Source organism: Oncorhynchus tshawytscha, linkage group LG01 (assembly GCF_018296145.1).
Source record: "Oncorhynchus tshawytscha isolate Ot180627B linkage group LG01, Otsh_v2.0, whole genome shotgun sequence".
NCBI lineage: Eukaryota > Metazoa > Chordata > Actinopteri > Salmoniformes > Salmonidae > Oncorhynchus > Oncorhynchus tshawytscha.
The window spans coordinates 78924275-78981903 of record NC_056429.1 but is presented as its reverse complement, the minus strand read 5'-3'; the positions used below and the strand labels follow the sequence as shown (position 1 = coordinate 78981903).

The following is a 57629-nucleotide window of genomic DNA, read 5'->3' as shown; positions in this document are numbered from 1 at the left end:
AATCAAGTTATAGAAACATCTCAAGGATGATCAATGGAAACAGGATGCACATGAGCTCAATTTTGAGTCTCATAGCAAAGGGTCTGAATACTTATGTAATTAAGGTATTTATGTTTATTTTTAATACAGTTACAAAAATGCGATAAAACCTGTTTTCGCTTTGTCATTATGGGGAATATTGTGTAGATTGACGAGGGATTTTTATTTATTTAATCCATTTTAAAATAAGGCTGTAATGTAATAATATGGAAAAAGTCAAGGGGTCTGAATACTTTCCGAAAGCATTGTATTTACTACTGTGATGTGGTTCCAATTTAAAGGAGAGATGGGATGATTGTTATCCTTGTTGTAGGTCTATGCTACCTCATGAGTATGAAACATCACAGTAAAGGTGAGGAATTTATCATGCAATGATCATGTAAATTAAATAAAAAATAGCCTAGAAAATGCTTACTTCTAATTATTTTAAAATGCAAAGATAATATATTTAGTTTTTCTCTCATCACTATTGGCAGATGCCAGCAGCATACCACTCTGCCAGGAGCATACGACCTATTCCATTACTGACTTGCCACTGACTCTAAGCAGGGTTGGTCCTTGTCATCCCTAAATGGGAGACCAGATGCTGCTGGAAGTGGTGTTGGAGGGCCAGTAGGCCAGTAGCAGGCTCTTTCTTTCCTCTGATCTAAAAAAAAAATGCCTCAGGGCAGTGATTGGGGACATTACCCTCTGTATGGTACGTCTATTGGATGGGACGTTAAACAGGTGTCCTGACTCTGTTAACTAAAGATCCCATGGCGTTTATCATAAGAGTATGGGTTTTAACCCCGTGTCCTGGCTAAATTCCCAATCTGGCCATCATATCATCATAGGCAACCAATCATCCCCAGCTTCCAATTGGCTCATTAATCCCCCCTCCTCTCCCCTGTAACTATTCCCCGGTCGTTGCTGTAAATGGGAAGTGTTCTCAGTCAATTTACCTAGTAAAATTGGGGATAAAAAAAGATTGCATCTTGTTATTAATATGTTTATTCTTATGAATAAGCTTGCCTGTCATACCACCCATGTGCACAAATGAATAATCTACTTGCCTGCTTGCAATGCAATACTTCAACCACTAGAAGTTGTGCGTACACATGGTCTAAAGTTTACGGGAAGGTGAGTACATTTTCACGTCAAGTTCAGTTTTTGTAAATGCCCACTTTTGCGTGAAAACTGTCACATGCATGTTTTGGGGTCTATTTTTGTACTTATACACGATTTATTAATGAGGCCCCTTCTGCCAGGAGAATAATACTTCTACTTGTCCTGACATGGTTTTGAAACCTGTTCGGAAGTCTTGCTCCCATAAATGTGCTGTGTCAAAGGCATACCTGGCTCCACAAGGGGGTAAAAGAGTGCTTAACCCCCTAACTTGAAACCTTTGCCCCCTCAATTTCAGTTTTATGTCCCAATATAAAAAAAAGTAAGAAATTGAGTGACAGGTTGGCGCAAAATCTATCTCCGCTGCGCTGTGTCAGCACAATGGACAGAGCGCGCCAAGGTATGTGAAGGGGGGCTTTGAAAAGCCACTGGGGCTGTTAGGTATGAATCCTTTGGTCTTCCATAAAAAGCGGGGGGGAAACGGTTCTCTGTGGTAGGCGAAGTGAGTAACAACATAGGCCTCTGCATGTAAATTTGATTTTGGGCTGTAATATTTGTTTTTGGGCGGGGTCAATTTTACAATTAGAGCTGCTTCACTCAACTCTGCCTCACACCACTACAGAGCTAGCGTCTTAGCTAGCAGTAAAAAGCGTTAGTGTTATTAGCCTTAGCCTATTTAGCTAGCAGGAACCAGCTATTCTGCCACTGCCATGATGGATATCAGAAATTGGTCTTGCGAAAGTACCCAAACAAAGCCAAAGAAGAGCATTGAGTAGCAGCAGGATCAAACCACTGAGGCTGTCACAAAGCCCAGCAGCAATGATGCTACTGAGCTCTAGCTAGCTCCGCGTGCAGAGCCTTCACCCTCTTCCACAAGTGCTGCCAGAATAATGGCTGCACAGCGTTTGTGGACATTATTGAGTTACTTGTTTCAAACCAGCAACCACTGAGGTGGACATTGGACATGATAGAGTCGGTGGGGGAGGGGGGCAGTGGACTTTTCCTGTCTGACGGAATACACTTTCCGAAAAGACAAGGAACTTGCCAAGGGGTTTAGCACCATACCCCACAGTGCCACATACATGTCACACGATGTTCAAAATGAAATCATAGGGCTCATTGGTGATATTGTCACTGAGGAAGCTACATGCGAAAACTAATTTTCCACTTTGACAAACGTGTTCAGTCAGCACAGAAGAAGCATACTACACCGGAGGATAGCTCAACTAATCCAACTGGCATTTGAGGGGGTTCTTACAAGAAGATTTTGGGGAGATTGGAATGATCGATTCCTCAGGAAGTTCCACAGAGCATCAAGGAGGCTTCAACTGTTCTGAAGGTTAAGAAACAATTTAGATGGTTGTTTTTCATAAAGAATCTTGCTTTAGTGTATAGGGTGCTGTCAAAAGCATGTTCACTTTTATATTTGTGGTACAGCGTGATATAAGCAGAATTCAATATGATTCCAATGCAAGAACCCAAATGATGCCCCTGGGTATAGTAGCTACAGTACATATCAGTAAGTTTCATCATAGAAATCGATACATTCTATTATTCTTGGTAGCCTATTGGTTTTCGTGGTTGTAAATGGAACCGTACATATTGGAAATGTGTTTAAGGTAGGTTGGCATTGCTTAATTGATTACGTGGGTCGAATTTGATTCCCAGAAGTATATTGCGCCATATCACGACTATTTATTTGGCAAGACAGCTGTGCATGGCTGCATTGCACTGTTGTAGGCTTTAGGCTATTTGGATCTCCATTCATGGCCTGGCTCCCCCTCCACTCAACATTTTTGTTAAACAGAAAACCCAGACATATGGCAGCAGATCCACAAGGTCTGCCATGAGAGGTGACTGTATAGTTCCCCTAAGGAAAAGCACCTTTAGTAAATCTGCATTCTCTGTGAGAGCTTCCCATGTCTGGAATACACTGCCATCAGACACACATAACTGCACCACATATCACACTTTCACAAAATGCTTGAAGACATGGCTAAAGGTCAATCAGATTTGTGAACATGGTCCCTAGCTGTGTGTTGCCACTCTCCATGTTGTCTGTTGTCTGTAGCTTGTGAGGTGTGGAAACACTTTGTTGCTTTTATGAATTTTGTCTTGCTGCTTTTTGTTCTATGTTGCTCTGTCTGTATGCTACGTCTTAATTGTCCTATGTTGCTCTGCCTGTATGCTATGTCTTGCTTGTCCTATGTTGCTATGTCTTGCTTGTTCTATGTTGCTATTGTCTATATTGTAATTGTTTTTAATAACCTGCCCAGGGACTGCGGTTGAAAATTAGCCGGCTGGCTAAAACCGGCACTTTTACTGAAACGTTGATTAATGTGCACTGTCCCTGTAAAAATAAAAATAAACTCAAACCTTTTGTTTAATGTGTTTGTTGACTGTTAATGTAACTAGCCTAGATTGTCATGCCTTTGTTGATCTGATATTTAGTTTACTCGGCCTACTACTGTACTTGGTACCGCTGTTTTGTTCTCATTCATTCATTTGGTATTCTAAGCCTTAAAGCAAGGCCGTTTTGGTAATGAATTTAGGCTACAAGATATAGTAGATAGGCTGTTTGCAGTAGGGTAATTCACCTATGTGAATTCAGCCTTACACACAGCTGCCTTGCCAAAATAATGCAAACTAAATGCTGTAAGTAGTAGCCTAGTTATTCATGTATGGAAACAAAAATACTGAATAGCATTTTGGTGTAGGGTGCTGTCTATTGTGCTGATACAGCGCAGCGGTGATAGGCTACATATTTCGCACCAACCTGACTGTCACTTCAAAAGCACTCAATGATCTCAGTCTCTGCATTTTAACTTTGTTTATTGTGATATAGCTTGATATAAGCCGAATTCAATATAATTCCAATGCAAGAACCTCTCAAAATTGTGCCCCTTTGCCGATTTCAACTCTCCCCTCGCTTTATCCTGCCGCACCCTTAGTCACTTTATCCTGCCGCACCCTTAGTCACTTTATTCTGCCGCACCCTTAGTCACTTTATCCTGCCGCACCCTTAGTCACTTTATCCTGCCGCACCCTTAGTCACTTTATTCTGCCGCACCCTTAGTCACTTTATCCTGCCGCACCCTTAGTCACTTTATCCTGCCGCACCCTTAGTCACTTTATCCTGCCGCACCCTTAGCCACTTTATCCTGCCGCACCCTTTTAGTCACTTTATCCTGCCGCCCCCTTAGTCACTTTATCCTGCCGCACCCTTAGTCACTTTATCCTGCCGCACCCTTAGTCACTTTATCCTGCCGCACCCTTAGTCACTTTATCCTGCCGCACCCTTAGTCACTTTATCCTGCCGCACCCTTAGTCACTTTATCCTGCCGCACCCTTAGTCACTTTATCCTGCCGCACCCTTAGTCACTTTATCCTGCCGCACCCTTAGTCACTTTATCCTGCCGCACCCTTAGCCACTTTATCCTGCCGCACCCTTTTAGTCACTTTATCCTGCCGCCCCCTTAGTCACTTTATCCTGCCGCCCCCTTAGTCACTTTATCCTGCCGCCCCCAGTCACTTTATCCTGCCGCCCCCTTAGTCACTTTATTCTGGCGCCGGGTCTGGTCAAAGGACCCTTTGATAGTAAATAAAATTGATTTCATAGCTTTCATTGGAAAGGTTATCAACATGACTCGGATTGTGAAAATCAGAAATGCCATGTTGAAGATTATTGTGGATATGGCAACAGAGCTTTTAGTGGCAACATATGTTAACAGAATGTAGCAGCAAGCTAGCAGCATAACACCCTGCATCCTACTGCTGGCTTGCTTCTGAAGCTGGTTGGTCCTGGTCAGTCCCTGGATGGGAGACCAGATGCTGCTGGAAGTGGTGTTGTAAGGCCAGTAGGAGGCACCCTTTCCTCTGGTCTAAAACAAATATCCCAATGCCCCAGTGTAGAGACTGGGGACATTGCCTTGTGTAGGGTGCCGTCTTTAGGATGGGATGTTAAGCGGATGTCCTGACTCTCTGGTCACTAAAGATCCCATGGCACTTATTGTAAGAGTAGGGTGCTAACCCTGGTGTCCTGGCCAAATTTCCCAATCTGTCCTTCATACTATCATGGCCACCTAATCATCCCCAGTTTACAATTGGCTAATTCCTCCTCTCTCCTGTAACTATTCCCCAGGTCATTGCTGTAAATAAGAATGTGTTCTCAGTCAACTTACCTGGTTAAATAAAAATGTTACTGGCCACTTGATTTTTAAAGTGATGAGTAATCCTAAGGATGGATTGTCTCAACATTACAGAGCAAAAGTTTGAAAAGGTTTGATGTGTTTTGGGGACGGGAGGGTTTGTTAGAAGTTAATATGGGTTTTTGTAGTATAGAATTATACAAACCATGATCAATCGCACACTCCAGCACAGTAGGTGGCGGCAGGCATGCACCTTAAACGTGTGTGCGGACGGCCATTATACCATAGAAGAAGAAACAATGAAGCCAAAGATTTTTTTTCCAAACGAATTGAACGCACCCCAATCGGTGGGGCGAAACAGAAACTGTCAGCTGAAGAATAGAGGATGCGTGTTGGTAAGTTTGTAGGCTGTACAATGCAAGGCTTTCCATATTTGAGCATACTGTACACAAACTTTTCTCGTAAACATAGGTCGCACGTTTATTGCAAGTGTTCGTTTGAAGTCACTTGTTTAATTGTCGTTCGTCCGTCACAATTTTTTGCCAGTCTTGGGCGGCCAAATTCAATGTCGTAGAAAAAAAACGTTATGTACACTAGGACACTTCAACTGGTGACTATCCTGGAGATAAAAAATGTAATAACACTGTTTGCGTAAATCTGACATGTATTGACGGGACAAACAATATTAGCTGACGTTTCGGTATGAATCGCCTCAATCAGAGCCTCTGATTAAATGTGTTTCTTCCTTCAATAAATCGATCAGATTTACGCCGCAACCGATTGCTCCTCGTTTTTATTCTCCCGGAAAATCTTCAATAGAAGTGTTCTGGGGTTAATTCATTTTGGGGGGATTTTAAAGTCCATCGGTCAAGTACCAGCTGATTCCCTTTTTGTTTCAACTGGGCAGGGCTGAAGCTGGGGTAGGTTATACTTTTTTCCGAAGTTCTATGTCGTGTTTGAAAGTGCTATTTTTTTAACTATATGGATTTACATGTGGTTACCATCGGGAAAGATGATATCGCGGCTACCAGTGTCCCAGTTTAGAATTTATATATTGGGAAGAGTAGATTTGGTCAGTTTAGAGTGGAGTTGTTTATTTGTCGGAGTGTGGTGACGTCATCAAGCAGCTGGTTAGGTTCTGAGCGCTGGGGAGTCTTGAGTAATTAGACGAAAGGTGACTTGTTTTTTAAATTGTTTTTATCTTTATTTAACTAGGCAAGTTAGTTAAGAACAAATGCTAATTTACAATGATGGCCTACACCGACCAAACGTTAAGCCGGACGACGGGCCAATTGTGCGCACTATGGGACTCCCAATCACGACCGGTTGTGATAGAGCCTGGAATCGAACCAGGGTCTGTAGTGACTCCTTTAGCAGTGATATGCAGTGCTAAAGGAGTCACTAGGATCAGTACTCTGGGAATCTGGTAGTTTGAGCGGGTGAAGGATGCACCGACAATGGCTGTTCTGTTCTCCATACACCTGTCAGATGTCCGTAAATGTTGGTCGTGTATATTGTTGTATGGCGAAGAGGAAATTAACAACACGCACCATGCGGACTGCGGTGATAGAATACAGATTGGTGGAACTGTGGAGAGAACCCAATGCCTTTTCAATGGGCGAGTTCGTTTTACATGGCCCGGTGCCCCGGTTTAGTGGGTTTGTTGTTTTAGACCGTTTCAAGTGCAAAACGAACTGTACCAATATTACATCTGCTTCCCTACCATGACAAAAAAACAAAAGGTAATACAATTATCATTATTATTGCATATTGCGTCAATATTCTGGGCCTCCGTCTCTTTAAAACAAATATTTCTGCACAGAAAGTGCACACTAATAAAGCAGCTCACTGTTTGTGTTTCGGATTTTTTTCCTACGACAACGGAGAAACGCAGGGTATGATCAACTAGGGAATCGTCGTAAATGTGAGCACCCACGTCCTGGGGTTGAGGATGGACGGAAATATTTGGGAGCACGTCCGTAAGTCGTGTAGTGTTTTAACGATGCATACTTCCTATGACGGCTAACATACGTTTCCCAAAACACCACAAAGAGAGAACGTTCGCTATGCATTAGTAACTTGGGCTAGGATCAGTACGACAGGACTCGCGGGTCAAAGGATGCACCGATGATGGCTGTTCCGTTCTCCAGAAACCTGTCTGATGCACTAGTGTTCAACTGCAATTCCGGGGTTCCTGTATGAACCCTCCCTCCCCCTCTAGCACAATATCTTCATGCTTGTGTGACACTTTTTTACATTTTAAATCCATGTTTTGTATCGAGTGACAAATACCTTTTGCATGTGTGTCAATCTTTGTTTTGGTCGCACTGTGTGACGCGCGTCAACTACGTCTACACGTGGCCGCGTCGCATAGAAACGACGATGCTAACGACGATGCTAGATGCGGGGCAGCAAGGGTGCGTTCGTAAATTTACTCTGGCCATCTACACCGATTTCAGAAGACACTCATCTGAGTGTGCCAGAGCGAAGAATAACTGACGAATTTACGAACGCTCAACACCCGTTGAATATGGCCGGTTTCGGCAAAAACGCGTAATTAAATTGTTGACAGCAGCACAGTGACAGTCACCAGCGCTCTGGATAACATGAACAGCCTAACCAGCTCTGCTAGTATGTCTGGAAGTAGCTAGCCATCGTTAGCCAGTTAGCGTGGATGTTTGACTGCCGTTGTGAGGTCAGAACGCTCGTATAAACCCTTCTCCCCGATTAGAGAGACCCCAGAGCGCACCTCTGGCAATCCAGATTCAATTTACGAACACACCCTAAAATGGCTAGGAACCTCCTCGTGACGTACAAAACATGAATTTAATTAAAAAATATATATTTTCTGTTTTTTTGTAGAACCCCCTGCAACTGGATACTGACATTTATACGGCACCCTTTCCCCGAATCGAGAACGAAGACGTTGTCGCAAGAGCAGGTTAGTTGAAGAATCAATTTCAACGTTTTGTATAAGCTAACGTTAACCTGTAATGGAAACATGGTTATTACATATCTGGCGTACAAGCATATAGCCTACATAACTTGTCAGTCATTAATGCTGGAACAAGGTTGGTTTGATTTGTTGATTCTTTGTAGCCTAGTCTTCTATTGACTAGGCCTATAAATTTAAGGCTTTAGAACAATATTTATTGTACATTTGGATAAATGTTGTCAACAGCCTATTTTTATTTATTTAAAAAAAAATTGCTAAGTCAAGTTTGTAAGAGGAGTCCTGTGCTAGTTGCATCTTTTAATCTTTGACCTTTGGCACACACAACCAAACCAGTCATTTTAAAGAGGTTAGTCAGATGTAATGATTTTTATATCTCCTTATTTAAACTTTCAAAGCTCAGATATAGTGTGATTATTCAGAAATAAAATAATGTTTTTGGTCTAGGTTTGATTTATATTTCTGTATGTGTGCGCTCTAGTGTCTCAGGTATGGATTGGATAGCTGTGTTCACATCCTTGGAGGCAGTGTGTAAGGAAAACATCACTGCTCTGTCTGGGCCTCCTGACTTGCCATATGGTGACGTGTCCAGGCGCTTGGTGACATGCATGAGAAAGATTCAGGACCATGGTCGTGCCCTGGAACCTGTGGTTTCTGGCATCACTGCAGTCTACCACCACTATGACTTTGACTCTGATACCCCTGGGAATGGGTATCGCACACTGGTCAAGGTAGGGTAGAATTATCACTCTGTGATTGCCTCTCATTCTTTTGCCACAGAGGGGAAAATAGGAGGGAGCAGGGCCGGTCCTGGACGTTCTGCCGCCGTAGGCGAGACCATAATCTGCCGCCCATATGCTACAAATTTTAGCACAGCTGGTTTGTAGGCCATATAGTCAGTACAATGTCAATAACATAGTCTAATATTTTCAATCTGATTACATTGATAAAATCACCAATACCCTAGAGGTTCTGCCGCCCTAGGTGAGACAAAAATGATTACATCTTAGACATCCTATAGAATCTAAGCATGGCACTTTCAAAAGTTACCTTTCCACAGTTTTCTGCGTCAGTAGAGCCTATAAGCTTCAACTGCTGGCTACTCGTCCGTTATATAACCCAACAACATAAGTGCTTCCCTAAAAGCTGCTTGGGTTTAACCAAACATCTTGTCTTTTCAGAAAGAGAAAAGACAGAATAGCAAAGTATATTTTTTTGATCTCCTCGAATATTATAGGCTGCAGTTTAGCTTCAGACTGTCATGGAGAGGAATCAATATATCACCACATGGGTCAGAGTCACTTCTTTCACAGACATTTCAGAGCTTGTTTCTACCATAAGGCATCAGTTAAGCATTGTTCTGGAACTCTTGATATAATCTGGATACATTTTATGTATTTATTTCAAAATGTAAAGCAAACCAATAGATACCCTTTGTTAAAGAAAAGGGCAAAAGGATACGTGATACCCTCACTCAATTCGAGCCCTGGTTTTAGTCAAACACACCAAGCCCTTCCCAGGCACGGAGGTATTTAGATAATTGTGTCTGTCAAACAGGTAGGCTTACCACTTATTTTTTTGAAAGATTAAGAAATAATCTCCAATTATATATGTTTATGCCCATAGAAAATGTTGGTGCACGCGTGCACATATAGAAGGTCCCTTTCCAGGCAGAAGGGAATTATACTTGAACCCCTTCATCGGAGAGTTACAATGTTGCTATCACTATGCAACCTACTACCTATAGGAGGAAAATAAGTTACATTTTTTTATCCAATTGGTAGTTAGTCTTGTCTCATCGCTGCAACTTCCGTATGGACTCGGGAGAGGCGAAGGTCGAAAGCCATGCGTCCTCCGAAACACACCCCAACCAAGCCGCACTGCTTCTTAACACGATGCCCACTGAACCCGGAAGCCAGGCACACAAATGTGTCGGAGGAAACACAGTACACCTGGCAACCGTGTAAGCGTGCACTGCGCCCAGCCCGCCACAGGAGTCGCTAGTGTGCGATGGGACAAGGACATCCCTGCCGGCCAAACCCTCACCTAACCCAGACGATGCTGTGTGCGCCGCCCCATGGGTCTCCCGGTCACGGCCAGCTGCGACAGAGCCTGAACTCGAACCCAGAATCTCTAGTGGCACAGCTAGCACTGTGATGCAGTGCCTTAGACCACTGTGCCACTCAGGTGGCCGGAAAACACGTTTCTTATTAATAATATCCCACCTGTTATCACACATGGCACGACCACATAATTGTTACAATTACAATAAAAAGAACACTTATGTAACATATTTAACATATTTTTATATTCCTGTAGAACTGTAAAACAGAGATCATTTGAGCTTTAGAAACAACTGCTTTCATAAATGCATGACGGGCCTCGTTTCACTGGAGCAGTGTAAAATAAGCTTCATGTCAATGACCTAGCCTTAATGAATTTTTTTTTATTTACATATTGAATTTATTTCATCTCCACCTAGTGACCTCTTTCCTCTGCTGTGGCGCTGCATTACAGTCAGCAACGTTTTCTCTTGGTAGCGGTCCATGGTCCTGAAATCAAATCATCTGATTTTGATTGGACCCCAGCCTGATCTCCAGCTCCTTCCACCTCTGGAAACTATCTAGGTGATCATGCGACTTCTCATGCGAGCTGAGGAGGTGGCACAGATTCTTCCAGTCCCTGATTCCATCCCTGACCAGCACAGATTTGCACACGTGAAAAAAGTTTGCAGCAAAAACAGAGAAGGCTGCATCATTTTTGTTGGAATAGACAAGCCTTGGTCTCTCCACTCTCTCCCCATTCGCCATCCTCCTATTGTAGTGGGCCACTGAACACTTTTGTTGCCCCTCATCTCTTTGGAAATTCCCCTCCTTATCCTGATGTGGCCCAGCCTGCACTAGCATCCCGTAAAGATCCATTCATATATTTTGGCCACTCACCGGGATCTTTTTTGTTGTTGTATGGGAGGATTTAACAGCACCACCACTGTCATCCGGGATGGGGAGCGACGAGTCTGGGTCAATAATAGTAGGATCTTCGCCGGCATTGTTTGGAGGTGTGGCTAGGCCTGGTGCGACCACCTGTACTTGTCCAGCCAGAGAGCTGCCATAACCGGGGGCTTGTCGTTCTCGCCGAATAAATGGCCTGTCCTCGTAGGCTTGTCATTCTCCCCAAAGGCTGATGGACATTGCTGCACGCGGATAAATTTCACCAGCAAATTTCTTTGGTTTAGAGATTATGCCTCTTTTTTTTTTTCTTTTTTTTTTTTAATATTCGATTCCTGATTAGTTTTTGTCTCTTTGACATGGCAGAAAATTGTTTCTACTGCCTTAATCACTAATCGTCTTCGTCACATAAAAATGAAAAAATAACTGGCAGATTCAATGTTTCGCAATTGGATAATCTCATATAAACACACACATCACCATAGCTACCAAGGATAGTGGGAGTGAACTTCGGGAGAGGTGGGAATGGGGTGCCGCGGGTAGTGAAGCAGCCGATCAGGGGCGCCCAAATTTAAGAATCTTGCCTTATGGGAGGGCCGGCCCTGGGAGGGAGTGATGGAGCTCCTTCGATTATTAAAACAAATTTATATTTTACATCTTTGTATTCATATTTCAGAGCAAACAAAATATAATCTAATTTCACAGGTGTTGCAGTCTTGCCTTCTGCACATCATCCACAACGGCCGCTACATTGCCTCTAACTGCCACAGGGCCTTCTTCAGGGCCAACCACAATGCCTCAGAGATGGAAGCCTATGGCAGTGTCCTGTGTCAGCTACGGGCCCTCCTCTACATTGCCCAGGGAATGCTCCACGACAACAGTCCCGGGCAGCTGTACGGAGAGCAGGACGGAGAGCTGGGCAGGTGGTTGGTGAGGGAGTATGCCTCCATGCACAAGGCCTGCTTCTACGGCCGCTGCCTGGGCTTTCAGGTCAGTCACCACCAGGGGGAGATGCTATAGAGCAGTGGTTCTCAACCGGGGGTACTAGAGATATATTCCCTCTGTAAATTGTATATCCTCACTGTAAATCAGCTTTTCTCCACAGTTTTATGTTTATATTGTATATACTGTATGTTGACTTACTGTCTGTATTCTGTATGTACGTTGTTTATTGCTGGCAGCAACTATTCGCTAAGTCAAATTCCAGGTATGTGTAAATGTACTTGGTGAATGAATAGATTCTGAAATATTTTTTCCCCCTCTGCTTCCACAGTTCTCACCTTCCCTTCGTCCGATCCTGCAGTCATTAATCATAAGCATGGTCTCGTTTGGAGAGAGCTACGAAAAACAGCATTCCGGGTTAGGTCAGTCTCTGAGTTCTTTGGGCTGTATCAAGTTGTAAAACTATACATGTTAGTTGTCATAACAACTGACTGATTATCTACCTTGTAGGGCCTATTGCAAGATTTATGGTAATCCTTTGTCATTTTACAAAGTTAGTGCATAGTGTGCAGTGCTATACTGACTTCCCATTTGTTCTCCTCCATATCCCGTAGGCATGGCAGCATTCTCCCTCCTTACCTCTGGGAAGTATGTCATCGATCCAGAGCTGAGAGGAGAAGAATATGAGCGGATCACCCAGAACTTGGACATGAAGTTCTGGAAGTCCTTCTGGAACCTCACCGAATCAGAGCTTGTATCGGTGAGGGGAGGAGGTTCTTAACTAATTCTACTTTTCTTACTACCACTGACTTTGCTAATAGCAGCTGTACTGAGGAAAAGTTTAAACTATGACTGTGGTATGTGGTTGTCTTACCTAGATACCTTAAGATGAATGGACTTAACTGTAAGTCACTCTTGGTAAGATCATCTGCAGAATATTTGTACATTTAGCAGATCTTTACTTTGTCCCCATGGGGAAATTTTGTTGCAGTGTCATGTACATGTTTAAATACAGACCAAATTAACAATACAACTTTCATAACAGTTACATATCAATAAAAAGAGACTGGCGTGCTGGCCTTACTGGGTGGATAGAAACATTAGCCTGCTGGCCTTACTGGGTGGATAGAAACATTAGCCTGCTGGCCTTACTGGGTGGATAGAAACATTAGCCTGCTGGCCTTACTGGGTGGATAGAAACATTAGCCTGCTGGCCTTACTGGGTGGATAGAAACATTAGCCTGCTGGCCTTACTGGGTGGATAGAAACATTAGCCTGCTGGCCTTACTGGGTGGATAGAAACATTAGCCTGCTGGCCTTACTGGGTGGATAGAGACATTAGCCTGCTGGCCTTACTGGGTGGATAGAAACATTAGCCTGCTGGCCTTACTGGGTGGATAGAAACATTAGCCTGCTGGCCTTACTGGGTCGATAGAAACATTAGCCTGCTGGCCTTACTGGGTCGATAGAAACATTAGCACAAGCTATTTAGGAGGGATATCATACCTGGCACAAATAGGCTAGTTGTGTTTTTCCTGAGCCTATACCTGCAGACAGAGGGGAGTAGTTTGAAGTCCGGGTACAGGGGGTGGCTTGGGTCTAAAATGATTTTGTGAGCCTTGCGGAGGGCCCTGACCTTAAAGATCTCATCCAGGCCTGTCTGTTTGACTCCTTGCTTGTTGTGGTGATAATCCTTCTCAGCATATTTCTCTGGCTGAGTGACATTGCCAAACCAACAAACAATACAAAAAGTTAAAATACTCTCAATGAAAGATTTGTAAAACAGAGTCCGTATGTACAATTAACATTAAAAGATCCCAGCTTTTTGAGAAAGCAGTCTGTTGACTCTTTTTGTAGATCAGGTCTGTACATTTACTCCACTGAAGTTTATTGTCTAAGAGGACACCCAGATATATGTATTCCTCTACAATCTCTATATTCTGACCTCTGATAGGTGTTGTATGCTTCCTGAAGTCTTTGCGCATCTCGTTGGTCTCATTGGTATTGAGGACCAAGTGTGATTCATCACACCACTCTACAAAGGGGGAGCAGTGTTTCTCCTACTTACTCAGTCTCTCCTTGCTCACTCCATCTTCCTGTTTGTTTCCTTTTCTGACTGTTTGCAATGTCCTCCATCTTTTTTGTCCATCCATTCCACAGGGCTTTGCCAGTTTAACCTCTACCCTAGTGCAGGTGAACCTCACCCTGACCATACCCCCTGAACCGCTACTCCTCCCCCTGGTCTCAGACCCCCGTCTCTCTACCCCTGTGTCCCCGCCAGTGGCCCACTGGGGCCCTGGACCTGTCAACATGCGCCTCATCTCCTATGAGCTTCGAGAAGGACAGGTGAGAACTCAGCTTTTACCTTGTGCTTATTATCTGATGATTTTATCACAGGTCTACACTGTTTTATCAATCATATTACTGTAAAAAGGGTTCAGTTATGATGCATACATCTTACCCTCTTTCTTCAGGACAGTAAAGAGCTGCTAGCCTTCGCTCGTACAGAAGCTCCACCCATTTCCCTGTCTTTAGTACCGTTTGGTGCCCAGAAGCGACCTCCTTCCCCCTGGCTGTTGATCCACTTCCATGGAGGAGGCTTCGTGTCCCAGACCTCCAAATCCCATGAGGTACATAGGCCTGGGGTAGTGGTGTGTTGCCTGAAATGACTTATGCTAAACCCAAACCCTAGTTTCACAGTAATTAAGTGGAGCTTGGGGCTCAGCACATACCATGAATACTTTCATATTGTTGAACCTTGCTGTTTAATTTTCCTGTCACATCTCCATCTGTCCTCCATCTCCCAGAACTATCTGAAGAGCTGGTCCAAGGATCTGAATGTCCCCATCCTGTCTGTGGATTACTCCTTGGCACCTGAGGCCCCCTTTCCCAGAGCCCTGGAGGAGTGCTTCTATGCCTACTGTTGGGCCCTCAAGAACTGCCATCTTCTGGGTCAGTGTCATTACCACTGTGTTAGAGCTAAGAGCCAAAGGCAATGGTTTCTTAGCTCGACAGAGGACCCTTGGCTCAATCATATTGGTACATCTTATATTGCAGTATTACAACAAAACGTCTGTCGGACCCGCTGGTACTGATTGGTCTGTTCCTCTGCCCTAGGATCCACTGCTGAGCGTGTGTGTCTGGCTGGGGACAGTGCTGGGGGGAACCTCTGCATCACTGTGTCCATGAGGGCCATTGCCTGCGGTGTGCGCATCCCTGATGGAATTATGGCTGCATATCCTGCTACCCTGCTCACCATTGAAGCCTCGCCCTCCCGCCTTCTCACCAGCTTTGACCTACTGCTGCCCTTAGGGGTGCTCTCCAAGTGTATCAACGCCTACACAGGTGAGGAAGTGAAAGGCATGAGAGGGTATTAGTCCAAGGTTATGTAAAAGGTAGTTAAAGTCACACTCTATTCTTATTTTACTTTTTTTAAACATTTGTGATTTAGCAGATGCTCTTATCCACAGCGACTAGTTAAATATCTAGGTGGGACAACCACATATCACAGGCATAGAAAGTACATTTTTCCTCAGAGGTAGCTATCACTACCTTACTGTATTTATATGTGTGGTATTGTTTTTCAATAGGAAAAGTTAAGTTACTTTAATTCTCCTTTTTTCCAAATGACCTTGTCTTTCTCTTTTTCACCCCCTCCAGGTGTAGACTCTGAGACGGTTCAGCTTACAGAGGGGATCAGCACGTTGAGCGCTCTAGGTAGAGACACAGCCTCGCTGATCAGTGACCTCTCACACGGGGCGTCCAAATGGATCCAGTCCTTCATTCCCGCAGAGGTCCTAGGGTCATGGTCATCTTCTCACCAGAGGTCCTTGGACAAAAAGGCCCACCAGAGATCAGTGTTGCCATGTTCACCCGACTCCTCCTCAGGCCCCAGGGACTACCCAGAAGGCTTTGAGCCCCTGCGCTCCGAGCGCCTGTCTGTGATCCAGCCGCCTAGCTGTCTCACCGTCAAGAACCCGTTTGTGTCACCCCTGCTAGCCTCTGACGACCTACTGCGTGGACTACCACATGTACACATAGTGGTAAGAGAGGAGGGATGGGGAGGGGGCGAGTCAATGCATTTAAGACAGGGTTTTCCAAACTCAGTCCTCGAGACACAAGGGGTGCATGTTTTGGTTTTTGCTCTAGCACTACACAGCCAATTCAAATAATCAATGAATCATCAAGTTTTGATCATTTGAATCAGCTGTGAAGTGTTAGGGCGAAAACCAAAACGTGCACCCCTTGTGGTCCCGAGGACCGAGTTAGGGAAATGCTGATTTAGGAAGACGTGTTTGTAGGTTGAGAGGGATGGAAAAGATAAAGAAAGAAAAACCAAGACACATTTTACTGCAGCAGGCCTATTTTGTCCTTGTTCACTGGTCTCTATCTCACTCCACAATTGATGGTCTTTTCACTAATCTCTGAGTTTTCTGTAGTTTTTACTCCCCTGTCTGTCCCCACAGGCCTCTGCACTGGATGCTTTGCTGGATGACTCTGTGATGTTCGCCAGGAAACTGCAGAATATGGGCCAACCAGTGACCCTAAGGGTAGTAGAAGACCTCCCACATGGCTTCCTTAGCCTATCGGGATACGCAGAGGAGATAAAGGTGGCCTCCGACATCTGCGTAGAACGAATCAGGGAGGTCTTCCAGCAGACAACTCTGCCTTCCTGTACTCGCAAGTGACCAATGTTTGAAAGGAATAATAATGGGGCTGACCATCTGCCTAATAAAACCAAGGGGAAAACTAGTTGTTGTCCTAACGAAAGTGAAAGATAACACCCTTGCCTTTCTTGCACTTTTCTGACTAGCACTGACTGAATGCTGCTTTATTTAGGAAAACATTTTCTAATTATGAGTGATATTTGAAGTTACTGGTTAAAGAGCATCTGCTGAGGGTGATGTCAATGTTCACAGTTTAGTGTTTTTTAGTCCAGGAAAGGGTCATGTCATTTGTAATCAATTAAATGTCATTGCTTAAGGTTTGAGAACAATACTGACGCAAAAATGCAATTTCACACATTTTTATTGAGTTAAAAAAACACTTGAGTGTCAGAGGGCGAGAGAGACGTTGAGTGTCCTGGGAGGCTGTGCCTTTTAGCAAGGGGCTTTGTGTGGGCTTAACAACCGTGTCTCCCTGTGGCAGAAGAGACGCCACACTATACACCTTCACCTCAGGATTATGAGGTAAACCTTCCCATACCTGTGAGCCTCAGACAACAATAACACAATGCTGGGATGTCCTGTATACCCAACCGTATACCCTACCAAAAAAAGCCGATACCAATTAATCGGCAGATTTAAAAAATAAAATACAAATGTATACATATTGGTAATAATGACAATTACAACAATACTGAATGAACACTTTTATTTTAACTTAATATAATACATAAAATCAATTCAAATCAAAGTTTATTTGTCACGTGCGCCGAATACAACAGGTGTAGACCTTACAGTGAAATGCTTAAGCAATTTAGTGTCAAATAAATAATGAAACCTGTTCAATTTGGTTTAAATAATTCAAAAACAGTGTTGGAGAAGAAAGTAAAAGTGCAATATGTGCCATGTAAAAAAGCTAATGTTTAAGTTCCTTGCTCAGAACATGAGAACATATGAAAGTTGGTGGTTCCTTTTAACATGACTCTTCAATATTCCCAGGTAATAAGTTTTAGGTTGTAGTTATTATAGGAATTATGACGCGTCTACTATTTTCTCTATACCATTTGTATTTCATATACCTTTGACTATTAGATGTTCTTATAGGCACTTTAGTATTGCCAGCCTAATCTCGGGAGTTGATAGGCTTGAAGTCATAAACAGCGCTGTGCTTCAAGCATTGCTAAGAGCTACTGGCAAACGCAGTAGTGCTGTTTGAATGAATGCTTACGAACCTGCTGCTGCCTACCACCACTCAGTCAGACTGCTCTATCAAATCATAGACATAATAAAATAAACACAGAACTACGAGCCTTTGATCATTAATATGGTCAAATCCGGATAATTTCATTTCGAAAACAAAACGTTCATTTCAATGAAATATGGAACCGTTCTGTATTTTATCGAATGGGTGGTAACCCTAAGACTAAATATTGCTGTTACATTGCACAACCTTCAATGTTGTGTCATAATTGTGTAAATTCTGGCAAATTAATTACAGTCTTTGTTAGGAAGAAATGTCTTCACATAGTTCGCAACGACCCAGGCAGCCCAAACTGCTGCATGTACCCTAACTCTGCTTGCACTGAATGCAAGAGAAGTGACGCAATTTCCCTAGTTAATATTGCCTGCTAACATGCATCTATTTTAACTAAATATGCAGGTTTAAAAATTATTTTAAGTAAGGTATTGATGTTCATGGTTAGGTGCATTTGTGCAACAATTGTGCTTTTTTTCGCGAATGTGCTTTTGTTAAATCTTCCCCCGTTTGGCTAAGTTGAAGTAGGCTGTGATTCGATGGTAAATTTAACAGGCAACGCTTCGATTATATGCAACGCAGGACAAGCTAGTTAACCTACTAATATCATCAACCATGTGAAGTTATGTGAAGATTGTTTTTTATAAGATAAGTTTCATGCTAGCTAGTGTTGATGATAAGATTGGAGGAACTGGACTCGGCCATGAACCAGGACTCGGTGGAATAGAGTATAAAGTAAGGCTGTTTATTCAGTGAAAAGTATTGCTCCGGCGTGCACGGACTCGTTCAATTGACTCAGAGGGAGACAGCTGAAGCGCGCCCCGAAACATGGTGCGCATAGGATTGTGTACATAGAATGACGTAGGTAGAATCGGGGTTGCCAGTGCGGTTAGTATCTGCTGGGAACAGGGGGAGGGGAGGTTATGAAACAGAGCATTTATTAGTGCAAGCTATAATTGCATTGTTAGGCCACAGGCAGACAACAGTCAGTAAATGCTTTATTTCATGTGTTAATATGTTATTACACTAGCAACTTAGCTTGGCTCCTTGCAGCCACAAGGTCCTTTTGATGCTCCACTCGCGTAACAGGTGGTCAGCCTGCCACACAGTCTCCTCGTGGATTGCAATGTAATCAGCCATAATCGCATAAAAAAGGCTGATTACCGATTTGTTATGAATTTGAAATCGGCCATAATTAATCAGCCATGCCGATTAATCGGTCGACCGCTAATCTCTTGATCACAGATACCTAAAAAAAATAATAATGGGCCTCGTGATCTCTTTACGGTATTCTTGTTCATTCAAATTGCCATCGATAAAATGAAATTGTTTGTTGTCTGTAACTTATGCCTGCCCATACCATAACCCAATTGCTGCCATGGGGCACTCTGTTGTGAGGCCGGTTGGACGTACTGCCAAATTCTCTAAAATGATGGAGGTGGCTTATGGTAGAGAAATTAACAATAATTTCTGGCAACAGCTCTAGTGAGCATTCCTGCAGTCAACATGCCAATTGCACACTCAACTTGAGACATCTGTGGCATTGTGTTGTGAGTGGCCCTTTTGTCTTATTGTCCCCAGCACAAGGTGCACCTGTGTAATGATCATGCTGTTTAATTTGGTTCTGATATGCCACACATGTCAGGTGGATGGATTATCTTGGCAAAGGAGAAATGCTCACTAACAGGAATGTAAACTTATTTGTGCACAAAATGAGAGAATTAAGCTTTTTGTGGGTATAGAAACTTTTTGGGATCTTTTATTTCAGCTCATGAAACATGGGACCAACACTAAAACATCTTGTGTTTTTATATTTTTGTTCAGTGTAGTTGCTTATATCTTGTGTGCCCGATGATGCCCCTCATCCCTTATTCTGTACTGTGCTTGCAATATCAAGTGTGCCAAGTGTGATCTCAATAAAATGATTCATTGTCTAGTCTTTCTCAAACCCGCGCCGGTCCATGGAGGAATGCATGCTGGTCTCGAGTGTATTTGTATTGAATATGATTTAGTTGGCTTTTTTGTGGTCTGCGGCATATTTGACTCATATAAATACTTGCCTTGGGCCTACTTGCACAATGCACTGAACGAAGCACTTGCTGCACTAAAAAAAAATTGTGTTGGCATGACTGTAGCTACACCACACAAGCTAGCTCTGCTGCGCAGCCTGCATTCTTATAAAAAAAAATTGTACCTTCAACTAGGCAAGTCAGTTAAGAACAAATTCTTATTTACAATGACGGCCTACCCCGGCCAACGCTTTGCCAATTGTGCGCCGGCCTATGGGACTCCCAATCATGGCCGGATGTGATACAGCCTGGATTCAAACCAGGGACTGTAGTGCCTCTTACAATGAGATACAGTGCCTTAGAATGCTGCATCACTCGGGATCCCAAATAACAGCTGCCTGACAAAACCGGTCTGTGTGATGTGTCAAGATGCTATTGTAAAGAACTTGTAAGGCCACAGAAACCCTCACGTTGTTTGTTGACTAGCGTTAACACAGATTTCCCATTAAATAATCACATTTATTTTATTTGAATGAACATACAGTGCACACCAAAACTGACCAGCCGCACACCAAGCCTTCCCAAAAACTCTCCAACATGCCTTCCGCATCATAACATACAGCAACTCATTTGCTTAACATTGTGTGATAGGCTGAGAGACTTTCGAATGTATAAAACATTACATTACCCCCTCATGCTCGGAAACAACGCCAAAGGAAGGTTTGATCCGGTTGTAGTGTATCACGGCATGATAAGATCCATTACAATGTACTACTTCATACAGCACTTCTGACAGTTTATCTGACATTTTGAAAGGACCCTTCAATTTCTTTCTCAGTTTGAGTGACAACCCCTTTTCCCTCTGGTAGTCTCTAAGCCACACATTAATTGTCCTCATACCTCTGGGGTGTCACCTTTAGAATCCAAGTATTGCTTTTGTTTACCTGTGGCTTTTATGTGATTTCTCTTTACAGATTCCCTTACAGTGCTTAAATACCCTTTTACCTTTTGCACATACTGAGAAAAATACTGTTCCCCTTCATTTTGTGTTCCCATAACCACATCAACCAATAAAGTCATTTCAGCACCAAACAGCACCCTGTATAGTGTGAACCCCGTGGAAGATTGAAGACTACTCCTGTATGACATCACATATGGGAGTATCTCATCCCAATTTCTTTGATTGTCAGCATGTTGATCAGAGTTCTGTTCACGCTATCCATTAAACCATCTGATTGTGGTTCGTGTTTTATTCATTTGTAAAAGATTGCACATCTCTCTAAAAAGAGTAGATTCAAAATGTTGCCCCTGGTCGCTATGTGTAGAACGAGGAAGGCCTAGCTTCAACACAAATTCCTCTACCAGTTTCTTGGCCACTGTTACTGCTTCCTGATTGGGTATGGCATATGCCTCTGACCACGTAGTAAAGTAATCTGACACTACCATAATGTGTTTGTTACCTCGTTCCGTCTCTGTTACCAGACCCATTAAGTCTACAGCTATCCTCTCAAAAGGGCAGCCTGGGACAGAACTTGTCATGGTTGTTCTGGGGACTGGACCCTGTATGCAGTGCACACCACACAGTCCTTACACCACTGCTTAATGGTTCTCTGCCAGCCTGGTCAATAAAAGCTTGCTCTAATTTTACTGGTGAGTTTTTCAACTCCTAAATGGCCTCCTGTTCTATCATTGTGGATAAAGGTAAGTATCTCATGTACGAGCTCATTTGGTACAACCCCTCTCCAGATGGTGCCATCTGTCTCATAGTTTTGACTCTCAAGGCATAACACTCCATTCTTCACATGTAATGTCCCCCAGACTTGTTTGAAAGGCCTGAACTTTGGCTCCGATTGCAACTCCACAGGGAGCTCTGCTCTACCCTCTTTTTCTGCATTTATTAAACTGGGAGTCTATCCTGTGCTTCCAACAGGAAAGCTGCATTTTTGGGTACTGCCTGGCTTGTTTGAGCTCCAACTACAGGCTCAATAGTGACATCTTGAGGATTGTTTAAGATGGCTCTCAGATTGACAGTGGCCTCCTGTGAGACGGCTGTGTCCACACTCTGTTTGTGTGTGTTGGCGTGACACACCATCTGCATTACTGTGCAGTCTCCCTGGCCTGTGGACAATATCATAGTCAAACTGATCCAGGTTCCCTAACCATTTAGCAAACTGTCCCTCAGGTTGTTTGAAGTTACTCCGCCACCTCAGTGAGCTGTGATCAGTTCTCAGTAGAAAATTCCTCCCCAGCAAAAATTGTCTGAAATGTTTAAGAAACACTACCACAGCAAGAAGCTCCTTCTTGGTAGTTGAATTCTTCCTCTCTTGTTTTGACAGTGCCCGACTGGCATATGCTACTACTCTCTCTCTACCCTCATGTTTCTGGGAGAGGACTGCCCCTATGCCTGTGTCACATGCGTCGGTATCCATTATGAAATGTAGATTTGGGTCCGGGAAAGCCAGTATGGGGGATGTGATAAGCTTGGACTTTAATGAATTAAAGGCCAATTCACACGCTGTGTTCCACTCAAACATTTTCCCCTTATCTGTCAATCTGTACATGTCCTGCACATGCTTGTCAAACTCTGCTTGCAGATGAACAGGAACCCACCTCAATGCTTGTTTGATCGGCCTGTTGTCTCCTGTGTCAATCCTATGCTGGACTAGTTTTGTGCAGGCCAAGTCAAAATCACCAGTGCTAAAAACTCCCACATCCCTCCCCACTATTTCCTTTACAGCTCTCGGCTGCACCTCAGTTAGCTGGCTGCAATCTATATCCTGCATTAACTGTTCTACATCCCACTTTGCTGTGGTAGAAGAGTACGGTGGCTTGTTAGAATCCTGTAGGCTAGCAACGATAATGTCTTCACTACCCTTCTCCCAGATAGAGAAAACCCCCAGTTCAGTGCCCTCCCTCAGTAACTGTGATTCCGGAGTTACATTCATCACACTCACTGGCAGTTTCCCCTTCACTGAGCTGCACACGCTACATGCTACCAACATGTTAGCTGTATCAGTGACGTTAACTCAGGGCTCAGAAGACCCTCAGTTTACTGTTCCCTCAACTTTACCAGTTGTAAACATTTCACTTCTGGAGGGGATAGTCGTGTCATTCATCACCACCACTTTACTCACTCCCCCTGCCCCTCCCCTGAAAATCAACGGAATTTGCTTCCCCAAAAGGGAAGCAAATCAAGTACAGACCCATATTTTACCAGGAAGTCTGTCCCTATCAGTGCACACTGGTCTGATTCATTAGCGACCACAAAATCCCAGGTCAGATTCAAACTGTCCATGTTCATGACTGTGGACCAGCTCCCCTGGACTGTGAGAAACTGTCAATTTGCTACTTTAACCATGCTGGTTTTTTTCCATGAGCAATGTGCAACAACAGTGCCAGCAGGCCCTGCTATTGGTCGATGTAGGTCGTCCTCTGTTGTTCCCGGGGAACCTAGATCTCCCTCTCCCTTGGTCCGGTCTGTATCCTTCCGTAGCGTCAACCGTTGCTACTGTAGAAGATCCTGGAAATGCTCTGCTATTTTGGTATGTCTCCCTCTGATGTGGCTGCCAGATACTGCACCTCGGTCCGCAACTGTGCAACGCTCTCACACAATGACTCAAACATCTCTTTTGGAACTCTGAAATTGTCTCCAACTGGAAGCAGAGTAACCTTGCTTGTCCCTCACATGCCAAAATCAAATGTTATTGGTCACATACACATGGTTAGCAGATGTTTAGCGAAATGCTTATGCTTCTTGATCCGACAGTGCAGCATTATCTAACAGGTAATATCTAACAATTCCACAACAAAACCTAATACACACAATCTAGTAAAGGAATGGGATGACAAGTGATGAGCAGTGACAGAGCGGCTAAGATGCAATAGATAGTATAGGATAGTGAAAGATACACAGTATATACATATGAGATAAGTAATGTGAGATATGTAAGCATTCTTAAAGTGGCATTATTAAAGTGACTAGTGTTCCATTTATTAAAGTGGCCAATGATATCAAGTCTGTAGGTAGGCAGCCGCCTCTGCTAGTGATGGCCGTTTAACAATCTGATGGCCTTTGTTCAATTTGCATTGTGCAGTGTCTTTGCTTTCCAGCAATTCTAGCTGGCTTATCTGATCAAGCTCTGTAGCAATGCTAATTGCCTCTTCCCACGTTGTTGATACTGCCTTGTGCAGGTGCATACAAAGATCACTGCACCCAATGTGTATAATAAAATGATTGCAAATAACGTGTGCTTGCGCAGGTAGCCTAGTGGCTAGAGTGTTGGGCCAGTAACCAAAAGGTTGCTGGATCGAATCCCTGAGCTGACAAGGTGTAAATCGGTTGTTCTGAGCAAGGCAGTTAACCCACTGTTACCCGGGCACTAAATACGTGGATTTCGATTAAGGCAGCCCCCTGTACCTCTGATTCAGAGGGTTTGGGTTAAATGTGGAAGACACATTTCAGTTGAATGCATTCAGTTGTACAACTGACTAGATATCCCCTTTCTCTGGATAAGCCTTTGAAGCTTTGCTCATGCACGATTTCTGTCAGCATGTTCCAGTGGCTCAAAATGCCTCTGCAAAGCCACTTTCACGCTGTTGTAATCCTTCTTTGTATCTTGAGGTAAAGTACAACAAAATCTCCAAGCATTTCACCTCAGCAACAGCCTGAGAAAATTCAAACGATCTACCGCGGGCCATCCATTCACTTGCGCTGCTAACTCAAATTGTTCAATCCAAACAATCCATTCGCCTTCTTTCCCCTCGAAAGATTCTGGCATGAACACCGGACGGTCAATCTGCCTGTCCATGGCACCTGGGTGATCCACCACCAGCTGTCGGTCAGTCGGTGGTTGTTAATTGATGTTCCCGGGTTGTTCGACTTCTCCCTCCATTGTCCCACGCAGCTAACCAGCTAAAGTTAGCCAAGCTTGCGAGTTGATGTTAGCTAGTTGACGTGCTGATCCCACCGCTGTCACCAATTTGTAACGAACCTGTAAGGCCACCTTTAAGACAAAAGCCTGCATCTGATGGTCAGTCTCAGCGGAGGGAGAGAGCTGCAGTCTGAGGGTCCGCCTCTCAACATCCCCCAGCTCTCCCTTTCCTCCACTGACACAGACAAAAAAGGGACCAGATGACGGCGAAACTCGAGTCGCACCGCATTATTTCTGCATGATGAACAAATTCATGTTGTTACTCCTATGAACATAGATATTAAAAAAGACCCAAGCCACTAATAATAACAGCACAAGCCTATATATGCACGTTCATTCATTACTGCTGCAGTGCTTGTAGCTCTGAGTAGAAATGGGAAGAAAGCGCATTTTATGGCTCATAAAAGTGTTGACAGTGCTGAGTAAGAACTTAAACATGAACTCACTCACTGTATTCGTTAATTAACAGTCTCTCTCTAGTCATCTCTCTATAGTCATGATTTCAAACGTTTTGAAATCTCACAGTATCAATTTTGCTGTACCTTTCTTGTGTGCCTGCTACGTCACTGCAGACGTCGTCATCTAAGCCATCCGGTAGGCGTTTAGTACACTTGATTTGCTCTCTGGGCCCGCCGGGAAGGCAGAGTTTGTACCTTCAGACACATGAAATGGTTCAAAAGGGCAACAGTTCGACTACCCCGCGCGCAGGGCAGCTTAATAGGGTGCACCTACCTGCAACAGCCCGAGACGAATATAAAAAATAGAAGGGTATATTAGACATGTGGCAGGGGAATATGGGCCTGAGGGCACACACTTCTTGTGAATTCTGTAATGAATGTATTGTAATGTTTTTAAAATTGTATAACTGCCTTAATTCTGCCGGACCCCAAGATGAGTAATACATGCAAATACAAATACAAAATATCGTTGGGTTTTTTACATAAATGTTTGGCTATGAACTATGAATGCTTGGAGATCCGCCAGTCTTGGTGACCACTGCTCTAGAAAGTTCAATCAAGCCCATCGCTCTGTGTCTGATATTTCTGCAAGGCGGTCTCTGGGCTGCTGTGTGCGCGCAGTTTAAAGGGAACATTGCTCTCCAACCTATCCATGCAGGGACGCATACGTGTCATTTATCAAGCAAACGATAAAATTGCCGATTTCAAGAAAAACTGGGCGTCTGGATAGCCCGAGTGGATAAAGGCATTTTCAATATGTTCCCACTATTCTCAGCTCTGGCTGACGTGGGTGATGTAAACATGGATAACGTGCCTAAATTGATGAGGTCACATCTGAGCAAAACTCTGCTCAAATTCGAAGATTGTAAAGGGAATTAATCTGATCCACGGCCGGGAAAGTAGTGCATGCCAACACAGAAGAGACGCACAACTTGTCACAGGTTCTTGATGATCAACTATTGGAGCTGTCCTGTGACCAAGGCCTGCGCGCTCGTTTTACGAGATATGCCTGTCCACATTCCGGTGTTAAAGTGCAGAGAATACGCGAGGCAATTTCTCCTCTCTTACTGCAAAAAAAATCCAAATATCGCAACAGACTGGCTGAAACACACTTCTGGGGTGTCCCTGGCACCAAAAAGTTTGAGAAATGCTGGCCTGGGTCATTCCTACAATGCAGTGTCTTTCCGACCACATAACTTTTGTGGGGAAAAAGTATAGAGTACAAGTCAAAAGTTTGGACACAGTACTCATTCAATGGTTCTTCTTTATTTATACTATTTTCTACATTGTAGAATAATACTGAAGACATCAAAACTGTGACATAACACATATTGAATCATGTAGTAACAAAAAAAAGGTTCAACAATATATTTTATATTTGAGATTCTTCAAAGTAGCATTGACAGCTTTGCACACTCTTGGTATTCTCTCAACCAGCTTCACCTGCAATGCTTTTCCAACAGTCTTGAAAGAGTTAACACATTGTTGGCTGCTTTTTCCTTCACTCTGTGGTCTGACTCAGCCCAAACCATCTCAATTTGGTTGAGGTCAGGGGATTGTGGAGACCAGGTCATCTGATGCAGCACTCCATCACTCTCCTTCTTGGTCAAATAGCCCTTACACAGCCTGGAGTTGTGTTGGGTCATTGTCCTTTTGAAAAACAAATTATAGTCCCACAAAGTGCAAACCAGATGGGATGGCATATCACTGCAGAATGCTGTAGTAGCCATGCTGGTTAAGTGTGCCTTGAACTCTAAATAAATCACAGACAGTGTAACCAACAAAGCACCCCCACACCAGAACACCACCACCTCCATGCTTTACAGAGGGAAATATACATACGGAGATCATCCGTTCACCCACACCGCGTCTCACTAAGACACGGCAAATGGAACCAAAAATCTCCAATTTGGACTCCAGACCAAAGGACACATTTCGACTGGTCTAATGTCCATTGCTCATGTTTCTTGGCCCAAGCAAGTCTCTTCATCTTATTGGTGTCCTTTTAGCAATGGTTTCTTTGAAGCAATTTGACCCTGAAGGCCTGATTCGCAGTCTCCTCTGAACAGTTGATATTGATATGTGTCTTACTTGAAGTCTGTGAAGCATTTATTTGGGCTGCAATTTCTGAGGCTGGTAACTCCTCTGCAGCAGAGGTAAGTCTGGATCTTCTGTTCCTGTGGCGGTCCTCATGAGAGCCAGTTTCATCATAGCGCTTGATGGTTTTTGCAACTGCACTTGAATAAACTTTCAAAGCTCTTGAAATGTTCTGTATTGACTGACCTTCACGTGTTAAAGTAATGATGGACTGTTGTTTCTCTTTGCTTATTTGAGCTGTTCTTGCCATAATATGGACTTGGTATTTTACCAAATAGGGCTATATTCTGTATACCCCCCTACCTTGTCACAACACAACTGATTGGCTCAAATGCATTAAGAAGGAAATACATTTAATCCACGATCACGTGGATTGGGATATGTTCCGCATTGCGTCAAACAACAACATTGACGAATACGCTGATTCGGGGAGCGAGTTCATAGGCAAGTGCATTGGTGATGTCGTACCCACAGCAACTATTAAAACATTCCCAAACCAGAAACTGTGGATTGATGGCAGCATTTGTGAAACTGAAAGCGCAAACCACTGCTTTTAACCAGAGCAAGGTGACCGGAAACATGACCGAATACAAACCGTGTAGCTATTCCCTCCGCAAGGCAATCAAACAAGCTAAGCGTCAGTATAGAGACAAAGTAGAGTCGCAATTCAACGGATCAGACACGAGAGGTGTGGCAGGGTCTACAGTCAATCACGGATTACAAAAAGAAAACCAGCCCCGTCGCGGACCAGGATGTCTTGCTCCCAGACAGACTAAACAACTTCTTTGCTCGCTTTTAGGACAATACAGTGCCACTGACACGGCCCTCTACCAAAACCTGAGGGACTCTCCTTCACTGCAGCCGACGTAAGTAAAACATTTAAACGTGTTAACCCTCACAAGGCTGCAGGCCCAGACGGCATCCCCAGCCGCGTTCTCAGAGCATGCGCAGACCAGCTGGCTGGTGTGTTTACGGACATATTCAATCAATCCTTATCCCAGTCTGCTGTTACCACATGCTTCAAGTGGGCCACCACTGTTTCTGTTCCCAAGAAAGCTAAGGAAACTGAGCTAAATGACTAGCACTCACTTCCGTCATCATGAAGTGCTTTGAGAGACTAGTCAAGGACCATATCACCTCCACCCTACCTGACACCCTAGACCCACTCCAATTTGCTTACCGCCCAAATAGGTCCACAGACGACGCAACCACACTGCACACGGCCCTAACCCATCTGGACAAGAGGAATACCTATGTGAGAATGCTGTTCATCAACTACAGCTCAGCATTTAACACCATAGTACCCACCAAACTCGTCATCAACCTCGAGACCCTGGGTCTCGACCACGCCCAGTGCAACTGGGTACTGGACTTCCTGACGGGCCGCACCCAGGTGGTGAGGGTAGGTAACAACATCTCCACCTCGCTGATCCTCAACACTGGGGCCCCACAAGGGTGCATTCTGAGCCCTCTCCTGTACTCCCTGTTCACCCACGACTGCGTGACCATGCACGCCTCCAACTCAATCATCAAGTTTGCAGACAACACTACAGTGGTAGGCTTGATCACCAACAATGACGAGACGGCCTACAGGGAGGAGGTGAGGACCCTCGGAGTGTGGTGTCAGGACAATAACCTCAAATTCAACGTCAACAAAACAAAGGAGATGATTGTGGACTTCAGGAAAGAGCAGAGGGAGCACCCCCCTATCCACATTGACGGGACAGTAGTGGAGAGGGTAGAAAAATTTAAGTTCCTCGGCGTACACATCACGGACAAACTGATTTGGTCCACCCACACAGACAGCATGGTGAAGAAGGTGCAGCAGCGCCTCTTCAACCTCAGGAGGCTGAAGAAATTCGGCTTGTCACCAAAAGCACTCACAACCTTTTACAGATGCACAATCGAGAGCATCCTGTCAGGCTGTATCACTGCCTGGTACGGCAGCTGCTCCGCCCACAACCGTAAGGCTCTCCAGAGGGTAGTGAGGTCTGTACAATGCATCACTGGGGGCAAACTACATGCCCTTCAAAACTAAAGATTTGACTGGTAGTGTAACAGCTTCTAAAAGGGCCATGTAAAAAATGTTTCACTAGCCACTTTAAACAATTACACTTAAATATAATGTGCCGAGTCAATGTGCTCTGTTGTGGTATTAACCAAAATTTGATTTGAAATTCCACAAATTGAAAAAAATATTCTGCTTGTCTCCAGTCATCTAAAATGACAGACATGCATGAAATGTGTTTACAACACACCTTTTTCTCCTACTGCAAATAAGATGATAGATTAATGCAGTACTTTTATTATAATAGATATATTTTCATCCTTGTCCAAGGTGGTCTGTGAATCCGCCACCGTCTGTCTACTTTGCCATGTAATGCTTACAAAACAAATAACAGTGTCTAATATTGCATATCTAATGCTCTGGTCTGTCCTAGGAGTGAGGGTAAATGGTAGGCATGTTTTCTACGATCCAATTTGTTTTAAATATTATTTTGGGTGGAGGGGAGGGTGAATTAGTTTTTTTTCAAGCTTTCAGGGTGTGTCAGGTTAAAATACATTTTACTGAAGTAAGGGCCATTCATTTTCATTTCAGAGAGATACGATTTTCTGCATGTATCCCTCATTATAAATAATGTACAAGCCCCTACAGTGCATTCTGATAGTATTCAGACCCCTTGACTTTTTTCACATTTTGTTAGACATGTTTGCAAATGTATAAAAAAAGATACCATATAAGTAATATAAGTATTCAGACCCTTTGCTATGAGACTCGAAATTGAGCACAGGTGCATTCTGTTTACATTGATCATAATTGAGATGATTCTACAATTTGATTGGATTCCACCTGTGGTAAATTCAATTGATTGGACATGATTTGGAAAGGCACACACCTGTCTATATAAGGTCCCACAGTTGACATTGCATGTCAGAGCAAAAACCAAGCCATGAGGTCGAAGGAATTGTCTATATAGCTCCAAAACAGGATTGTGTCAAGGCACAGATCTGGGGAAGGGGACAAAAATATTTCTGCAGCATTGAAGGTCCCCAAGAACACAGTGACCTCCATCATTCTTAAATAGAAGAAGTTTGGAACCACCAAGACTCTTCCTAGAGCAGGCCGCATGGCCAAACTGAGTAATCTTGAGAGAAGGGACTTGGTCAGGGAGGTGACCAAGAACCCGATGGTCACTCTGACACAGCTCCAGAGTTCCTCTGTGGAGATGTGATAACTTTCCAGAAGGACAACCATCTCTACAGCATTCCACCAATCAGGACTTTATTGTAGAGTGGCCAGACGGAAGCCACTCCTCAGTAAAAGGCACCTGACAGCCCGCTTGGAGTTTGCCAAAAGGCACCTAAAGGACTCTCAGAGCTCAGAATGGGTAGAAGGTCACCTTCCAACAGGACAACGACCCTAAGCACATAGCCAAGATGACCAGGAGTGGCTTTGGGACAAGTCTCTGAATGTCCTTGAGTGGCCCAGCCAGAGCCCGGACTTGAACCTGAGTGAACATCTCTGGAGAAACCTGAAAATAGCTGTGCAACGACCCTCCCCATCCAACTTGACATAGCTTGAGAGGATCTGCAGAGAAGAATGGGAGAAACTACCCAAATACAGGCGTGCCAAGCTTGTAGTGTCATACCAATCAAGACTCGAGGCTGTAATCACTGCCAAAGGTGCTTCAACAAAGTACTGAATAAAGGGTCTGAATTTTTTATTTGTAATAAATGTGCACAAATTTCTAAAAACCTTTTTTTGCTTTGTCATTATGGGGTAATGTGTTGATTGATGAGGAGGAAAAAATAATTTAATCCATGTTAGAATAAGGCTGTAACGTAATAAAATGTGGAAAAATTCAAGGGGTCTGAATACTTCCGAATGCACTGTAAATTACTCAAATGTAAATGTAATAACTGTAATCGCTGAAATAATATTTTGTCAATTTATAGATTTGTTTAGTAATAGCCTTTTATGGAACTTAGCATACCGGAACATATGTACTAATAAAGCAGTTAAAACTACTTTATGCCGAAATATTTTGTAGCCAGTCAAGTCCTCTAGAATAACATTTTTAAAGTGACGTATGAGAGGCAGAGGCACCGTGCAGAACTAAGGAAGCCGCGGGAGGACAATCTTTTCTCCCTGTTCTGCTTTTCTCGTTAAAAAAAAAGGAGAGGGGCTGTAGCTATGGAGGGGGTAACTGTAGGGCAGGTATTTGACGCCGAATGCATCCTCAACAAACGCCCAAGAAAGGTATGAAATAACGTATTTTATCATAATATGGAAACATTAGACCCTTTACAATTGTTTAACTCTTTCCCACTCTTATCATTTGCAGGGGAAGTTTGAGTATTTGGTGAAGTGGAGAGGGTGGTCGTCCAAGTGAGTAGCTATTTAGCAAGAAGCTGGCTGAGCTAAACAATGACAATGTAGCCCATGATCCCCCAGCGACCCCGTATTTATCTCATAGCTACGCTATATTTACATTCATATGATACTATTCCCGTCGCATGTGGTTTTGGATAGACTGCAGGATGCATGGAAGAAAAATGAAGGTGTTAGCCGTTTCGGAGTCTTGTTTTGTTTTCTTAAGCCCGAGCAGCTGATGATACGATGCCAAACCGGTATCTAGTAACGTGAGCAGGCATCCTCCTACTACGGTAGCGAACTCGAGCACCGGAATATGTGACGCCCACTATTTTCATGCACCGTGCTTGCGTCGTGATCGTTTACCAATAATGTGGCTGAATGTAAATAGTTGAGCAAACGCTCAAGTTTTAGCCATTTACATTTAGGCTAGCCCTGAACAGCTACCCTCTCAAGATTTTGATTATTCAGACAATGTTCTTAATATTTTATTTAGATACAACGTCAATTAGGCCTATGTTTGTTTTTGATAGGATGCTACTATGTGTGACATTGCATCTGATAAAGGAGATAGCAGACTAGAAACAAATGGGCAGAGATTTATGGGTGTGACATTTATAATTGCAATGTCTCTCTAGCTACTGTTCTGTAATAAACGGTTTTCTAATATGGGGTTTTCTTTACAGGCACAACAGTTGGGAGCCCGAAGAGAATATTCTGGACCCCAGATTAATGGCTGCCTTCCACAAGAGGTGTGTTATTAATATCATACTGGTTGATGTTTGACCAGAACATATTCATTCGTACTTATCGTAGAGCACTGTCCATGGTGTATTAGAGTTGCCCAGATCAAATGCATCCTTTGTTTCTTTCCTCCCATCCTTGAAGCTATCATTTATATCTGACATAACCAAATTGGTGAAATAATTTAAATACAACCCTTGCTTCTGGTTATTTAGTTATTATATTAGTAGTGACTCCAAGTAAGGAAGGATGTATTTTTAAAGTAGCAGAACATTGGTAGTAACTGTTTCTGATGCCATGTGTGTGTACTTTCTACAGAGAGCAAGAGAGGGAGCTACTGTTCGGTAAGAGAGGGAAGAGGCCAAGGGGGCGCCCACGGAAAATTCTGGTAATCAACACACTGTTGCTGCTATTCAATCGTATAAGATGTAGTCGTGACAACAAATGCAGTAAATTGACTTACTTTGGTCATCTTGATTATAATCTCTTCCCAATGATTGCTTTCATTACATTTCCAAACAACAATAGTAACATGAATCCATTTGTTTGTTTGGATGATGAAGATACAATCTGACGTCACATAATGCATGGTTACATTACAAACCATTCTGTCTAATTTCTTTAGGAACCAGAGCCAACTGAAACCAAATCTGACCGGTCCTCCTCAGTCTCTTCATCCGGCCTGTCCTCCTCTCCCTCCGCCTCTTCCTCAGAAGATGAAGACCACGGGAAGAAGGCCAAACCAGGTCCTCGGCGCCTCAACCTCCACCCTGTCCTCCAGACGAGGCCCCATATCGTGGTGGCCAATCAGGAGCCCGTCCGGAAAAGGCGTGGGAGGAAACCGCTGCTCCCCGAGCTGAGGGCCTTGAGACAGGCAAATACCCGGCTGCCCCTGCCTTCCCCTCCTCTTTCTCGCCACCACCAGGTCCTCAGGCCCCCCCGTGAGCCCCCCAAAGAGGAACCTCGAGGGGGGGTGAAGAAGCCTCTACAGCCGGCCAGTTTCACCTACACCAGCCTGAGCGCCAGCCGGGGCTCCAGAGATGAGACTGCACCCCAGCGGGCTGCTGGAGGGGCCTTCTTCCAGGCAGGGGCCTCCAAACCTGGGCTGCTGAACTCCATATGGTCGGGTCGCTCCATGTCGACCATCACCCCCTCCTCTCCATCCTCCTCTTCTTCTCTCAGTAGACCTCCCCCAACTCACAGTAAGGGATTGTCAGATCTGAAGCGCTCCCTCTCTGTCTCCGACGCCGGCAACAGCAGTGGCCGAGCAGAAGGGCTTAAGGTGGCGTCCTCTGTAAAACCAGGGGTGTCTACATCAACATCACTTGGTCTCCACAGCTCCAAGACCTCCAGTGGGTTCGGTGGCTCTCCGGCGGCTTGTAGCCCAGCTCAACGCTCCCCAGCTGTGCAGAGGAGGCAGCAGGAGGGCCCTGGAAGTCAGGCGGTGGTGGTGGTTCAGCAGCAGGGAGCCAAGCCCTCCTCCTCTCCACCTCCCTCGGCTAGAGATCGCATCAGTCAGGCCCTCAGCCTCCGAGCTCTCAACCTGCAGAGCGTCAACAAACGGGCGCCCGGCAATGGTCTCCAGGGATACGGAACCTCTGGCACCACTGGAGTTGCAGTTTCAAGGTCGAGCCTGAGAAGCGGTGCCAGCCAGGCAGGAAAAGGAGCAGGAGGAATCATTAAAGAGATGCACACATCGTCTGGGCTAGACCAGAGCCTGACGTCCGGAGGGTTAGGGGCAGGGATGCTGCGCTCTGGAAGCATTCCACAAGCCAGAGAGGAGAGGGGGGAGAGAGGGAAGACCACAGGTGCAGAGACTGAGAGAGAGATGGACAGCAAGGGGCCAAGGGGTGTAGGGAGCGGTAATGGAAGACTGGAGAGAGGGGGGAGTGTACAGGGAGGTGTGTCGTCGGCCGGGGGAGGTGGATCAAGCGCGGCGAGAGAGGAGGACAGGAGGTCAGAACGGAGCCTTAACGAGCGGAACTCCCGGAGCGTCGAGAACTCTCGGACCCTTAACGAGCTCAGCACAGGTGACTCAGATGACACCAGCAGCAGCGAATCAGAAGAGCCAGACTCCTCCCCTTATCCCAACAACAACGGGCCCCGCCTGGTCTCTATGGAGACAGAAATTGAGACGGACTGGCGGCCGGCACTTAGCCTTCTAGAACACGTGTTTGTCACGGACGTCACCGCCAACTTTGTCACAGTAACAGTGAAGGAGTCTCCAACCAGTGTGGGGTTCTTCAACGTCCGCAATCCCTAAAGCCTGTCCATGTACACTACTGTTCAAAAGTTTGGGGTCACTTAGAAATGTCCTTGTTTTTGAAAGAAAAGCAACTTTTTTTGTACATTAAAATAACATCAAATTGATCAGAAATACTGTGTAGACATTGTAAGTGATTATTGTATCTGGAAACAGCAGATTTTTTTAAATGGAATATCTCTGTGTACAGAGGCTCCTTATCAGCAACCATCACTCCTGTGTTCCAATGGCATGTTGTGTTAGCTAATTTTTTAAACATTTTTTATTTATTTTACCTTTTATTTAACCAGGCAAGTCAGTTAAGAACAAATTATTATTTTCAATGACGGCCTAGGAACATTGGGTTAACTGCCTGTTCAGGGGCAGAATGACAGATTTGTACCTTGTCAGCTTGGGGATTCAAACTTGCAACCTTTCGGTTATTAGTCCAACACTCTAACCACTAGGCTACCTTGCCACTCCAAGTTTATCATTTTGAAAGGCTAATTGATCATCTCAAAACCCTTTTGCGATTATATTAGCACAGCTGAAAACTGTTGTCCTGAAAACTGAAGATCTTGTACAACGCTGTGTACTACCCCCTTCACAGAACAGCGCAAATTGGCTCTAACCAGAATAGAAAGAAGAGTGGGAGGCCCCGTTGCACAATGTGAGCAAGAGGACAAGTGCATTAGAGTGACTAGTTTGAGAAACAGAAGCCTCACAAGTCTTCAACTGGCAGCTTCATTAAATAGTAATCAACTAGTCTAAAGGCCAGTTTTATTGCTTTTTAATCAGCACAACCATTTTCAGCTGTGCTAACATAATTGTAAAATGTTTTTCTAATGATCAATTAGCCTTTAAAATGATAAACTTGGATATGCTAACGCAACGTGCCATTGGAACACAGGATTGATGGTTGCTGATAATGGGCCTCTGTATGCCTATGTAGGTATTCCATAAAAAATCTGCCGTTTCCAGCTACAATAGTCATTTACAACATTAACAATGTCTACACTGTATTTTTGATCAATTTGAGTGTTATTTTAATAGACAAAAAACAAGGACATTTCTAGGACATTTCAAGGACATTTCTAAGTGACCCCAAACTTTTGAACAGTAGTGTACATGTACAGGATGCCCCTAGACACTGGCCATTGCCCCTCCTAATGGTTAAAGAGACATTACGCATTCAAATTAAAGTTTGACAGACATTTTCAGGCTTCTACAGTAGTCTGATGTTAAGGTAAAACAACGATAGCTGGATCTACACAACATGTCATGTGACGTAGTTTCATTAGATTACTTTAGAGGTCTGAAAACAGCTGAAACTTTTATTTATGAGTGAAATGTCCCCTTTTAAAGTAAGAATCTGGAGGGAGGTTAAACTCACTGAGCTTATCCTGGATCTGTGCCTAATGACAACCTATACCTGGAGGGATGAGGTACGACACAACAATAGGCCTGATTCCAAACCCATCCCTGGTCCCTTAGCCCATTGACTGCCCCCTTGAAGATTTTCAAGGATTGGATATTAGACATAAGTCAGGGAGGCTTGGGCCTGGTTCCACTTCTGCCCTCAACCCCTTTGCCTAGGTCTTTCACGTTTCTGCATATTTTTCTCATACATATCCAGTTTTACATACATATCTATTTAGATCTGTGAAGTGGAGTCAACAAGGGATAGAGGAAAGAGACCTTTGGTATTGGACCCTTGCCAATTGAGGACTTTTGCAAAGACATAGCTGTCTGTGAAGCTTTGCCAGCATTTACAAAGAACTGTCAAGATATTGGCCAGTAAATGGTGACATATCCCATCTTGCTTTTTTATTTTTCTCTGTCTGTTTGTCTTTGGACACCAAAGGAGTCATGAATGTGAATTGCGTATTTAAAAAAAAAAAAAAGTTTTATTTTGTATCCTGTCAGTCAGTATTTATCTTGCACTACAGTATGTTATTTCAATATTTTAAGCTAACTATATCCAACTCTGAAACATACCCACTCATCTCAAGCAGGCATTTAAAAATTGTACTTATTTACCAGTGTTAGTCCTATCTGCCTACCTGTGGTGAAGACCATTTGAATACAATCACACTCAGTCATTGACTGTAAGAGCATCATAGGAGTGGAGAAGTGTTTTCATTTCATTTATATTTGCACATTTGTTACTCTTGATATTAATATGTATCTGTAACTGGTGCTTATCATGGCTTCAGAAACTCGTAGCCTGTGTGCCTCCTGCCATTTCTAAGGTATTGGAATAAATGTGAGTATTATAAAAGTGGGTGCTTAACCATACCAAAATGCTCTTTATGGTTAAATCAATCAAATGTGTTTTTATAAAGCCCTTTTTACATCAACAGTTGTCACAAAGTACTTTACAGATACCCGGCGAACCTCCCTAGAAGGCAGGAACCTAGGAAGAACCAGGCTCTGAAGGGTGACCCGTCTTCTGGCTGTACTGGATACGTTGTTGTCAATGGAGGCTGCTGAATGGAGGGAGGAACGGCTCATAATAATGGCTGGAATGGATTTCAAAGAATGATATCAAACACGTGGTTTCCATTCCACTGACTCTATTTTAGCCATTATATGAGCCGTCCTCCCCTCAGCAGCCTCCATTGGTTGTTGTTTTCGTGATTGGTAGGTGCTTTTCTGTCGTACACATCTTAAGTTGGTGGTCACTAGATGTCTTTGGAAGCACCGTTCACAAAGCTACCAGTAGATGTCACTGTTGTATAGCACTCACCACACCCCTTGATCTCCCAGTGCACACTATATTGTACCCATGCAGTAGACATACTTCCGGTCATTTAGTGTATGTGGACACCTGCTCGTCGAACATCTCATTCCAAAATCATGGGCATTAATATGGAGTTTGTACCCCCTTTGCTGCTATAACAGCCTCCACTCTTCTGGGAAGGCTTTCCACTAGATGTTGGAACATTGCTGCGGGGACTTCCTTCCGTTCAGCCACGAGCATTCGTGAGGTCGGGCACTGATGTTGGGCGATTAGGCCTGGCAGGCATTCCAATTCATTCCAAAGGTGTTCTATGGGGTTGAGGTCAGGGCTCTGTGCAGCCCAGTCAAGTACTTCCACACCGATCTCGACAAACCGTTTCTGTATTGACCTCGCTTTGTGCATGGGGGCATTGTCATGCTGAAACAGGAAAGGGCTTTCACCAACTGTTGCCACAAAGTTAGAAGCACAGAATCGTTGAGAATGTCATTGTATGGTGTAGTGTTAAGATTTCCCTTCACTGGAACTAAGGGGCCTAGCCCGAACCATGGAAAACAGCCTCAAACCATTATTCCTCCTCCATCAAATTTTACAGTTGGCGCTTTGCATTTGGGCAGGTAGCGATCTCCTGACAGCCGCCAAACTCAGATTCGTCCGTTGACTGCCAGATGATGAAGTGTGATTCATCACCCAGAGAATGCGTTTCCACTGCTCCAGAGTCCAATGGCGGCGAGCTTTATACCTTTATACCTACTTTATGCTCGGCCATGGAAATCCATTTCTTGAAGCTCTAGACGAACAGTTCTTGTGTTCACGTTGCTTCCAGAGGCAGTTTGGAACTCGGTAGTGAGTGTTGCAACCGAGGACAGACTGTTTTTACGCACTTCAGCACGCTGCAGTCCCGGGTTCGATCCCAGGCTGTGTCATAACCCGGCCGTGACCTTGAGTCGCATAGGGCGGCGCACAAATGGCCCAGAGTCGTCCGTGTTAGGGAGGGTTTGGCCGTGGGGGCATTACTTGGCTCATCGCGCTCTAGAGACTCCTTGTGGCGGGCCAGGCTCCTGCAGGCTGACATCGGTTGTCAATTGAACAATGTTTCCTCCATGTTAAGTGGGCAGGTGTTAAGAAGTGGATCAGGTGGGTCATGTGTAAGAGGACGCATAACTCGACCTTGGCCTCTCCCGAGCCTGTTGGGGAGTTGCAACGATAAGACTGGATCATAAATATATATATATTTTTAAATGATTATCATTTAAAAAAGGAGTTCTTCAGTATGGGCCAATGTTTGTCTACAGAGATTGCATGGCTGTGTGCTTGATTTTATACACCTGTCAGCAGTGGGTGTGTCTGAAAAGGCAGAATCAACTATTGTGAAGGGGTGTCCACATACTTCTGTATATTTAGTGTATATTACCTGTGCGTGCACACACAGAATAATATCTCAACACACACACACACAAACACACACACTTATTCAATTCACTCACTCATATTCTCACACAGTGTCCTCTGCCAATTACATGCTGTTAAAGTGTGTGTTGAGGAGTGTGAGTGACAGAAGCTATCATTCCACAAAGCTGCAGATTCTGTGATTTATGGCCAGGGCCTGTCCAGCTCTGTGGAATTTTCCCAAAATAAGTTTGTGTAAACAGAGTGCGACAGAGAGCCCCTCAGAGCAGACTGGTATGCATAAACAGTTTGAACAGTGTGGGGCAGTGTAATCCCCCACCCTCACCTCCCTCTCTCCAGTCTACACACAAACACACACACTCTTGAGTGCTCACAACGCTGCACACACACCTAGACGGACAGAGAGATACAGACAAAGTAACATAGCTTAGCAGGCATGCAGTCACAGACACGCAAACCCACACATATAGATGCAAAAAAAACAGACATAGTGACAGACACTAGCTAACACACACACAGAAAGACTTATCAATGTAATGTAGCGTAGACACACACAGAAAGACTTATCGATGTAATATAGCGTAGACACACACACAGAAAGACTTATCGATGTAATGTAGCGTAGACACACACACAGAAAGACTTATCGATGTAATATAGTGTAGACACACACAGAAAGACTTATCGATGTAATGTAGCGTAGACACACACAGAAAGACTTATCGATGTAATATAAGGTAGACACACACACACAGAAAGACTTATCGGTGTAATATAGCGTAGACACACACACAGAAAGACTTATCGATGTAATATAGAGTAGACACACACACAGAAAGACTTATCGGTGTAATGTAGCGTAGACACACAGAAAGACTTATCGATGTAATGTAGCGTAGACACACAGAAAGACTTATCGATGTAATATAGCGTAGACACACACAGAAAGACTTATCGATGTAATGTAGCGTAGACACACACAGAAAGACTTATCGATGTAATGTAGCGTAGACACACAGAAAGACTTATCGATGTAATGTAGCGTAGACACACACAGAAAGACTTATCGATGTAATGTAGCGTAGACACACACAGAAAGACTTATCGATGTAATATAGCGTAGACACACACAGAAAGACTTATCGATGTAATATAGCGTAGACACACACACAGAAAGACTTATCGGTGTAATGTAGCGTAGACACACAGAAAGACTTATCGATGTAATGTAGCGTAGACACACAGAAAGACTTATCGATGTAATATAGCGTAGACACACACAGAAAGACTTATCGATGTAATGTAGCGTAGACACACACAGAAAGACTTATCAATGTAATGTAGCGTAGACACACACAGAGAAAGACTTATCGATGTAATGTAGCGTAGACACACACAGAGAAAGACTTATCGATGTAATGTAGCGTAGACACACACAGAAAGACTTATCGATGTAATGTAGCGTAGACACACAGAAAGACTTATCGATGTAATGTAGCGTAGACACACACAGAAAGACTTATCGATGTAATGTAGCGTAGACACACAGAAAGACTTATCGATGTAATGTAGCGTAGACACACAGAAAGACTTATCGATGTAATGTAGCGTAGACACACACAGAAAGACTTATCGATGTAATGTAGCGTAGACACACACAGAAAGACTTATCGATGTAATGTAGCGTAGACACACACACATAAAGACTTATCGGTGTAATATAGCGTAGACACACACACAGAAAGACTTATCGATGTAATATAGCGTAGACACACACAGAAAGACTTATCGATGTAATATAGCGTAGACACACACACAGAAAGACTTATCGGTGTAATGTAGCGTAGACACACACAGAAAGACTTATCGATGTAATATAGCATAGACACACACAGAAAGACTTATCGATGTAATGTAGCGTAGACACACACAGAAAGACTTATCAATGTAATGTAGCGTAGACACACACAGAGAAAGACTTATCGATGTAATGTAGCGTAGACACACACAGAGAAAGACTTATCGATGTAATGTAGCGTAGACACACACAGAAAGACTTATCGATGTAATGTAGCGTAGACACACAGAAAGACTTATCGATGTAATGTAGCGTAGACACACACAGAAAGACTTATCGATGTAATGTAGCGTAGACACACACACAGAAAGACTTATCGATGTAATGTAGCGTAGACACACACACAGAAAGACTTATCGATGTAATGTAGCGTAGACACACACAGAAAGACTTATCGATGTAATGTAGCGTAGACACACACAGAAAGACTTATCGATGTAATGTAGCGTAGACACACACACAGAAAGACTTATCGATGTAATGTAGCGTAGACACACACAGAAAGACTTATCGATGTAATGTAGCGTAGACACACAGAAAGACTTATCGATGTAATGTAGCGTAGACACACACAGAAAGACTTATCGATGTAATGTAGCGTAGACACACAGAAAGACTTATCGATGTAATGTAGCGTAGACACACACAGAAAGACTTATCGATGTAATGTAGCGTAGACACACAGAAAGACTTATCGATGTAATGTAGCGTAGACACACAGAAAGACTTATCGATGTAATGTAGCGTAGACACACACAGAAAGACTTATCAATGTAATGTAGCGTAGACATACACACAGAAAGACTTATCGATGTAATATAGCGTAGACACACACACAGAAAGACTTATCGATATAATGTAGCGTCGACACACAGAACGACTTATCGATGTAATGTAGCGTAGACACACAGAAAGACTTATCGATGTACTGTAGCGTCGACACACAGAAAGACTTATCGATGTAATGTAGCGTAGGCACACAGAAAGACTTATCGATGGAATGTAGCGTAGACACACAGAAAGACTTATCGATGTAATGTAGCGTAGACACACAGAAAGACTTATCGATGTAATGTAGCGTCGACACACAGAAAGACTTATCGATGTAATATAGCGTAGACACACACACAGAAAGACTTATCGATGTAATATAGCGTAGACACACAGAAAGACTTATCGATGTAATGTAGCGTCGACACACAGAAAGACTTATCGATGTAATGTAGCGTAGACACACACAGAAAGACTTATCGATGTAATATAGCGTAGACACACAGAAAGACTTATCGATGTAATATAGCATAGACACACACAGAAAGACTTATCGATGTAATGTAGCGTAGACACACACACAGAAAGACTTATCGATGTAATATAGCGTAGACACACACAGAAAGACTTATCGATGTAATGTAGCGTAGACACACAGAAAGACGTAACGATGTAATATAGCGTAGACACACAGAAAGACTTATCAATGTAATGTAGCGTAGACACACACAGAAAGACTTATCGGTGTAATATAGCGTAGACACACACAGAAAGACTTATCGATGTAATATAGCGTAGACACACACAGAAAGACTTATCGATGTAATATAGCGTAGACACACACACAGAAAGACTTATCGATGTAATATAGCGTAGACACACACACAGAAAGACTTATCGATGTAATGTAGCGTAGACACACACACAGAAAGACTTATCGATGTAATATAGCGTAGACACACACAGAAAGACTTATCGATGTAATATAGCGTAGACACACACACAGAAAGACTTATCGATGTAATGTAGCGTAGACACACACACAGAAAGACTTATCGATGTAATATAGCGTAGACACACACACAGAAAGACTTATCGGTGTAATATAGCGTAGACACACACAGAAAAGCGTAGAGAAATGTAAACCCACTGTCTTTTCCCCTTTTAGTCTCTACCGGCAGGTTGCACTGTCTTGGATGGAGGAGTTTCCCCCAGCAGATACACACACAGACTACCATCCGTCTTCCGCTGCACTCTGAAACAACATCACACTCTCTCTCCTTCCATCTTTTGCTGCCTTTCTCTTTCCCAACTCTTTCTAGCGTTTTACGCTCTCTTCTTTCCCTCTCTCCATCACTCACTCGCACACAGAGAAAGAAAGCACATAATTGCGGATTTGTCATTGTATCACTGTTCAGGAATGCTGGCCATAACTGAGGCATGTCTGATTTGGAGACGGGCTTTTTCTAACACACTGTTGATATGGAGACACTGAGTCAGCTCTGCCATTGACACACACACACACACAGGCTCCACCACTCCTGTGACACAACTATGACAGGTTATGACACCCCTTTGACAGGTATGGAGAAACAGGGATGACAGGGAGTGGGAGGGTTAGGAAAAGTCGGATGTCACAGAGAGACGTTCCAAAGTTTTCACTTCAATGTGAGGAGACAGCCTGCATCTCCACCCATCCATGCCCAAGCCAGGCTGCCGCCAAGCATCACACACACACTACCTGAACGCAGGCTGGCAAGCGCAGACAAAACCAACCTTGTGGCAACTTCACACACAGCAACTCCAGCAACCTGCCTCCAGGCCCTGTTGTCTGTGCGGTACTCTCGAAATACCTGACATTGTTTCACACCCCCTGTTTGCCCACACCCTCCACATAATCCACAGCATGGATGATATATACTATACCTCTCATTGACAGAATGTCATTAAACTCCAGAGCAGAAAATCACAGAGAGAACTCAGCCCCTATTAGTATTCCCTGTATAGTGTACTACTTTTGACCAGGGCCCATTCCCTATTTAGGAAATAGGTTGCTATTTGGGATGCAACCAAGTTCTTAGAGCAGGTTAACACCTTTTTATTACGCTTTTTAAATGTCATTTAGCTGACTCCCCTCAGTTTCTCCCTTAGAGCAGATTAGCCTTTAACAAATACTAGCTAAATTAAGTACGCACTAGATGGGTGGAAGTGTGCAGGGCTAGTTTTACTGAAGCTAAAGACATTTGAGATCTAAATCCTCCGTAAGCATCTAAAACATTGTTGGATGTGTTCATTACGTTTTATAAGAAGGATTGTCTCAACCCCTCACACACACACAAACACACACAGAGACGCACATGGAGACAGACCCACAGAAACACACAATGCTCTTGTTGTTATGGTTACATTTTTTGGTCATCGATCTACACAAAATACTCATGTCATGGTGGAATAAAAACAGTAATATATATTTATTAGGGAAGTATTCAACCTTCTGAGTCAATACATGTTAGAATCACCTTTGACAGTGATTACAGCTGTGAGTCTTACTGGGTAAGTCTCTTAAAGTTTTGCACACCTTGATTGTACAATATTTGCACAATATTATTCTTCAAGCTCTGTCAAGATGGTTGTTGGTCATTGTTACACAGCCATTTTCAAGTCTTGCCATAGGAACATTTAGTGTCATCTTGGTAAGAAACTCCAGTGGAAATTTGGCTTTGGGTTTTAGGTTATTGTCCTACTGAAAGGTGAATTTGTCTCCCAGTGTCAGACAACCAGGTTTTCCTCCAGGATTTTGCCTGTGCTTAGCTCTGCTCTGTTTCTTTTTATCCTAAGAAAAACATCCATAGCAAATGGGTTGAATACTTATTGACTGAAGACATTTCAGCTTTTAATTTGTAAACATTTTGAAAATACATAATTACACATTGAGCAATTGTGTGTAGGCCAGTGACAAAAAAAAAATCTACAATTAATATTCATGTTGTAATACAACAAAATGTGGAAAAAGTCACGGGGTGTAACGGTTTTCTTCCGCTGAAGGAGAGGAGGACCAAAATGCAGCGTGGTTAGTGTTCAACATCTTTAATATATACGATAAATGAGAACACTACAAAATACAAAACAATAAATGTGAAAACCGAAACAGTTCTATCTGGTGCAATGACAGAAGACAATCACCCACAAAATACCCAAAGAACATGGCTGCCTAAATATGGTTCCCAATCAGAGACAACGATAAACACCTGCCTCTAAATGAGAACCAATCTAGGCAACCATAGACTTCCATAACACCTAGACTAGAAAACACCCCATAAACATACAAAACCCCTGGACCAGACAAAACACATAAATCCCCCATGTCACACCCTGACCTAACCAAAATAATAAAGAAAACAAAGATAACTATGGCCAGTGCGTGACAAGGGGTGTGATTATTTTCTGAAGGTAGTTTAGCTGGAGTTAAGAGGAGATAGCTGGAGTTACACTGAACAAAAATATAAACGTAAAGTGTTGGCTGCATGTTTTATGAGCTGAAATAAAAGATCCCAGAAGTTTTCCATATGCACAAAAAGCTTATTTCTCTCCAATTTTGTGCACAAATGAGTTTACTTCCCTGTTAGTGAGCATTTCTCCTTTGCCAAAATAATCCATCCATCTGACTGGTGTGGCAAATCAAGAAGCTGATTAAACAGCATTATCATTACACAGCTGCATCTTGTACTGGGGACAATAAAAGGCCACTCTAAAATGCACAGTTTTGTCAAAAAACACAATGCCACAGATGTCTCAAGTTTTGAGGGAGCGTGCAATTGGCATGCTGACTGCAGGAATGTCCACCAGAGCTGTTGCCAGAAGCTGCCTCCAACGTCATCTTAGATAATTTGGCAGTATGTCCAACCGGCCTCACAACCACATACCACGTGTATGGCGTCATGTGTGTGAGCGGTTTGCTTAAGTCAACTTTGTCAACAGAGTGCCTCATGGTGGTGGTGGGGTTATGGTATGGGCAGCAATAAGCTATGAACAAACACATTTGCATTTTATTGATGGCAATTTGAATGCACAGAAATACCGTGACCAGTACCTGAGGCCCATTGTTTTATGTATCTGAGACCAACAGATGTGTATCTGTATTCCCAGTCAGGTGAAATCCATAGATTAGGGCCTAATGAATTTATTTCAATTGACTGATTTCCTCATATGAACAGTTCATATACGTGGTATGTGGTTGTGAGGCCGGTTGGACATACTGCCAAATTAGTCAAATCTTTGACATTTTTAAATTTTGCATTTATATTATTGTTCAGCATAATTGGCAACAGCATGTTAAAGCATAAGGTAGAGGGCATCCTCCTCCATCTGAGCTCAGTGGGCGTCCAAAGGGCCTTGTTATTGTTGTCTAAGGGCTCTGTGTGTGTGTGTGTGTGTGTGTGTGTGTGTGTGTGTGTGTGTGTGTGTGTGTGTGTGTGTGTGTGTGTGTGTGTGTGTGTGTGTGTGTGTGTGTGTGTGTGTGTGTGTGTGTGTGTGTGTGTGTGTGTGTGTGTGTGTGTATGTGTAAGGTCGTAGGTTTATTCCAGCACTGCCACCCGTGCATGTGTGTGGTTGGGTATACAGGACATCCCAGCATTGTGTTATTGTTGTCTGAGGCTCACAGGTATGGGAAGGTTTACCTCATAATCCTGAGGTGAAGGTGTCTAGCGTGTCGTCTTTTCTGCCACAGGGAGACATGGTTGTTAGGCCCACACAAAGCCCCTCGCTAAAGCCATAGCCTCCCAGGACACTCAACGTCTCTCTTTCTCTCTCTGACCCTCTCTGTTTTTCTTTCTCTGTGTAACCGTTGCTCTGCACCCTTTAATCCCCTCTCAGTCCAACACTGTATGAAAGCATGTGAGCGAGACAAATAGAGCGAAAAAGAGCAAGCGTTTGTACTAATTGGGCTTAAGTTCATTTCTATATTTTAAAATTCTATAAACAGTCATTTCAAGTGATTGGAGTTGATTGAAAGCAGCATGCAGTCAGAGCAGTGTGCAGGCTGAAAGCAGCATGCAGTCAGAGCAGTGTGCAGGCTGAAAGCAGCATGCAGTCAGAGCAGTGTGCAGGCTGAAAGCAGCATGCAGTCAGAGCAGTGTGCAGGCTGAAAGCAGCATGCAGTCAGAGCAGTGAGCAGGCTGAAAGCAGCATGCAGTCAGAGCAGTGTGCAGGCTGAAAGCAGCATGCAGTCAGAGCAGTGTGCAGGCTGAAAGCAGCATGCAGTCAGAGCAGTGAGCAGGCTGAAAGCAGCATGCAGTCAGAGCAGTGAGCAGGCTGAAAGCAGCATGCAGTCAGAGCAGTGTGCAGGCTGAAAGCAACATGCAGTCAGAGCAGTGTGCAGGCTGAAAGCAGCATGCAGTCAGAGCAGTGAGCAGGCTGAAAGCAGCATGCAGTCAGAGCAGTGAGCAGGCTGAAAGCAGCATGCAGTGCAGTGAGCAGGCTGAAAGCAGCATGCAGTCAGAGCAGTGTGCAGGCTGAAAGCAGCATGCAGTCAGAGCAGTGAGCAGGCTGCAGCATGCAGTCAGAGCAGTGTGCAGGCATGCAGTCAGAGCAGTGTGCAGGCTGAAAGCAGCATGCAGTCAGAGCAGTGAGCAGCAGGCTGAAAGCAGCATGCAGTCAGAGCAGTGAGCAGGCTGAAAGCAGCATGCAGTCAGAGCAGTGAGCAGGCTGAAAGCAGCATGCAGTCAGAGCAATGAGCAGGCTGAAAGCAGCATGCAGTCAGAGCAGTGAGCAGGCTGAAAGCAGCATGCAGTCAGAGCAATGAGCAGGCTGAAAGTAGCATGCAGTCAGAGCAGTGTGCAGGCTGAAAGCAGCATGCAGTCAGAGCAGTGAGCAGGCTGAAAGCAGCATGCAGTCAGAGCAGTGTGCAGGCTGAAAGCAGCGTCATCAGAATATCTGACACTAGGGGGAGTATCATGCTGGAATATGAGAACCTAAGATAAACATTACAGTAACAGTAATTCAAGTCGTATAGTAAAGTCATCAGAAATTTCAGTAAGCTGTCATTGAATAAATATCAGTAAATATTAAAGTGATCAAAACAACATCAGAAACTTGAATCGACTGCAAAATTGCCTTTGCAATTTATACAGTTTAATTGCTTAATTCATTGCATGATAATTTTGTGGCTTGCAGCTACCATTTAATTAAATTATTAATGAGAAGTGATTGCCTTAATTGCTAAATGTATCTTGTGAACGTACGCATGATGTGCACGCACACTTGTGGAAGTGCTGGTGACTGCTTAGATGTCTTTGCAAAACTAATCCTGCTCCAGAGCAGGCCCAAAGCCCTCAAGGCTCCAGCACACACACACACACACACACACACACACACACACACACACACACACACACACACACACACACACACACACACACACACACACACACACACACACACACACACACACACACACACACACACACACACACGAGTTTTGGCTGCCATTTAAGTTTTGCTCTATCATATTTTGTTAACAGTACACAATCAATTCATATTTAATGGCGGAGTGTAATTGTCTCTTGTAGAATTTACTTAACTCAGTGGAATTTGATGTGCACCAGATTCATTCATGTAGAAATTAACTGACAAAATTTCATTTGGTCAAAGAGTTTGTCTTTTTGGGGGGGTGGAGAGTATTAGAATAATACCCAGCATGCTTTGCAACATTTTGGTAATTTAGTAGACACTGTTATCGAGAGCGACTTCAGTTAGTGCATTCAACTAAGGTAGATAAACAACTACATGTAAAAAGTTTATGTAACCGTTACTGAGAATGTCATTATAGTTAAACTGGTCTGTTGATTAGTTTACTGTTTCTTAAATGTTAGGTAGCACGAACATAACCACATGCAACATATGGATTTGAGTTAGTATGTGCATCAAAAGTCCCAAAGCAAAGTTACACCTCACTTTCCTATTTTTGGAGTGATTACATATCTCTGGGGTGTGATGTCATATGGAGGACCTGGCAAGCCAGTCTACTCCCTATAATGTAAACTCCAACAGAAATAACTTCAAATGTATAACTTCAAATTAAACCAAATCATTTGCACTCATGATTACTGGTTTCAATTGTATTTTCACCAAATTTACAAGCAAATACTTTATGAATGTATTGTTACAAATCAACTTGCAAGGTTGCTAGCATACTAGCCTTTTAACCTGAACCTTTCTAGCCTGATAACTTTAGCCCTACCAGGCTGAATGAGTCAGCCAGTTGCTATCAACACCCAGCTTACAGCTACATTAAAGTAAACCAAAGTTTTGGAAAAACATGTTGCCGTCTAACCACATTTCAAAGAATGTTAACTGCATATAGCTATCTTACCAAGCTAGCCAGCCTGCTAACGTTAGCTATTTAGCCATCTAACAATAGCGATTTGCCTTGCCAGCCTGATCAGCAAGCTAGAGCCCAACTTCCGGGGACCAGTTAGAACACAAATAACCCAACAAAACTAAAACATAACCGCAGATCAAAAGTAAAGAGACTTACAAATTGTTGGCTGAGGACTTTCTGATGGGAAGAGTCATGGAAAATCCAATAGCTATTGGGAGAATAATCTAAAATAGATAGATTCCAGATGTCAGTCAGCTAGCGCGCTAGCACTAAGCAAATGTGGAAGAAAAAAAATTCAACCCTGTAGCCTACTTTAGAGAGAACATGCCGAAAAGTTGCCAAAACAGGAAGGAGAACAGATGAGATAATAGCGTTACACAATTAGAGCAAGCAGGTGTGATTTTCTCTTTTGTTAATAAATATGTAATAACCTCAAAACATAATTAGGTTTGTACTTATAGGCAACCAGATGGTGACTACAAATAATTAACTTAGTCGTTGACCACACTGTGTTACATTGGTGAATAAAAACTCATGCTTCATACCCTTTAAGCTCTGCTGGCTAAGGAGCTGGCAGGGAGGCTCATGAGGGAGCCAGAAGCAGATAGGAGCTGAAAGCTCCCCATTGTTGATTGGAAAATTTAAAAAAATCATGTAAATAAGTGTTTTTTTCATTTAGTAGTTCTAAAAATGTTTGCGTAAAAATAACCTGTTTCCATTAGATGTAAGTACTGTCTAAAATGGAATTCATTAGATCCACCTTCTTTTTTTTTTTTTTGAGTGCACACACACATATCTAAAGTTCCCGAAAGATTCAGGGCATGATGGATCTCTGCATCTGACAGCCAATCGATTTGGAGCAGACAGCTTTCACGGCCCGCTGCCAGAGACGTGTGTGCGTGTGTGTCAGCACTAATCGGAGCAGACAGCCCACTCAGAGAAAGCAGTTCAAGACCTCCACACAGTCCTCTGCATGTCTCCCACCACTTCTCTGAGGTTTACTTCAGGTAGAGCCAGACATTTATCTTTCTATTCTCTTCCAGAGAGAGACGAAAAGAAAAAAGAAAAAAAAGACCAGAGGAAAATCAGTTGATGACAGACGACAAATGTCCCCTTGTGTGAAGCTGAAGTGTGTATGTCCTAGAGAACACACATTAATTGTGACTGTGGTATTCCAAGATAACACAATGGAATATTTGAGGGGGCAGATCATGATGGGCAGGTCGGTGTCGACATGTTTGTGTGTGTCAGTGTGTATTTGTGTTTGCATGTGAGTGTGTGTGTGTTGTGTGTGTATATTTTGATATCAGGGATAACAGTAGGGCTAACAAGCCAGTCATAGTGAGAAAATGACAACAGGCTGTAACAGCCACAAAGGTCAGAGAAATATGGCCAATGGGGTTTACTAGGGCCATGCAGGAGTCAAACCCACAACTCTGGTGTTGAAAGCACCATACCTCAACCAACTGAGCCAACTGAGAAGACTCATAATGACTTCATAGGAGGTTCATAGAAACTTCAGAACTCCATTTTGAGAACTTCTCCATAGCTGTGTCAGTCAGTCTGTCTGGATTTGTTAGAAGGCAGTCTGCCCAGAGAGACTCAAACTGTCTTATTAATATTCTGAAGAGATAATTGCTTAGCGTTTCTCAGCTCTGTGCAAAGAGAAGGAACGCCAGCTTTTCTCCCATCAAAATTATTAATATAACTGGATGTTAGAAAATAGGAGTGTAGTAAGCAAATATTTAGGACCGAAATGTCCTTCCGATGAGAGCAGATGAGGTGACTGATGTAGTGCTAGGAGGATGTTTGGTGGATTGTTGCATGCGTGTGCCTGTGTGTGTTTGTGTGTGTGTATGTGCCTGCGTGTGTCTATGTGCATGCTTTTGTGTGTGTTTGCAGCCAGCCCAATGACATGCGCACACAACCAGTCAGTCCCAGAGGCACACTGCTGTCTCTCCTCTGACCAGGTCTTAACAGCCAGCAGTAGGTAGAGCAGTAAGTCTACAGTATTACTCTCTCTCGCTCTTTTCTCTTTCTCTCCTCTGTGTGTGTGTGTGTGTGGTGGGGGGGGCAGCATTACTTTCCCTCTGTGTGAATTCCTCCATCGTCCCTAAATGTGACAGCTAGCTATGAAACTGTTCAAGTGAAGCATTACCGGCTATAACTGCATTTTCCTACTGAACTGAATCCGGTGAGAGATGATGTGAACACACTGACAGATGTACAGAGAATATCTACATACAGTTCTTCATCTGTGGACTCGTTTTATAAAAGTTAAGGATCAATAATAATGATATCTAATGAGAAGTTGGGGTTTAATTTCATTCATTGAATAATGAGTGCAAGAAATGTTGCACATACTTTAAGAACTTTCATATGGAGTATTCAGTTAGTGTTCTCAACAATAGCAGCATTCCCCTTGTTTCGCATGAATGGTTCGAACGCTGTTTCTGACAGGTGTTACTTCTGAAATGCTGAGCTCTTGAAACGCTTGACAACATTCTATGTTATTTTGCCACCTTCACTGGCTAAAGAGTGCTCAAGCTTCAAACATCAGAAGACTTATCTGTTTTGCAGTCTCTGGTCATTGAATGGAGTGCTGAGAATCGTCACACAGAAGCTGCCCTGATTGAAACACTCCTTATCAGACCTGGCAGTGTGCCAACCACCACACATCACAAAACACACAAACACAGACATACATCAAAGCCTGGTCTGACCTCGGCCTGCATACCTGCCTACACTCCACCGATAACAGTCTTATTTGAAACCCAAGAATACCCACCTCCTCCTCTTCACATCTCTTCCTCTATCCCTCCTTTCATCTCCACCGCACTCTCTTCCACTAATCCTCCGTTGCTTCCACCTCTCTCCACTTCCCCTCTCCATCCTTGATGATTGAGAGCAAAACAAGATGGGCACATAAAATATGTGTTTTAAGTTGTCTCCAGTGACTTTGTGTGTGTGTGTGTGTGTGTGTGTGTGTGTGTGTGTGTGTGTGTGTGTGTGTGTGTGTGTGTGTGTGTGTGTGTGTGTGTGTGTGTGTGTGTGTGTGTGTGTGTGTGTGTGTGTGTGTGTGTGTGTGTTGGAAATAAGGCAAGAAGAGATCAGAGAGATAGATTTCCGGTGCTTATTGTGGTAACTAATTGAAGTTAAAAAACGATTTGATGATGGAATTTGTTCCACTTTGAAAGTGTTGGATGTTATTGATTACTGTAGCTCCAAGAATGACTAATTGCAACAGCATACAAAGGTAGAGAAATGCCCCTTGGCTCGTAAACCTCATTAAAAGGGTTGCGGACATAACTTGCAGAGCGTTACAAGCTTGTGGATGTCATCAATGAAATCCTTGCAATTCTAAGGGGAATTTTGGGATAAAACAGGCTTTAAACTTTGAGGAGACAAAGGGGGAAAAAAATGTTTTAGATGCTTGACGTTGTATTTTTATTATTAGATAGTAGTTTTAGTTTACTTAATGTGTGGGTGCAGCATGGGTGATGGAGGTTGGGGGGTAGAGGGGGGGAATGGCATTGAGTCCGGTCCAGTAAGAGATATGATCCAAATAGAGACCCAAAACAACATTGTGATCATCACAACACTCTGAGATCTCCATTCGCATTATGATTTGTGGCAGAAAAGTACTCAACACTTCAATCATTAACACTGGCAATAAAATCTCACATCCTCTGTCTGTTTTTCTGTCTTTCTCTCTTTCTCTTTCTACCTGTCTCGCTCTCTGTCTGTCTCTCTCACTCGTTCTCGCTTTCCAACTGTCACGGCATGGCGGCATGACCTGCATCCCAAATAGCACCTTAATCCCTATTTAGTACACTTCTTTTAACCAGGGCCTATAGGGCAATCCAGGTTACATCCCTACATTATAATAAACATGCTGGTTGAAGTTCATGTTGGTTAATCCTGTAGCTGCCATCAATGTAACGCCAGCGCGTTGTTGTAATGGTGTACAATATTGGTGCTGTAGTAATGAACATTTATCACATAAATAATTAAACAAGTTTGATTGGCTGTCCTTTTCCTGTGTTATTCCAGTAAAGAGATTGGATGTTGTTCTTAGGACACTCATATTGATATAGTATAATATACTATTGATAAAGTATAACCACATACTATGTCCTCTACTTTAGTTTCAGAATCCTTGTTTGATTACTTTGGGCCGAGATTCCAATACGTCCACACATTAGCATTTCTGCTGCTGCAGAAAACTGCTGAAATTAAGAAAAAACTCAAATGTCTGGACGAAAGCTGGAAAACTTAAGTTGCACTTGTTTGAAATATTCAAAGGTGTGTCTGGGATTTAGGCACCTCTTAAAGCAGGCGTACACTAAGCACACTGACATATAGACAAATACACAAGTCCCTGGCAGGCCACTAGTGTCTCTACAAATTAATCTCGCTCTCCTTTCCTGAAACCACTTTTACAGTAAAATATACAGTATATTGAATTAGTAAAAGACTCCAGCAGTAGCTCTCATCAAGAGGTAGTGTAATGGAATGAAGCAGTGTTGACCAAATCAGACCAGGTCCTGCTCTTGCTTATGTTAAATGAGCAGTGCTCCTGGCTTGGGATTCGGATGGCTTCCATTTCCTTTACTTCACACACAGTATACCTGAATTTGAACAGTGAATTCCAAAAATTCTGATTGAATGAAAGATTGGTGTGCTGTGCCCAACTTCATGGTCTTTATGCAAGAAGTCTGTAGGGGCAGATTATTGTAAATTGTAAAGGCAGATTATGGAAGAGAAAATCCCACATTCACTGAGAGTATAGTCTCTTGATATTTCATTCAATTTGTATCAGCAGCAGAGGTCACAAGTCATGGTTTGAAAAAGATTGAGTGGGATTTCCCCATTGGGCATTCTCATTACACAAGCAGTTTTCTGATAGAATTCCCACTTACTGAAAGTAGTCTAGATAGTTAATTCATTTTGGAGCAGTAGCAGAGGTCGCAGGTTTGAAAAAAAGACTGCTTTCAGTGAGAGTTCATTTCTCTTCTCTCAAAACTGTCACCAGGTGAGATGAGAAACTGTCACCGGGTGTGATGAGAATGGTCATTGGGACTAAGCTGTATGTCCTTTGTTTAAATGGAACACCATCCTACCCATGTCTAGGCTATTATAGTGTAGCATGCCTCTGTCTACCAAGGGGTCTGGACCTTTCTGGAAGGTAGCCTAGTGGTTAAGAACGTTGGGTCATTAACCAAAATGACGCTGGTTCGAATCCCTGGGCCAACTAGGTTAAACAAAACATTCTGTTGATGTGTCCTTGAGCAAGACACTTAACCCTAAATTGCTCTGGTTAGGAGTGTCTGCTAAAATAAATAAAGAATGAGGTAGTGACCTTGCCATATAACTGCAGGATTGTTGGTTCAAGGCCTTTGGAGTTTAAGTTAAAACCAATGTCTTGCCATCTGCGGTTGGAGGAGAGCCACCAGGAAAAGGGCTGAGGAGAACAGGGCAAGTGAATCATCAGTGAACACAGAAAGCATCTACTGAGTGGAATAAGGGAACAAGGGAAGAGGACCAAGAGGTGCCAATATCCTGTAGCTACAGGGCAGATGTTGAGTGCATAAAGGTGCCATGTGAGACATGTATACGTGTGTGGTCAGCAGCTGAATAATCAAACAGTACACTTTCCCTAAACTTTTCCTCCACAGGTCTGCATGAGCTGTAAGGCCCATTTCTTCCTGTTTTGAAACAGTCCAAAAAAAAATCTGGCAAAACTGACTGCAAATTGAGGACAAAGGAGATGTAAATCAAAGATGGAACACATTTTTCTAACAAAACAAAACTCCTTCCAAAGACTCATTTGAGTGGTTTTATTTTAACTGGCAATGACTACATGAACAGAGAATAAATAGCCTGGTAGTTACTGTTATTTTACATGGTTTACCCACAATTGTCCCTTTATTTAGTATCACAAGCTGAATTGACGTTTTGGCTAATTTTGACACAGAGGTCCATAAACCACTTATTTTCTTCCCAAAGAATGGAACATATCTGTAGTCCTTCAATAACAGTATTTTAATGCTTCACAATGCGAAGTGCTCTTCTTCAGTATAAATATAAAGATACATCACATCCAAGATATGTTCAACAAATACAGTAGATGCTGGTTATATAATAATAATAATAGTGAACCTTTTACAAAGTTTGTCATCATAAAATAAAATAAGACCACATATACATAAAATATACATTCTTGCACTTGACAGTGCATATAAAAATAATCATGTAACTATGACTTTTTTTATGAATCTTTTTAGAAATAATAACAATACAAAAAGATCATTTCAGTTTATTTCAGTTCGTGCATGAGCATTTGCACTCAGATATAATGGGGTACTGAACTGGTATCCAAGCGCATTTCAGACCTCCTTTTCTCTGCAGGCACCTCCATCGTAAGATCGTAAAATGGGCCGATTTGGCAGGTTTGCAAACCATCCCTTCAGGGACGGAACAAGAACGCTTATTGTAGCAGCTCCCCACCTTCACGTAGCGCGGCCAGAATCTGTTCCCGAGGTCGTTCCATGTATAAACAACTGGACAGAAGGCGTAAGACCACAGCCACAGTTGCAGCCTTCTTCTAAGTTTTTTACTGGGCTTGTGCTTCTTGCCGTGCTGGATCTCAAACTCCATGGCTTTGATCTCCTTGGGCATCGCGCCGGACGGCTTCTGACGTATCTCCGAGTCGCTTAGGTCCTCGTTGCCCGAGTACTTGTCCTCTGGCGGGGTAATGGACATGAAGTGTGGGTCGAAGTGACTACCCAGGGTGGATCTGAGTTCGGTCTCGTTCAGGTCCCGTTCTTTTGGATCCAGGACAGGGTCTGGGTCCTCTTTGAGCTCCACTATGGGGAGAGTGTCGCTGGGGATGGGACGGAGGAGGTAGTAGTGTTGGCACATGCCCTCCTCAATCCTTAACCCGAGGGACAGAACCAGCATGGACATGGCCAGAAAATAGTACGAGTTATCCATATCTCAAGTAACAATAGTTCCAAGTTATATATAGAATATAAAAAGTCTAATCCTTAGAGGTTTGAAATTATCATCCGTTTTCCCCCGAGGGGGAGAGGTTGCGTGTGGATAAATCACGATGCGCCCCGTAGTCCAGCGCACGTCGTCACGCACGCGCTCGACCCGGTGATCACGTCGTCACGCACGCGCTCCACCCGGTGATCTGTTAAACTCCACGAAAAACTTGCTCTCAGAAAGTTTCAGCTGGCTGGAGCCTATTCACCATAGCAACCGGCAACTGCAGTCAGAGAGGAAAGTTGACGCGCTGAGCCAGTGGAGAGTTTCGCTGCGTAACTTGAGTCCATGACACGCGTCTAACTGGTTAGAATGAAGTCCTTCACTTTAACAAGACGGCAAAACGCACTTTCAAAGCACTTTCAACGAAAAGGTTGAACCATACCCATTAGTGTCAGAAGCATGAACCGACTTGGCTGCATTTCCCCTGGGCTTTCCCGTGCATAAAATGCGTCAGGTCCTGGTTTCTCTGCTTTCTCTCTAGTCTCAGCGTTGGGTCCTGTTGGTTTCTGGGTGTCCACATGTTGTCTGGGGCTAGGCGATGCACTGGTCGGTGCCGGACGCCAAACTGAGCCGCATCTGGCTCCGACGATATATCCACGCGCGCCGTGATGTAATCCTTCAGACTACACCTCCCTCTCTCTCTCCCTCTCTGTCAATTCAATTGAAGGGCTTTATGTCTCTCCCTCTATCGCTCTCTCTCTCCCTCTCTGTGGGTCTCTGTGCTAACCAAGAGGCTGGGGGCCAAAAAGACCCTACACCTCCCACTCTCCATCTAACCTTCCCTCCCCCTTTTTCCCGGGGGAGGCGAGGCGTTTGGGGGGAGTCCTGTTCCCCACCACTAGTAAAACGCAGACATGAGTAGCCCATATCTCTCTAACTTTATTTACACAAACTTTATTAATGCATGTTCATAATAAAAATAAATATGACATGCACCCAAACCTGGCGCATTAAATTCTAGTGCAATAACACATCGTTTAAAAAATTGGCTGATTCGTCTCATAGATTAGAATAGGCCTACCAGCGGTGTCATAAATCAAGCGACAGTTCAAGTTCAACAGCGGAGGTGCCGAGAGCCTTCTCTTCTAGACAGACAAACTGCGAGTTTTTTTTTACGAGGGCGCCTGTCCTGAAGACGGCTGGTGCCAGAGCGATGTTTATTTTATAACTCTCTCCAGTTAGATGCTCTCAACGTGTGTTTAGACTTATCCAGGACGGAGGAGAGTGAGCAAAGTAGGCTACTCCATTTCATTACCAATATTATTTATCCTTTTTATTGGACAAGGAAGTCTCTATAGATTTGTTCTTCTTCAGTTCAGGACACAAAGTGGACAAAGTGTTTAATTGACAGAAACACGACTTAATTCATTAGGGTCAGGCGGGACTTTTAAGGAGGGAAAAGGTGACAAAGTATACCAGGCTGACATTGTAAAATCCTTTATAGGCTCAGTTAATTCCGGGGTCTAATAAATGAACGGTAGAAGCAGAGAAAAGTACTTAAACGGTCACA

At 43.5% G+C, this 57629-nt stretch overlaps 3 protein-coding genes across 7 annotated transcripts; 2 read left to right on the top strand and 1 right to left on the bottom strand.

Moving 5' to 3' along the window:
• Nucleotides 1-962: 962 nt before the first annotated feature.
• On the top strand, nt 963-17132 carry LOC112257644 (hormone-sensitive lipase). 5 transcript variants are annotated; one of them, XM_024431421.2, is made up of 12 exons: nt 963-1158; nt 8154-8232; nt 8726-8975; nt 11898-12182; nt 12466-12556; nt 12749-12894; nt 14295-14480; nt 14609-14764; nt 14942-15086; nt 15252-15479; nt 15795-16177; nt 16601-17132. In XM_024431421.2, exons 3-12 carry the CDS (start codon nt 8736-8738, stop codon nt 16820-16822), a joined length of 2082 nt encoding a protein of 693 aa, XP_024287189.1. In that variant the 5' UTR covers nt 963-1158; nt 8154-8232; nt 8726-8735; the 3' UTR covers nt 16823-17132. The 5 variants fall into 5 exon arrangements, with proteins under 5 accessions (XP_024287189.1, XP_024287156.1, XP_024287172.1 ...); XM_024431388.2 differs by lacking the exon at nt 963-1158 and adding an exon at nt 5568-5686; XM_024431404.2 differs by lacking the exon at nt 963-1158 and adding an exon at nt 5770-6211.
• A 14544-nt stretch (nt 17133-31676) lies between these two features.
• Nucleotides 31677-35170, top strand: LOC112253445 (chromobox protein homolog 2). Its single transcript, XM_024425443.2, has 5 exons — nt 31677-31809; nt 31895-31938; nt 32610-32675; nt 32986-33055; nt 33293-35170. The coding sequence occupies exons 1-5, from the start codon at nt 31744-31746 to the stop codon at nt 34928-34930; spliced, it is 1884 nt and encodes a 627-aa protein (XP_024281211.1). The 5' UTR covers nt 31677-31743; the 3' UTR covers nt 34931-35170.
• Nucleotides 35171-54891: 19721 nt separating this feature from the next.
• Nucleotides 54892-56835, bottom strand: nog3 (noggin 3). Its single transcript, XM_024425361.2, has one exon. The coding sequence runs from the start codon at nt 56060-56062 to the stop codon at nt 55391-55393; it is 672 nt and encodes a 223-aa protein (XP_024281129.1). The 5' UTR covers nt 56063-56835; the 3' UTR covers nt 54892-55390.
• Nucleotides 56836-57629: the final 794 nt, after the last annotated feature.

Coding starts and splice junctions, on each gene's coding strand:
- LOC112257644 (XM_024431421.2), top strand. CDS start 8,736: ATGGATTGGATAGCTGTGTTCACATCCTTGGAGGCAGTGTGTAAGGAA. Junction 14,481..14,608: donor ATGAGCTTCGAGAAGGACAG/GTGAGAACTCAG, acceptor CTCTTTCTTCAG/GACAGTAAAGAGCTGCTAGC. Junction 15,480..15,794: donor GTGTATCAACGCCTACACAG/GTGAGGAAGTGA, acceptor CACCCCCTCCAG/GTGTAGACTCTGAGACGGTT.
- LOC112253445 (XM_024425443.2), top strand. CDS start 31,744: ATGGAGGGGGTAACTGTAGGGCAGGTATTTGACGCCGAATGCATCCTC. Junction 31,939..32,609: donor TGGAGAGGGTGGTCGTCCAA/GTGAGTAGCTAT, acceptor TTTTCTTTACAG/GCACAACAGTTGGGAGCCCG. Junction 32,676..32,985: donor ATGGCTGCCTTCCACAAGAG/GTGTGTTATTAA, acceptor TACTTTCTACAG/AGAGCAAGAGAGGGAGCTAC.
- nog3 (XM_024425361.2), bottom strand. CDS start 56,062: ATGGATAACTCGTACTATTTTCTGGCCATGTCCATGCTGGTTCTGTCC.